General features: G+C 45.5%; 3 protein-coding genes, 1 non-coding gene and 1 pseudogene across 5 annotated transcripts; 3 read left to right on the top strand and 2 right to left on the bottom strand.

Moving 5' to 3' along the window:
- The first annotated feature begins 29,526 nt into the window (after positions 1-29,526).
- On the top strand, positions 29,527-34,415 carry LOC136453064 (uncharacterized). The gene is made up of 9 exons (XM_066453643.1): positions 29,527-29,707; positions 31,152-31,313; positions 32,310-32,398; positions 32,487-32,622; positions 32,723-32,797; positions 33,104-33,225; positions 33,304-33,379; positions 33,717-33,776; positions 33,888-34,415. The coding sequence occupies exons 2-9, from the start codon at positions 31,173-31,175 to the stop codon at positions 34,014-34,016; spliced, it is 828 nt and encodes a 275-aa protein (XP_066309740.1). The 5' UTR covers positions 29,527-29,707; positions 31,152-31,172; the 3' UTR covers positions 34,017-34,415.
- Positions 34,416-34,756: 341 nt separating this feature from the next.
- Positions 34,757-37,056, bottom strand: LOC136453063 (uncharacterized protein At4g15545-like). Its single transcript, XM_066453642.1, has 9 exons — positions 36,561-37,056; positions 36,335-36,403; positions 36,158-36,211; positions 35,936-35,999; positions 35,742-35,816; positions 35,387-35,635; positions 35,238-35,283; positions 35,076-35,154; positions 34,757-34,978 (listed from the first exon to the last, which is right to left on the bottom strand). The coding sequence occupies exons 1-9, from the start codon at positions 37,026-37,028 to the stop codon at positions 34,886-34,888; spliced, it is 1,197 nt and encodes a 398-aa protein (XP_066309739.1). The 5' UTR covers positions 37,029-37,056; the 3' UTR covers positions 34,757-34,885.
- Positions 37,057-37,572: 516 nt separating this feature from the next.
- On the top strand, positions 37,573-37,644 carry TRNAD-GUC (transfer RNA aspartic acid (anticodon GUC)). The gene has a single exon. It is a non-coding gene; the product is annotated as a tRNA-Asp (tRNA).
- A 314-nt stretch (positions 37,645-37,958) lies between these two features.
- Positions 37,959-48,368, top strand: LOC136450492 (uncharacterized). Of its 2 annotated transcripts, none has more exons than XM_066450945.1 (8): positions 37,959-38,268; positions 38,375-38,489; positions 39,177-40,222; positions 41,466-43,096; positions 43,193-43,296; positions 43,755-44,551; positions 44,811-44,923; positions 47,225-48,368. In XM_066450945.1, exons 1-8 carry the CDS (start codon positions 38,152-38,154, stop codon positions 47,511-47,513), a joined length of 4,212 nt encoding a protein of 1,403 aa, XP_066307042.1. In that variant the 5' UTR covers positions 37,959-38,151; the 3' UTR covers positions 47,514-48,368. The 2 variants fall into 2 exon arrangements, with proteins under 2 accessions (XP_066307042.1, XP_066307043.1); XM_066450946.1 differs by lacking the exon at positions 47,225-48,368 and adding an exon at positions 45,544-47,217.
- Positions 48,369-51,882: 3,514 nt separating this feature from the next.
- On the bottom strand, positions 51,883-58,802 carry LOC136455130 (uncharacterized; annotated as a pseudogene).
- Between the last annotated feature and the right edge of the window lie 12,255 nt (positions 58,803-71,057).

The raw sequence follows: 71,057 nt of genomic DNA on the forward strand, positions 1-71,057 counted from the left end.
CATAACTAGCAAATTCCCATTCTTGCTCAATAGGGCAGCAAGTGTATTGCCTATCCACACGATTTGCTCTAATGAAAACAACCTTGTAGGGTAGTGCAGTACTAAGCATTGTATAAGTTGAATTACATCGTGTTTTGCAATCAAGGCCTATCTTCTTATCAATCTTAACATGAACATACTTTGTTATCTCCTCAAACTTATCAACCATTTTTGGTGTTGCTGTCCAGTAAGCTACACTATCACGAAAGTTTTCAATTGCATCTTTTAGCATTTCTAATCCATCCTTAACAATCAGATTCAAGATATGAGCACAACAACGCATGTGTAAGAATTTCTCTTCACCCAACAGTTTACTTTTTCCAATTTTCCTGACTAGATAAGGAATTGCACTATCATTTATACCCCAATTGTCAAGGGTGATAGTGGATACCTTCTCATCAAGATTCCAATCAACAAGGGATTCATATAGTTCATTGCCAATGACATCATGAGTGTGAGGAGCTAGCACATAAATAAACCTGTACAAGAATAGACAGCATTATGAGTGAATCAATAAAAATGCAAATAAATTAAACTGTGCGCTATGATCTAGATCCAGAATGCTCACCTCATGATAATGATTCTAAGAGTCCAAGATTCATCGATAAAGTGTGCTGTGATGGCCATGTAACCTCTCTTTTGGTTGTAGAGGTCCACATGTCACTAGTGATGGTCACTCTAGATTTGATTCCAGCCATGTACTGAATGGTCTTCTTCCTCTCTACCTCATATTGATCAATGATGTGCTTTCTGAAAAAATATAACACCTTTAGATATGCATTAACAGAACATTAGCTACATAAAAAAATAACTTGCACCTATATACCTTAGTGTGTTCTGGTCCCAATCTTGAAGAGTGGTTGGAGTGCATGTACAAATCTCCGAAAGCCTGCATGATCAACCATGGAAAGGGGTATTCATGCAGCACCATCATAGCACCAAGTTCTTTTCTTGCTATATCTTGATCAAATGTGTAGTTCTCCACTGAAACTTTTCGTGAATCTGTGGCAGTGAACCTCAATGATGCTTGTGACAATGTCTTATTTCTGGATAGATGAATCTTTCTAAGTGTACAAATCTTTAAGTGATCATGAAGGTGCTTAGTTCCACTCCTTGTTTCTCCTACAAACTTGCTGGAGCAATACATGCACTTCGCCTTTATTTTGCCATTCCATCTCACTCTCTTGAATTCCTTCCAAACAACTGAGGTCAGCTTCCTCTTCGAACCCACCTCAATACCATCTTCTTCTACCTCTTCAACCCCCTCTTCTTCGTCATCATCTATTTCCATTGCTTCGGATTGATTTGCTTTAGATTCATTGAAAGATTCGGGATGTGAATCAGTTTTTGGTTGTGAGCCAACAGAAACTGGAACTTGGCTGCTACTACCTTCTGACATCTTCTTTTGCTTCTGTAGCCTGCAGTTAATTAAACAGAAAATACCATTAAAGGTGTGTCGGTGCAGAAAGTGACCAACTAGTAAATATTTGTAGTTTTGTTGTACGTTATGATCGGAGGTGGCCTAGCACTCAATAACACGGGATTTATACTGGTTCAGACAACGTGCCCTACGTCCAGTAGGGGTAGGTTGGTGACTTTATCCCTGAGCCTAGGTGCTTGAAGTATGTAGTGGGGTTACAAACGAGAAGGAGAAAGGAGAGGGTGTACAAGAGGTTCGGTTGGCTCCGACCGGAGGGGTCACGGTCGAAACTTGGTGGTCCTGCGTTTGGGAGTGTTAATGTCGATCTAGTGAGTCTGAGCTTGAAGAAGTCGATCCCCCCTCGTTGGAGGGAGCGCATCCCCTTTTATAGATGAAGAGGATGGCTTTACAAGTGAGAGGGGGAGAGTACAGATATTTCTAAGCCTTGCTGCCTACGGTGATGTAAACTGGATAATGGTTGATGCCCCCCAATACTGTCGATGTCACTGTAGGATGTCAGATGTGCATGGGGGGTCAAGCTATCTTCTTCAGGAAGGATGGACGTGGGTACCTGCAAATACTTCTGGATGCCTAGCGGCACGTGAGGAGCCATGCTATGTTCACCCGATATGGCAAATCATCGAGCCCATACTATGATTGATGTCTAGAGACATGCAGGGGGGCTTACCATATGGGAGTTTCTAGCGGCCCCTATAATACTTTGTGTCAGGGTGGCTGTAGAGCACTGTTTCATGCAGGGTATGGTCCCTGGTATAGTGGTGTTGACTTGTGAGCCATGCCTTGCCTTTCTCCGCACGCCTTCTGGTTCTTTCCGAGCGGGCATCCCCGGTCGGATGGTCCCTAGTTGGTTCTAGCGTGCCAGTCGGAGAATAGCGACGAGCAGGGTTTTCTATGAACCCCGATCAGAGACACGGGGTCGAAGTTAGAGGCGGTCCTCGGGTCAGGCTTTCCGAGTGGAGGCCATGTGAAGGCGGCCGGGGCCTAAAGCTAGCGCTTCGATCAGAGAGGCCATTCAGAGTTGGCATGAGCCTGAGGTGCTCCGATTGGAAAGATGGGCCAAAGGCGGCCAGGGCCTGAAGCGAGTGCTTTGGTCTAGAAGATGGGCCGAAGGTGGCCAGGGCCTGAAGGGAGTGCTCTAGTCTGTTGAGTTTAGACTCTTGGGCTGGTCTAGAAGAGGAAAAGGCCATCCTTCTGGGCCGAGCCTTGGCGTGGAGGCCGGTCCCCGAGGGACCCTGGGTTTATGAACCCAACAGGAGCCCCCGAGCTCTCGAGTGATTCGGACAGAATCGTCTAGGGGATTTTTGTCTTGCCAGTGGGTGCGCGTGAGCGCACCTGCAGGTGTAGCCCCCGAGCCCTAGACGGGTCAGGCTGAACCGACTGGGGGTGTTGTCTCAGCAGGCGCATTTTTGGTTTGAGATAGAATTTTGTTTAACCATGGCGTCGTTGTGTAGCTGAGGTGTTTTTAAGCGCGGGGATTGGATTAAGACAGAACTTAATGATCTCGGCATCGGTGCGCGCCGAGGATTGGACGAGGAAGTTTTTTGTTTTGAAACAAGCCCTGGCGTTGGTGCGTGTCGTGAACAGAAATAACTTAGTTTTGGATGCAACAGAGTTCGATCTTTGGCGTCGGTGCACGCCGTGGGATTGGGTAAGGTGGAGTCGCAAGTAGTCCTAGGCGTCGGTGCTTGTCGTGGACCGAGAAAGTTAGTTTAGTTAGTTTAGGAAGCCGTTATGCGAGTTTAGGAGTCGTGGTCCTAGGAGCCATAGCCGGATGTCGCTGATCCTGTCAATGCAAGTTTAGGAGTCGCGGTCCCAAGAGCCATAGCCAGATGTTGCCTATCCCGTCGATGCGAGTTTAGGAGTCACGGTCCCAAGAGCCGTAGCCAGATGTCACCTATCCCATCGATATGAGTTCAGGAGTCACGATCCTAAGAGCGATAGCCAGATGTTGCCTATCCCGTTGATGCGAGTTCAAGAGTCATGGTCCCAAGAGCCATAGCCAGATGTCGCCTATCCCGTTGATGCGAGTTCAGAGTCACGGTCCCATGGCTTTTAAGCCCTTGAGCCTTGTCGAGCCTTCGTGGGGGCCGATGTGAGTTGTTTTGTGCTACCCCATCTGGTTCCTCACAACTGGAGGGGATGAGTTTCGTCGCCTGTCCCAATCACTTGGGCTCAAAGACTAGCTCGGTGAGCTCACTAACAGGTGTGATCGAGTGGAATCTGGGTCCGTCGTTCATGATGGGGTCGGCATAGCCCTCTTGTGGCATTCCACTACTCCTTTACCTGTAGCCCGACAGATGCCTAGGTCGTTCCATAGACCGACCTAGGTGGCCTGATGGCCTCCCCTCGATGGAGATTCTGTGGGCTTAGCGAGAGGTTTAGGATCGAACGAGAAGGTTGAGATGACTCGGTTTGCCAGACCGAGCGAAGGCCGCATGGTGCTCATCTATGGTTTTCTCCCCTGGCTCTGTTTGGTTGCTCATGTCGAATGAGGCAAGTCACCGCTTCGTGGCACAACACAGAGCGTTCTGGTGCTTTTCGCTGCACGTGTGATGCTTAGTTCTCGAGCCCCCGGGTGGTTCATGCCCTAACCGTCCGGGGGGTTCAGGCGTATGAGATGAATGCGCATATGGATGTATGAATGATTTGTAATGAAATAGAGGGGCTTTGATAGTGTTTTACCTTGAAGACTAGAGAGATGGGGTTCGAAGGGCTCTAGTCGGAAACGTCCGTCCAGGACCTACGCTCGTCAATCGTGGGTTAGCCCTCGTGTGAACAATTTTGTATTTAAAGAACACATGCTCACCTTGAAGTCCTGAGAGACAGGGTTCAGAGAGCTTCAGTCGGAAACGTCCGATCGGGACCCGTGCTCGTCATTCGAGATGGAGTCGGCATGGCCCACATGGGGCGCCCCTTCGCTTCCTACCTGTATCTTAGGTGCTTATCCTGAGTGAATCGATCAACTCAGGAGGCCGGTTGATCTCTCCTGGATGACTCGATCAACTCAGGGAGGTCTGGTGGTCTCTTATGGTGGAGATTCCTCGCTTTCCCTTCCTTTTTTCTCACCGAGAGTGCCTATACATTGTGGCGGTTCCTAAGTGAGAGGAAGAGTGAGCGAGGGGAGGACTTACGGATCCTTTTGCGAACCTAGAGCATGATGTTGGATTGGAGGTGAATGTCGCCCCGGTCTTGGCCGAGCTAGATGCCATGTCGTTGGGAAGTGAGCAGCTCGAGCCTTCGTCGGTTGCACCGTCGTCAGATGTCACCGAGCTGGCCCAGTAGTATGTAAAAATAATAGTAGTTTAGTGGGAGTAGATAGTTTTAAATTTGTGGGGAAGCCCCCATATAAAACATTCGTGTGCTTAACAGTTATAATGGTATTTTGTTTTCTGTGATGGAGTCACTTAGTTCGGGGAAGCTTGTTCCCTTTTGTTCCTTAGTTTCCCCTTAGCATAATTTTGTTTTAAATTTCTTTCTTTTTCGTACCTGCCCGTTTGTTCCGTAGGTCGCAACTTCACGAGCCCGGGGCATGGCCCATGAGGCTCGGCCGGTTGTACCCGTAGGAAAAGGCAGGGTGCAATCAGTCGGAATGTTCTAAAGCAAAGTTACATTAGGTAAAATAAAAGAACGAACTACCCTTCCATTAGGGTAGGAAGGAATTTCTCTATACAATAGTAAACAAAATAGAGAGGTAGTACTTAATATTTGTATATTTATGGAGCCCCTGAGCGACCCGGGTTGAAAGCGTTCGGGCGGGGGCGCTCTTATAGGAGCATGTGCTTTAATTGAAGGTGTTTAGACCGATTTCTAAGGGAAACACGACGTAGCTGTTCAATGTTCCAAGTGTTGTTGAGAACATTGCCGTTGTTGTCCTCTAGTCGGTAGGTGTCCGATGGGATTACTTCGGTTACCGTATAGGGTCCCTCCCAGGGTGGAGAGAGCTTATGTTTTTCCTTTATTGATTGGGTCCTTCGTAGCACGAGATCACCGACTTCGAGAATCCTTCCTCTGATCTTCCTTTCGTGGTACCTGTGGAGGGTTTACTGATAGCGAGCAGAGCGGATGACGGTTGTCTTGTGGGCCTCTTCGAGTAGGTCGACTGTGTCTTGTTGAGCTGCCATGGCTCGGTCGTGGTCGAAAGCTTTTACTCTCGGTGCGCCATGGTCGAGGTTGGAGGGCAACACCGCTTCTGCTCCGTAGGCTAGGAAGAAAGGTGTGAATCTCGTGGTTCGGTTTGGGGTCGTTCTTAGGCTCTAGAGGATCACTGGGACCTCTACAACCCACCGCCTAGCGAGTTTGTTGAGTCGGTCAAAAATGCACGTCTTGAGTCCGTGGAGGACCATGCTGTTGGCATGTTCGACCTGACCGTTAGTTCGTGGATGTCCGATCAAAGCCCAATCGATTCTGATGTCGTATCCATTGCTGAAGTCTTAGAACTTCTTTCCGGTGAAGTTAGTCCCGTGGTCCATGATAATACAGTTAGGAACGCTGAATCGGTAGATGATGTCGAGGAAGAATTTAATCGCCTCTTCCGAGCGGAGATTGATGATGGGCTTGGCTTTTATCCATGTGGTAAACTTGTCGACTGCTACAAGTAGGTGAGTAAAACCGCCTGGACCTTTCTTGAGAGGCCCTACCATGTCGAGGCCCCAGACCATGAATGGCCAGGTGATTGGGATGGTTTGGATCTCTTGTGCTGGTAAATGGGTTTGCTGAGCATAGAACTAGCATCCTTCGCACCTGTGGATAACCTCCTCCGCATCTCGTAGCGTGGTGGGCTAGTAAAAACCTTGGCAAAAGGTTTTTCTGACCAGGGACCTTGGGGCCGCATGATGCCCGCAGATCCTAGAATGGACCTTGAGGAGGATCTGTTTTCCTTGGCTGGCGGGAACTCACTTCATGAGCACTCCTGACGGACTCCGTTTGTAGAGTTCGTTACCGAGCACGACGAAGGTCTTGGCGCGTCGAGTGATTCATTGGGCTTCAGTTTTTTTGAGTGGGAGAACTCCTCGAGGAGGTAGGTGAGTAGTGGTACTCGCCAATCAGTTTGATCTAGTGCCAATATGACGACGTCCGTGGGTGACGTCGTTAGAGGTACTGGGATCAAAGCTCCCAAGCGCTGGCTGGCCGTCGGGGTGTGTCTAGGTCAGACCTTCTAGGATGCAGGTGGATGGCTCATGGGCATCATTGATGAAGACTCTGCTTGGGGACGGATCTCGCCTGACAGCCAGTTTTGCAAGGAAATCAACGACGTTGTTGTCCCTTCGAGGGACGTGATGTAGTTCGATTCTCTAGAATTTGTCCTTGAGCTTATGCACTTCTTGGTAGTATGCTATTATGAGGGGACTTTTGCAGGAGGACTCCTTGATGACCTGATCAATGACTAGTTTCGAGTTGCCGCGGACGTAGAGTCACGTAGCGCCAAGCTCGATGGCAATGCGTATGCCATTGATAAGGGCCTCGTATTCCGCAGCATTATTTGAAGCCAAAAAGTGGAGGCAGATGGCGTAGCAGAGCCTACTCCCATCTGGGGAGATTAGAACCACTCCAGCCCTTGAGCCGGGTGCCATTACGGACCCATCGAAGTACATTGTCTAGTACTCGTGGGAGACGTCCTGGGCCTGGTAGCTGGACCTCCGTCCATTTGGCGACAAAGTTTGTGAGAGCCTAAGACTTAATTACGGTGTGGGGGGTATACCTAATGTCATGGCCCATGAGTTAAAGGGCCCACTTAGAAATTCATCCCACGGCATCACGATTGCGGATGATGTCTCTGAGTGGGTATGAAGTGACGACTATGACTTCATGGTCGCTAAAGTAGTGTAGGAGCTTCCTGGCGGCCATTAGCACGGCGTACAGGAGTTTCTGCACCTGGGGGTACCAGACCTTAGGGTCAGTAAGTACTTCCTTGATGAAGTACTCAGGTCGTTGTACCTTGAGCTGGTGTCCCAGTTCCTCCCTTTCAATGACCAGGGCGACACTCACCACATGGTTACTTGCCACGACATAAAGGAGGAGGGGTTCTCCCTGTTCGGGAGCGACGAGGATTGGGGTTGACGTCAGGGATGTTTTGAGGCTTTTGAGAGCCTGCTAGGCTTCCTCGGTCTAGACGAAGGTGTCCATCTTTTTGAGGAGCTTATAAAGTGGCAGCCCCAGTTCGCCGAGCTAGGAGATGAAGCGACTAAGGGTGGCCGGTCAGTCGGTGAGCCTTTGTACGCCTTTCACGTTGCGTATGGGACCCATGTTGGAGATGGCTATGATTTTTTCGGGGTTGGCTTTGATGCCGCACTCGGATACGATGTATCCAAGCAGCTTTCCCCTTAGAACCCTGAAAACACATTTTTTGGGATTTAGCTTGATGCTGAACCTTCAGAGGTTCACAAACGTCGTGGCCAAGTTTGCGATCAGGTCACAAGCTCAAGCCGTTTTGACCACTATGTCATCAACATAGACGGTAATTGTTGGTTTCAACCGTTCAGCCTGGTCAGGCTAATTAGGTGGGTCGATTTGGTCGGCGAAGCATCACTACATGCACCTTTGGTAGGTGGCGCCAGCATTCTTTAGACCGAAAGGCATGGTTATGTAGCAGTATGAACCATACAGGGTGATAAACGAGGTTGCGAGCTGATCAGAATCTTTCATCGTGATCTGGTGATAGCCTAAGTAGGCATCCAGAAAGAAGAGGATCTCACAATCCGAAGTGGAGTCAATTATCTGGTCTATGCATGGTAAAGGAAAGTGGTCCTTTGGACACGCTTTATTAAGTCTGGTGTAATCGACGCACATTCTCCACTTCCCAGTCTTCTTTCTGACAAGGACGGGATTGGTGAGCTAGTCGGAGTGGAAAACCTCCCTGATGAATCCGGCCGCTAGGAGCTTAGCGATCTCTTCGCCTATGGCCCTATGCCCCTCGTCGTCAAAATGACATAGGCATTGCTTGGCGGGCCTTGAGCCCGAGATAAGGCGTAGCGCGCACTCGGTGACTTCGCATGGTATCCCCAGCATATCAGAAGGCTGCCATGCAAAGACATCATGATTGTCGCGTAGGAAGTCAACGAGCTCGCATTCCTATTAGGCCGGGAGCTAGGTCCCGATTCGCACCATCTTGGCTAGGTTGGTGGGGTCAATACCCACCGCCTTGGTTTCCTTGAGCAGGCAGAAGGCCATCGAGGAGGTCAGTTTGTTGTAGTCTAGGACTACTGGGGTTGATGACTTCCCAAGCTGCAGGAGCTCAGATGAGTTGACGACCATGGTGGCAAGCTCGTAGTGCTCGCGGTCGCACTCGAAGGCGTGTGAGAAGGTGCTACTCACTGTGATGATACCGTTCGGTCCTGGCATCTTCAGCTTGAGGTAGGTGTAGTTGGGAATCGCCATGAATCTTGTGTAGCATGGCCACCCCAAGATGGCGTGGTAGGACCCCGAAAAGTCTACCACTTCGAAAGTGAGGACCTCCAAGCGAAAGTTGGCCCGGCTACCGAACATGATGGACAGATCGATCTATCCGAGCGGGTATGCCTACACTCCCAGGATTACCCCATGGAAGGGGAGCCTACCAGGCAGAGCTCCGATCGGGGGATGCGCATGGCTTCGAGGGTGTCGACGTATAGGATGTTGAGACCGCTGCCCCCGTCCATTAGCACCTTGGTGAGGCGCTTCTTGTGGACAATGGGGTCAACAACAAGCGGGTAGCATCCTAGTCTCGTGACGTAGGAGGGATGGTCCCTCTAATTAAAGGTGATTGGGGATTCCGACCAGCTAAGAAAAGAGGGGACGGCCGTTTTGGCAGCGCATGCCTCCCTATAGCGTACCTTATGCCAGCGTTTGGACCAGATGGCGTCGGACCCGCCGAAGATCATGATGCACTCCTCGGGTTTAGGGAAGCCATCCCCATCCTTGCCTACCACGCTACCCCTCTTGACTGCTGGCTCCTTGCTGTCCCCCTCCTTTGGTGCACCAGCCTATCAGAGGAAATGTTTGAGGAGCTCGCACTCCTTGTAGAGGTGTTTGATGGGATAGGCGTGATTGGGGCATGGGCCATCCATTAATTTGTTGAAGTGGTCAGGTAGTCCCTGTTGGGGCTGCCTAGGTGCGCGATCAGCTATGGCGATCAATGCGGTGTCGTCCGTTCGGCGCTGATCCTTCCTATTCTTTTTGCCCCTCTGAGTGGAGGGGCCTTCATCAGGATCTGCGTGCTTGGGCTTGCCTTTGTCCGCTGAAGACTGCTCCGACTGCCTTTTTGCCAGAGGCGTGGTTGGTGGCAACATCGAGCAGATCGTGGGTGGTGCGGGGTTTTAGGCAGCCAAGCTTGTGGATCAGGGACTCACAGTTTGTCCTAGAGAGGAAAGCGCTGATGATGTCTGCATCGACAACATTAGGGAGGGAGTTACAATGTTGGGAAAACCTATGGATGTAATCTCGTAGGGATTCGCTGGGCTCCTGCTGGCAGCTCTTGAGGTCCTAGGAGTTTCCTGGGTCGACGTACGTCCCCTAGAAATTCCCAACGAAGACCCTCTTGAGGTCTGCCTAGTCGCGGATCCTGTCATGTGGAAGGAATTCGAGCCATGCCCGAACATGTTCCCCCATGCAAATGGGAAGATATTAGATGATGAAAAAGTCATCATCTGCTCCGCTGGCTCGATAGGCGAACCGAAAGTCTTCAAGCCAAATACCTAGGTTTGTCTCCCCGATGTATTTGGTGATGTTGGTGGGAGGCTGGAAACACTATGGAAACGGTGCTCTCCGGATGCGCCGGCTGAAGGCCCATGGCTCCAGGCCCTCAGGGCTAGGGCTCTGGTCATCTGGCCGGTGATCGTGCCTGGGGCGCATTTCACCGCTTCCCTCAATGGTTCGGCCAGGGTCAGTGTCGCCTGCTGCCGTATGGCAGATGTCATTATCGTGTTAGGCCCGACGATGGTTACTAGCAATGCTACGAGCATCTAGGTGGGTCGGTGTGGAGTAGGCGCCTAGTTGGATCGTGGCGCGGCTGCCGCTCCTCGAACCGAGCCTGCCGGCTACGGCGGCGAGCGAACGGATCGATCCGGCTGGTGCATCTCTGTCCCCCTAGTAGGGAGAGAGGGCATAGGTTGGAGTCATGATGCGGAGCTATCCGCCTGTTGGATGGCGGCGGCCTCTACTAGAACTTGGAGGTTCCAATAGATTGCCTGCTCCTGAGGGTCGACGGGCTCAGGAACACCACGGAGAAGCATTGCTGCAGCAGTGATATTCTAGCTAGCCCAGGTGAATTGTGGGATATCGTTACCCTCACTCACGATGTCATGCTGAACCTGACGAGCGTGACCCCAGGCACCACCCGTCGAGCCAAGCGCATGGGGCGCAACATGCAGTCCTGACAGCACCGATGCAAGCAGCGGCTAATTCTACCGTCGTTGTCGTAATTCCTTAGCGTGTGCTTGCGTAGACGTGAGGGCTCCTGCACGTGAGTCTAGAGGGGTGTGAGTTTGCACAGACTTTGCAACCACTGCCGTTGTCCCGGAGTGTCTGCCATAGTGCATTCCCAGGACAGACAGTAGTGGGGTGCCACGTCACCGATGCTGGAACCGTCGCTCTCGCCATCATCATCCGGGAGTTTGTGGGAAATGGTAGGAATGCAACCCGCCACTCCCACAAACTCAGACGTGAGGGGGGATGGTGCCAGCATCCTTCGGAGCCCCCGAGCCTATGCGTCCGCAGAGGATGCGAGGCTATAGGGGATCCGATCGTATAGTGTTTGTGGCGTGGGTGGTTCATTCCCTCTAGGTGATTGGTGAGAGATAGGAAATAAAGAGCAAGTAGTAGTATGCATATTACTTACAGCGGGGTTTGAGCAGAGAGTTTGCTCAGAATGAAGCGCAGATGCCGCGCCGTCGAAGTCGCATGTCCCGGAGTCGATGGAGGATGTCCCTCCGATGGGTGTCGGGTCGCGAGCCTCCTCGTGGAGGTGGAGAAATGGGCCATCCGATGACCAAAAGAGTATTGAACATACATCGTCTATCCCCACGGACGGCACCAACTGTCGGTGCAGAAAGTGACCAACTAGTAAATATTTGTAGTTTTGCTGTACGTTATGATCGGAGGTGGCCTAGCACTCAATGATACGTGATTTATACTAGTTCGGGTAATGTGCCCTATGTCCAGTGGGAGTCAGTTGGTGACTTTATTCCCGAGCCCAGGTGCTCAAAGTCTATAGTGGGGTTACAAACGAGAAGGAGAAAGGAGGGGGTGTACAAGAGGTTCGGTTGGCTCCGACCGGAGGGGTCGCGGTCGAAACTTGGTGGTCCTATGGTTGGGAGTGTTGATGTCGATCTAGTGAGTCTGAGCTTGAAGAAGTCGATCCCCCCTCATTGGAGGGAGCGCATCCCCTTTTATAGATGAAGGGGATGGCTTTACAGGTGAGAGGGGGAGAGTACAGATATTTTTAAGCCTTGCTGCCTACGGTGATGTAAACTAGATAATGGTTGATGCCCCCCAATACTATCGATGTCGCTGTTGGATGTTAGATGTGCATGGGGGGTCGAGCTATCTTCTTCAGGAAGGATGGATGCGGGTACCTGCAAATACTTCTGGATGCCCAGCGGCATGTGAGGAGCCATGCTATATTCACCCGGTATGGCAAATCATCGAGCCCATACTACAATTGATGTCCAGAGACACGCGGGGGGCTTACCATATGGGAGTTTCTAGCAGCCCCTAAATACTTTGTGTCAGGGTGGCTATAGAGCACTATTTTGTGCAGGGTATGGTCCCTGGTATAGTGGTGTTGACTTGTGAGCCATGCCTTGCCTTTCTCCGCATGCCTTCTGGTTCTTTCCGAGTGGGCGTCCTCGGTCGGATGGTCCCCAGTCAGTTCTGGCGCACCAGTCGGAGAATAGCGATGAGCAGGGTTTTCTATGAACCTTGGTCAGAGACACAGGGTCGAAGTCGGAGGTGGTCCTCAGGTTAGGCTTTCTGAGCAGAGGCCGTGTGAAGGCGGCCGAGGCCTAAAGCTAGCACTCCAATCGGAGAGGCCATTCGGAGTTGGCATGAGCCTAAGGTGCTCCGGTCGGAAAGATGGGCCGAAGGCGGCCAGGGCCTAAAGCAAGTGCTCCGGTCTAGAAGATGGGCCGAAGGCGGCCAGGGAATGAAGTGAGTGCTCCAGTCTATTGAGTTCAGACTCTTAGGCCAGTCCAAAAGAAGAAAAGGCCGTCCTTCTAGGCCGAGCCTTGGCGTGGAAGCCGATCCCTGAGGGACCCTGGGTTTATGAACCCGACAACGTGTTTCTATCAACAATACTCGCTAATATAGTTTTGTTTCTACCAACAATACTCGCTAATATATTTCTGTTTCTACCAACAATATAGTTATGTTTCTACCAACATATATCAAATCAACAATATAGTTATTTACTTCTGTTTCTATCATTTCTATCAACATATATCAAATCAGCCTATTAGCTATATCAGGATAAAGTGACATGAATACCAATTCAAAACAAAGAACATGGGCCATTCAATCAATTTCTGGTTGCCTAACTATTTAATTAAAATAAGTAACAGAGTAAGTAATAGACAACAAAATAAATCAAATGCAAGCTTGTGTTACCATATGGGAGTTTCTAGCGGCCCCTACAATACTTTATGTCAGGGTGGCTGCAGAGCACTGTTTCATATAAGGTATGGTCCCTGGTATAGTGGTGTTGACTTGTGAGCCATGCCTTATCGTTCTCCGCATGCCTTCTGGTTCTTTCCAAGCGGGCGTCCCTAGTCGGATGGTCCCCAGTCGGTTCTAGCACGCCAATCGAAGAATAGCGACGAGCAGGGTTTTCTATGAACCTCGGTCGGAGACATGGGGTCGAAGTCAGAGGTGGTCCTCGGGTCAGGCTTTCCGAGCGAAGGCCGTGTGAAGGCGGCCGGGGCCTGAAGCTAGCGCTCCGATCGGAGAGGCCATTCAGAGTTGGCATGAGCCTAAGGTGCTCCGGTCAGAAAGATGGGCCGAAGGCGGCCAGGGCTGAAGCGAGTGCTCTGTGAAAGGATCAAGATGCCCAAGAGAGGGGGTGAATTAGGCTAATTCTAAATTTTCTTGCAATAATCAAATCCTACAGATAGCCCAATTAACCCCTTGTGCCTAGAAAAGTGTTTCTATCAAACTAACGCACAAAGGACTTGCAATCTATGTTCCAAACTTACTCTAGCATGGCAATTCTATGAATACAAAGACAAGTATTGAATTGCTCAAAGTAAATGCTCAAAGTAAAGAGAGAGAGGAACACGGCGATGTTTTGCCGAGCTATCAGAGAGTCGCCACTCCCCACTAGTCCTCGTTGGAGCACCCATGCAAGGGTGTAGCTCCCCCTTGATCCACGTAAGGATCAAGTGCTCTCTACGGGTTGATTCTTTGACACTGTGTCGTGGTGAATCACCCAAAGCCGCTCACAACTTGAGTTGGGTCACCCACAAGCTCCGCCGGGTGATCACCAAGCTCCCAACCACCACCAATCCATCTAGGTGATGGCGATCACCAAGAGTAACAAGCACGAACTCTTACTTGACCACGCGAAGCCTAATGAGAAGATGGATGCACACTTGACTACTCTTGATTCACTAATGAGGCTACTCTCTTGGATTTTCAAATCTCAATCACCTCACTCGGACCTTGCTCTTCTTGGCACTCACAAACATGTTTCTCAGCTATTGGAATGAGCAAAAGTAACTCCACACATGAGTGGAGCTTCTATTTATACGGCAGCCTGAAAAACGAACCGTTATGAGCTTCTACGGGGTGATCGGACGCTTCAGTCATGTTGACTGGACGCTCCGGTCAGTTCAACCCACGAACCAGTAACAATGAGTTGACCGGACGCTGGCAGGGTCCGGTCAGCACTGACCGGATGCGTCCGGTCGCATAAAACCCTTACTGGAACCTTACTAGACTCAACCGGACGCTGAACCCTGAAGGTCCGGTCAGTACTGACCAGACGCATTCGGTCGTAGATTTCCTTCTCTAGAACCTTACTAGAGTCAACCAGACGCTGCCTTTCAGTGTCCGGTCACTTGACCTCTCCAGCGTCCGGTCGCACCGAACGCAGTCTGCTGATTAAATGAACTGACCAGACCCTATAGTCAGCGTTCGGTCGCACCGGGGCCAACGTCCGATCAGCATTTGACCCTCCATTTACTTCCAACTCTCGAACAAATGTGATTGAAGTTTGCTCCAAAGGATCTTAGGCATTCATAGGAGCTACCTAGAGCTAGCTTTAATAAGTGTGCACCACACCTAACTCACTAGACTCAACTAGGTCAAGCTACCTGTCCATACCCCCCTTAATAGTACGGCCAAAGGAAAAACAAAGTCCTAAACTACTCTAAGTGTCACTCCAACTCCAATCGACACTTAGAACTAGTCATCCTTAACCTTGTCGTCCATCCTTTGAAAACCAAAACAATTTCCATCGTAGGGGTATGACAACTTTGATTGCCCAATCAATCTCCATTACCATGACCTAACTTAATTGCCTCTGCAAAACACATGTTAGTCATAGTAATCTTGTATTGTCATTAATCACTAAAACCCAACTAGGGGCCTAGATGCTTTCACTCTGGTCTAAAAGATGGGCTGAAGGCGGCTAGGGCCTGAAGTGAGTGCTCTGGTCTATTGAGTTTAGACTCTTGGGCCGGTCTAGAAGAAGAAAAGGCCATCCTTCTAGGCCGAGCCTTGGCGTGGAAGCCGATCCATGAGGGACCCCGGATTTATAAACCCAACAAGGTGTTTCTATCAACAATACTTGCTAATATAGTTTTGTTTCTACCAACAATACTCGCTAATATAGTTTTGTTTCTACCAACAATATAGTTCTGTTTCTACCAACATATATCAAATCAACAATATAGTTATTTACTTCTGTTTCTATCATTTCTATCAACATATATCAAATCAGCCTATTAGCTATATCAGGATAAAGTGACATGAATACCAATTCAAAACAAATAACATGGGCCATTCAATCAATTTCTGGTTGCCTAACTATTTAATTAAAATAAGTAACAGAGTAAGTAATAGACAACAAAATAAATCAAATGCAAGCTTGTGTAGTGTACTAACCCTAGTGATTGAATAATATTGTGCCCTCCCTGCAAGCGGCGGTGCTTTGTGTCAGCAGGTTTGGCCACAGGTGATCGAGGAGGCCGCTTGGGTCACCTCCATTTACTTCCAACTCTTGAACAAATGTGAATGAAGTTTGCTCCAAAGGATCTTAGGTATTCATAGGAGCTACCTAGAGCTAGTTTTAACAAGTATGCACCACACCTAACTCACTAGACTCAACTAGGTCAAGCTACCCGTCTATACCCCCCCTTAATAGTACGGCTAAAGGAAAAACAAAGTCCTAAACTACTCTAAGTGTCACTCCAACTCCAATCGACACTTAGAACTAGTCATCCTTAACCTTGTCGTCCATCCTTTAAAAACCAAAACGATTTCCATCATAGGGGTATGACAACTTTGATTGCCCAATCAATCTCCATTACCATGACCTAACTTAATTGCCTCTACAAAACGCACATTAGTCATAGTAATCTTGTATTGTCATTAATCACCGAAACCCAACTAGAGGCCTAGATGCTTTCAATCTCCCCCTTTTTGGTGATTGATGACAATACCACCTCGAGTATGTGAAACAGTGAGGTTTTTGACGGGCATGGTTCATATAAGCTTTTGTCGATAAGAACAAAAGTGTTAGTCAAGCTTATATGACCCAAGCCAACACAATGTACTCAAAGGATATGAATTAAGCATGAGTACAAGTAACAAAGCTCATTTGCATCAGAGTATAAACGCGGAAGCAAAGGCAAAAGAGCATAACACAAGTGATATGACATATGAATAATGTAAAGTAATGAGCACACATGTCATATATCATAATCACGTAGATAGCACTATCACATAGATATAATAGTATGCATGAAAGTAACACACGATGCATAATAGTAATAGTGTATCACACAGATAAAACTCCAAATGTATATATAATAAGCTAATACTAGATAACTAGCTCCCCCTAAAGCTCGCTCCCCCTGAGTCTACATACTCGAACCCTCTCCCCCTTTGGTGTCAAACACCAAAACCTAAGGGTCGGTCGGTGGAGCTGCAGCGGATGAGTCGGGCGCTGAAGTACGTGGGGCAAGCTGGAACTAGGCACCATCATCATCTAGCCCTAAGCTTTGTACAGACTGACCCTCTGTGGTAGGAAGTGTCGCTGAAGCGGTCTGGGTCTGAGCTAGGGCTGGTGCTGCCTGTGAAGTTGCTAGTACGTCTATCGTAGGATCTAAAGAGGCGACAGACAAGGGGAGCCTCTGAGTAGTCACTGCAACTAGAGCTGCTGTAGAAAGACCGGTAGTATGCATATGAGGTGGTGTAGGCATGTCGGTCAGCTTGCTAAAAGATGCTCTAAGACTCCTAGAGACTGACGTGTTAGGGACAAAAAGCGAGGGTGATTGCTCTGGTGAGAAGCCCATATGATATGGAGTGAACTACGGGGCAACCACCGGTGAGGACAGCCACTAGGACACCTGAACTATAGGTGAAGCAAACTGAGCTAGAGGCTATCCCTGACTCTGAAGCCCATTGGGCTATATAGCTAGAGTCGTCGTGGTGGAGGTAGGCTGAGCAAGCTAGGGCGAAGGCTGTGGCAGTGGGGCCCCAAGTGCTGTCACTACATGCTGCATAAAGCCCATAAGCTGCTACTACATGAGTATCTGCTGCTGATGCATCTGCTGCTGCTGCTGCTACCTCTAGAACTCGTCCTGACAAGCCTGGAACTGTGCGAAGTTGGCAGCGGTCTCCTGTGCCTATCGTGCCTGATCCTGCTGCATCTGCTCAAGAATGCAATCAATGCGGGGTCTATCTGTGGTGCTGGTGGAGCTGAGCTAGAACTGCCGGCCTCTGCATCATGTCTGCGTGGAGGCATCTGAGGAATCAGCAGATAGTCATCATTCGAGCTATCACTAGACTCAGTCATCCCCTATTGTGCCTCAAGCTGCTCCTCCTCTATGGCGATAATGCCTCTAATGATCTCGTCCTACTGAGCTGCTGACTCTAGAATATCTGGACGACAACTGGGACGAGCTGGTGCCTATGGAGTGTTGTGCCTGATCCTCTGTGCCATGTTATATGCAGGAAACTCTATGGTGGCAGCCCTGTACTCTACAACCAACTCAGGGGTCCTGACGTGCACACACTATAGCATCAAGAATGTGACCCAATGTGCATAAGGAAGCTGTCGACGACCCTTGAAGCCCTCAACAATAGTATCCTCTATCTCTGATAGAAGGAGGTCTCAAATGTCGAACACAATCTGCTACATCAGGGCATTAAGGAGCCAGAGCTGTAAGCGAGTCAGACCCTCCCTGTATCCCAACCTGGGAAGCAGTGTCCTCCTGATAATGGCCTCTAACACTCGCGCTGTAGGAGTCAGGTCACTAGGGTTCCTGCTCGACCCCTCACCAAAGGGCTCCTTGAAGCAATGTCGCACCAGATCTGTAGGGGGCACCAACCCTCCATGAGGACGCCTGGGAGGCTCCTGCTGTCCATAACATACCTCATGCAACTTGAAAGGCTGATCCTATAGCCTCAGTATCTCCCAGGCCCTGAAACTCATCACCCTGTAATCTCTGTCATTGAATGCAAAGTGAATGAAGTTGTGATGCGGATCAACGTAGAGTGAAGCATAAAACTGCCGGACCTAAGATGGTACATATACTCCTGTCCGACCAATCAGATCTGCGAGCCCCAGCAAATACGACAAGTAGGGGCAGATGTGTTCTCCAGCTACTGCCACAATAGACTCCAAACTGCAGACTCTCTGTGATCTGAACACTGCCCCACGGTTGAGATAGGCATTATAGAAATCCTCCTGGAGCGGCGTGTAGAACCCCTCTATTGCTCTCTCATTCCTCCTCGGAGGAAACCACACATCAAACTCAACAAACCTCAACTGGCGAACCTATCTAGCTATGGCGGCCCTCAAGTCGAGGTGTACCACTAGAGGCGGACCCTGTGGTCTAGGCGGTGGGTGTGAACCTCTACGCTATGTAGCTGGCCTCAGTAGAACTATGGCACTGGTACGACCAGAGCGGCATAGCTAGGGTGCCGGCATGGTCTCCTTGGCCTGCTGACCCTCTTGAGTGTCCTGAGCTGGATGAGGCTTTGCTGGTGGCGGCTGCTGTTGTGCCTCCTGCTGGGACTCCTCCTGAGGTTGAGCCTCCTCAATAGCCAATCGACATCCTGCCATCATGATAGTCCTAGGTGGACCACCATGATGATGCTCAGCCTCCTCAACTACTGCCCTCTGTGCTGGTGTGAGCTGTGGATCTGCTATGACAACACCACTATGTGCGCCTCCTCTCTCGGCATGATCTGCGGCCTCTACAACAGCTGCTACTCTCGCTGTCTCTACGTCAGGGTACTTGCACTTCTTGGATGTCACCTGCTTCGTTGCCTTGCCTTTCAATCCTGTAGGCTGGCGAGGCGAGGGCCTCCGGTCATCATCACCTGTGCCACCACCAATGTTCTTAGTGCGAGCCATTTGATCTAACAAGAGGATGAACTGCCACTGATGAAGATCAACTGTCAAACTAACACTCCCAAGGCTTTGCCTCGATCCTTACTCGCGAGCTTGGCTCCGAGTTGACTGCCAACTGCCACAAGAACCACAACGACACCGACTCGCTGCACAATGGAATAGATGGATATATGAATAAATACAATATATCTAATAGATGTGAAACCCTAAAAGAGAAAGCAATTTGATAAGAAAGTGACACGATGGGCTTTCTACCTGACGATCGGCAAACCGAGAGGAGAAGAGAAGCGTCACGCGGGGGAAACCTCAGAACCGGGGCTAGGGTTAGGTTGCAAAGCACTTCGATGAATCGGTGGCCTTGGATGTGATTTGACATCAGTGATTGAATCAATCTAGGTCACAAGCAGCATAATGTGGTTGCTGAGGCATGGCCTTACCGGTGAAATCAACGGCACACTGGTTGTGAGTCGACGACGTGGGGCACACCGGGGCACAAAGAAGCACAGACACGGCACTGGTGATCGACGGCGCAGTGGCAAGTGAGCCTAGCGAATGTGGTTGTGCGCAAGGGAGTCCAGCACGGGGCTATGGCGGCACGGCGAGCTACTGTGGCGTGGTGGCTTGGGCACATGGGCTTGGGACAGAGCAGTGGTGGCGCGGGAGACTCAGGCACAGAAGCTACGGCGGCATGGTTAGGTCAAGGAAAAAGACGCGACGGCTGCAGTTTAAATGAGGATCCCAAATGCGACAGAGAAGGAAACAGAAGAAGAGTCCTGAAGCCACGCAAGATCCACTAATCGGACTCTTCGGTGGTAGCGATCGGATGCTACCACCCAGCGTCCGGTCGATTCCAGAGAGGTCTAATTCCTCTAGAATCGGGACTGGACGCATCCAGTGGTCCATGACCGGACGTAGGTAGGGTCCGGTCAGTACAACCTGTTCTTCCTTTAATCGACCGGACGCTGGATCCCTTCCTGACCGGACGCACAAATGCAGCGTCTAGTCACTCCTTCACCAGCAGTTCACCTCCTGTGAACTGACCAGACGCTGGACAGCAGCGTCCGGTGCAGCGTCTGGTGCACCTTTTCCAGCAAATCTTCAAAGTCCCTTCGTGCTGCCTGTTCCCAATTAAGTCCCAACTTGAATAAGATCTAAATAAAACACCAATTGTGACTGATATGAGTGACCTCTCTCAAACCCTCATTTTTTTCAAAATATGTTGGCTTAGGCTATAATTCTTTTTAAGAAAATAGGCAATAAGAGGGCAAATGAAACAAAACGACAAACCAACATTCATGTATATGCAATACTTGTAAGTGAATCTAGTTGCTTGTCAAGTTTGATCCAAGGTTAAGCTTCTTCACATGCTTTTCGGCGATTATCTTAACCATATTATACAAGCCCTATATGTATTGCCAAAAATTAAATATGTTGTATATTACAATGAATGCAAGGGACAACACAAGCTCAATTTTTAGTGAAGTTACTAAAATCAAGCACATTGAGCTCATTTCGCAATCTACAAAATGTAGCCTCATCTAGCGGTTTAGTGAAGATATCCGCTAATTGATCTTCAGTTCTTATACCTTCTAGTGATATATCATTTTTAGCAACATGATCTCTTAGAAAGTGATGGCGGATATCTATGTGCTTGGTGCGAGAGTGTTGAACCAGATTATTTGTAAGTTTTACCGCACTTTCATTGTCGCACAAAAAAGTTACTTTTTCTAGAACTACATCATAGTCTAGCAAAGTTTGTTTCATATATAAAATTTGTGTACAACAAGCACCCGTGGCAATGTATTCTGCTTCGGCGGTGGACAAAGCCACACTATTTTGTTTCTTGGAGGACCAAGACACAAGTGATCTACCAAGCAAATGGCACCCTTCGGATGTGCTCTTTCTATCCACTTTGCATCTGGCATAATTCAAATCAGAATAGCCAATTAATTCAAATATAGCTCCTTTGGGATACCAAAGGCCAATGCTTGGTGTGTGCTTAAGATACCTAAGGATTCTTTTTACGATAATTAAATGTGTTTCCTTAGGACTAGCTTGAAATCTAGCACACATACACACACTAAACATGATGTCGAGCCTAGATGCGGTTAAATATAACAAGCTACCAATTATAGAATGGTAGAGAGTTTGATCAACCGGGTTACCTCCCTCATCTAGGTCGAGATGTCCATTGGTAGGCATTGGTATCTTGATTGGCTTACATTCATCCATCTTGAATCTCTTGAGAAGATCTTTTGTGTATTTCTCTTGAGAGATGAAGATGCCTTCTTTCATTTGCTTGACTTGAAAACTAAGAAAGAATGTAAGCTCACCAATCATGGACATCTCGAACTCATTTGACATCAATTCACCAAATTCTTTGCATGAGTCTTCATTTGATGATCCAAAGATGATATCTTCAACATATACTTGACAAATGAAGATATGCCCATCAAGCTTCTTAGTGAATAGTGTGGTGTCGACCTTCCCAATGGTGAAGCTCTTCTCAATGAGGAAGTCCCAAAGGTGCTCATACCAAGCTCTTAGGGCTTGCTTGAGCCCATATAATGCCTTGGACAACCTATAAACATGATTAGGATATCTAGGGTCTTCAAACCTGGAAGGTTGATCAACATAGACTAGTTCATTAATAAAGCCATTTAAAAATGCACTTTTCACATCCATTTGATATAGTTTCATTTCATGATGTGATGCATATACAAGAAGGATACGGATGGCTTCTAATCTTGCAACCGGTGCAAAGGTCTCTCTAAAATCCAAACCTTCAACTTGAGAGAACCCCTTTGCAACTAGTCTTGCCTTGTTCCCCACAACAACACCTTGATCATCTTGCTTGTTGCGGAACACCCACTTTGTTCCAATGACTCTTGCACCTTTTGGTCGCTCTTCAAGAGTCCAAACTTCATTGCGAGTGAAGTTGTTCAACTCTTTATGCATGGCATTGATCCAATCTGGATCTTTTAGAGCTTCTTCTACCTTAGTAGGCTCATAGCAAGAGACAAAAGAGTGATGAGCAATAAATGAAGTAAGTTTTTTAGATCGAGTCATTACTCCCTTTGATGGACTCCCTATGATGAGATCTTGTGGATGATCTTGTAGGAGAGGTGTATTTCTTCTATTGACCACTTGGGGAGGAGGTTGTGGAGCATCAACATCTTGTGCTTGTACCACCATTTGCTCATGGGAGATATAAGTATCTTCATTTTCTACTCTCCCATCTTTTTACCATCTTGTGGTATACTTGATGAAGAAGGTTGGTTAATGACTTGTACATCATCTTCATCATCTTTTGGCTTGATGTCTCCCACCGGAATATTCTTCATGGCCTCCCTCAATGGTTCATCTCCTACATCATCAAGATTCTTATGTGCTCCTTGGGAGCCGTTAGATTCATCAAATTCCACATCATATGTTTCTTCAACCAAGCCGGTGGCATGATTAAATACTCTATATGCTTTAGACTTCAATGAGTAACTAATAAGAAAACCTATATCACAATGTCTTTGGAACTTCCCTAGGTGTTGCCGCTTCTTATAGATGTAGCATTTGCAACCAAACACCCTAAAGAAGGAGACGTCTGGCTTCTTCCCATTGAGCAACTCATAAGGTGTCTTGCTAAGTAACTTTTGAAGAAATAGGCGGTTTGATGCATAGCATGCGGTGTTAATTGCTTCCACCCATAGAGCTTCGGGGGTGTTGTACTCATCTAGCATTGTCTTTGCAAGAGTGATCAAAGTCCGATTCTTTCTCTCAACTACACCATTTTGTTAAGGAGTATAGGTTATAGATACTTCATGCTTGATCCCAACTTCATCACAGTAGGCTTCAATGTTTGTGTTGTCAAATTCTTTCCCATTGTCACTTTTAATCTTTTTGAGCTTCACTTCAAATTCATTTTGAGCTCTCTTGGCAAACTTCTTGAAGCAAGATGCAACTTTGGATTTGTCATGAAGGAAGAACACCCATGTATACCTTGAATAGTCATCCACAATCACAAGACAATAGAGATTCCCTCCCAAACTCTTGTATATTGTTGGTCCAAATAAATCCATGTGTAGGAGTTCTAGCACTCTTGTGGTTGATATGAAAGCTTTGGTTGGATGAGTGTTTGCAACTTGCTTGCCAGCTTGACATGCACTACAAAGCTTGTCCTTCTCAAACTTCACATCCTTCAACCCTCTCACCAAATCATTCTTCATAAGCTTCTTGAGTGAGCTCATCCCAACATGAGCAAGTCTTCTATGCCATAGCCACCCAAGTGTTGTTTTGGTGAATAGGCAAGTCTTCAAATTTGCATCTTCGGAGGTGAAGTCAACTAGATATAAGTTGTTGTATCTAAATCCATTGAATATCACTTGATTGTCATCTACCTTGGACACAACAACTTCCTTCTTGGTGAACAAGCATTGGAAGCCAAGATCACACAATTGCCCAACGGATAGCAAGTTGAAGCTCAATGAAGCAACATAGAGCACATTGGAGATTGAATGATCATTTGATATTGCCACTTTGCCCAATCCTTTAACCTTGCCCTTTGAGTTATCTCCAAATATTATTTTCTCTTGCCCATCTACCTCTTCATCTAGTGAGGTGAACATACAAGGATCACCGATCATATGTTGAGTGCAACCACTATCAATTACCCAATGACTTCCACCGGTCTTGTAGTTCACCTACACACATGAGATTCAAACTTTAAGAATCCAAACTTGTTGAGGGCCCTTCATCTTCTCAACAAGTGACTTAGCCACCTAAATCTTCTTAGGCCTACTCTTGTTGGGGGGTCCTAAGAACATGACTTTCATCTTTCCACTAGAATCTTTTCTAAGCATATAGTGAGCATTGAAAGCAAAGGGTTTAGCATGCTTGGGCAAGGGTTGTGGTGGTGGAGTTTGACATTCATGAGCAAAGTGCCCTTCTTGTCGACACTCAAAACATCTCTTTGGCTTTGGCTTTGGCTTTGATTGTTGTTATTGAGCTTGAGCCTTCTTCTTCTCTACACTTGCTACATATCCAATGCCACTTCTATCCATCTTCATGACGGTGTTCATGAGTAGCTCACTTTGGAGATGCTTGCCTCTAGCAAACTTGCTCAATCCAATCTTGAGATGCTCTTTCTCCAACTTGAGATTCTTATTTTCTTCTTTTAGAGCATCATCTTTCTTTTCTTCCTTGAGCTTCTTGTTTTCTTCTTTGAGCTTCTCATTCTTAAGCATCAACTCTTTGTCATGATCAAGAGTTTCTAGCACAATGATGTTGTGGCTTTTCATCTCTTTAAGATCTTTCATGAGCTTCTCATTATCACTCTTGAGCTTGACATACTCATCATAGTCATTGCACTCAACCACTTGCTTGCCTTTGCTACTAGATCCATGCTCAATGCTCTCATCAATTAGATCATCACATGAAGTAGCTATATCAATCTTGACAACATGGTTAGTAGCATCATGTGGCTCATTTGGTAAAAATTCTTGAGCAATAACAAGAGTATCATGATTAATCTTAAGAGTAGTGTATTCATCTTTTAGCTTATTGTGGCTAGTGATGAGTTCATTGTGCACCCACTCAAGTTTATCATGTTTATCTTTAAGCTCTTTCTTGGAAGATTTGAGCTCCTTGAGTTTGGATGATATAGCATCATTAGTTTCTCTAAGCTTATCATTAGCCTTTTCCAATGTATCACACGTAGCTAAGAGTGAATCATTTTTAGCATCAAGCTTTTCATTGGTAGCTCTACTCTTTCTATTGATCTTAGTGTATTTTCTTAGTATTTAAACAAGATCATCATATATAGGTGAATCATCATCATCGCTATCGCTATCATCATCACTAGCATGCTCATCATCACTACTATCATCACTCTTAGTTACCTTACGTTCACCCTTGGCCATAAGGCATAGGTGTGTAGAGGATGATGGCGATGGTGGCGGTGAAGATGCAAGATCAATAGCAATGGCGGCCACCTTTTCATTGTCACTATCATCATCGGATGATCCACTTGATGAATCAATATCCGTGAGCCAATCACCGACAATGTAGGCCTTTCCACTCTTCTTCTTCTTGTGGAAGTCCCTCTTCTTGCCATCTCTCTTCTTATATGGCTTGTTCTTTTTCTTCTCATCTTCATCTTTATTGCTTGAGTCATCTTTCTTGCCCTTGTTCTTGTTCTTGAACTTGTCTTTCTTAGGCTTTGTGCATTGATGAGCTAGATGGCCAAGTTTGCCACAATTGTAGCAATCCATCTCAGAGATTGGCTTTCTTCTTGAGCTAGTGAAGAACTTCTTCTTTTTGCCGTTAAACTTGATGCCACTCTTGTTTAGCTTCTTTAGCATCTTGGCGGTCTTCTTCACCATGAGAGCAAGGCTTTCTTCATCATCTTGATCACTTGAGCTCTCATACTCAAGTCTTGCTTTGCCCTTATCTTGGCTAGCTTTGAATGCTAAGTCCTTCTCTTTCTTCTTTGTAGAGGATGAGCCATCTTGTGGCGTGATGTGCATGTACATCTCATGAGCATTGATCTTTCCTAAGATTTGTGTCGGTGTAGCGATAGAAAGATCACCTTGATGTAGCATGGTCACAATGTGCCCATATTTGTCAATAGAGAGGACACTCAAGATCTTTCTCACAACGTCGGATGGTGACATTTGAGTAAGTCCAAGCCCATTGACTTCCTCTACAAGAACATTTAAACGAGAATACATCTCATTAGCACTTTCTTTAGGAAGCATCTCAAAAGAATTTAGCTTTTTAATCACAAGATGATAGCGTTCCTCATGCTCACTCTTGGTTCCCTCATGGAGCACACAAACGTCCGACCATAGTGCATGGGCGTCTTTGTGGTTCCTTACACGGTTAAACACATCTTTACAAAGGCCTCTAAAGATGGCATTTCGAGCCTTTGCATTTCATTTTTCATAGTTAACCTCATCGCCTTGTAGATTTGTAGCATCCCGAGGTTTTGGGAAGCCTTGTGAGGTGGCTCTAAGAATACCAATGTCTAGAGCTTCTAAGTACGCCTCCATGCAAAATTTCTAATATGGAAAGTCATCTCCCTCAAAGATAGGAGGAGGTCCATCCCCGTGAGACATCTTGCTCTAAGTGGTTAGGCTTAAAAACGTGAACAAGGCTCTGATACCAATTGAAAGGATCAAAATGCCCAAGAGGGGGGGGGTGAATTGGGCTAATTCTAAATTTTCTTGCAATAATCAAATCCTACGGATAGCCCAATTAACCCCTTGTGCCTAGAAAAGTGTTTCTATCAAACTAACGCACAAAGGACTTGCAATCTATGTTCCAAACTTACTCTAGCATGGCAATTCTATGAATATAAAGATAAGTATTGAATTGCTCAAAGTAAATACTCAAAGTAAATGCTCAAAGTAAAGAGAGAGGAACGCGGTGATGTTTTGCCGAGGTATCAGAGAGTCGCCACTCCCCACTAGTTCTCGTTGGAGCACCCGCGCAAGGGTGTAGCTCCCCCTTGATCCGCGCAAGGATCAAGTGCTCTCTACGGGTTGATTCTTCGACACTCCGTCGCGACGTATCACCTAAAGCCGCTCACAACTTAAATTGGGTCACCCACAAGCTCCGCCGGGTGATCACCAAGCTCCCAACCACCACCAATCCATCTAGGTGATGGCGATCACCAAGAGTAACAAGCACAAACTCTCACTTGACCACGTGAAGCCTAATGAGAAGATGGATGCACACTTGACTACTCTTGATTCACTAATGAGGCTACTCTCTTGAATTCTCAAATCTCAATCACCTCACTAGGACCTTGCTCTTCTTAGCACTCATAAACATGTTTCTCAGCTGTTGGAATGAGCAAAAGTAACTCCACACACGAGTGGAGCTTCTATTTATAAGGCAGCCTGAAAAACAAACCGTTATGAGCTTCTACGGGGTGACCGGACGCTCCGGTCAGTTTAACCCGTGAACCAGTAACAATGAGTTGACCGGACGCTGGCAGGGTCCGGTCAGCACTGACCGGACACGTCTGGTCGCATAAAACCCTTACTGGAACCTTACTGGACTCGACCGGACGCTGAACCCTCAGGGTCCAGTTAGTACTGACCGGACGCGTCCGGTCGCAGATTTCCTTCTCTAGAACCTTACTAGAGTCGACCGAACGCTACCTTTCAGCGTCCGGTCACTTGACCTCTCCAGCGTTCGGTCGCACCGAACGCAGTCTGCTGATCAAATGAACTGACCGGACCCTATGGCCAGCGTCCGGTCAACATTTGACCCTCTATTTACTTCCAACTCTCGAACAAATGTGAATGAAGTTTGCTCCAAAGGATCTTAGGCATTCATAGGAGCTACCTAGAGCTAGTTTTAACAAGTGTGCACCACACCTAACTCACTAGACTCAACTAGGTCAAGCTACCCATCCATACCCTCTTAATAGTATGACCAAAGAAAAAACAAAGTCCTAAACTACTCTAAGTGTCACTCCAACTCCAATCGACACTTAGAACTAGTCATCCTTAACCTTGTCGTCCATCCTTTGAAAACCAAAATGATTTCTATCGTAGGGGTATGACAACTTTGATTGCCCAATCAATCTTCATTACCATGACCTAACTTAATTGCCTCTGCAAAACACACGTTAGTCATAGTAATCTTGTATTGTCATTAATCACCGAAACCCAACTAGGGGCCTAGATGCTTTCACTCCAGTCTAGAAGATGGGCCGAAGGCGGCCAGAGCCTGAAGCGAGTGCTCCGATCTGTTGAGTTCAGACTCTTGGGCCGGTCCAGATGAAGAAAAGGCCATCCTTCTGGGCCGAGCCTTGGCGTGGAAGCCGATCCATGAGGGACCTCGGATTTATGAACCCGACAAGGTGTTTCTATCAACAATACTCGCTAATATAGTTTTGTTTCTACCAACAATACTCGCTAATATAGTTTTGTTTCTACCAACAATATAGTTCTGTTTCTACCAACATATATCAAATCAACAATATAGTTATTTACTTCTGTTTCTATCATTTCTATCAACATATATCAAATCAGCCTATTAGCTATATCAGGATAAAGTGACATGAATACCAATTCAAAACAAATAGCATGGGCCATTCAATCAGTTTCTGGTTGCATATCTATTTAATTAAAATAAGTAACAGAGTAAGTAATAGACAACAAAATAAATCAAATGCAAGCTTGTGTAGTGTACTAACCCTAGTGATTGAATAATATTGTGCCCTCCCTGCAAGCGGCGGCGCTTTGAGTCAGCAGGTTTGGCCACAGGTGATCGAGGAGGCCGCTTGGGTCACCTGCAACAATGGTGGCTTTGGTGGACGACAATGTTATGATCTTCTTCGCTTCGGCGCCGGCGGCCTTCACTGCATCCTTCGCTCCGGCGCCGGCGGCCTCCACTGCATCATTCGCACCGGTGGCAGCGGCCTCCACAGGGTCGTCAAATCCAGCGCCGGCGACCACGGCGACCACCCCCTTGCTTCTCTCGGTGGGATCCGGTGGCGGCCCGTCGGAGGCGTCGTCGTCCCTTGAGAGGTGGGTTCGCGGTTGGGAGGTTCTGGGTCAGTAGACAAACAGGACACTACAATCGGAAGGGTTAATGATGGGAGAAAAGAAAGAAGGAAGAAGGATTCACCGACAGTACATGGTGCATCCTATTATTCCTGTATCCATGGGGATGGCCGCTGCCGGCCGGCCGCCGAGCTGGGAGAAGAACAGAAGATGAGCGTAGTGCACTAGCGCTGGCCGCTGGGCGCCTGCGAACGATAGGGATTGAGATTGACTGATAGAGTGCGGACTGCAGAGAGCGGAGTCGCCTGCCGGGCTACCGTCTGTCGCGTGCGGCGTGCGGGAGCGGGATGACAATGGGGAGAAGAAGAAGACGAGGGATAGAGGGAGATGGAAAAACAACAACCGACGGCAGAGAGATGGAAAGTTGCGCGATGATTCAGTGATTCGTCAACCGGCGGTGGGCGGACTCAGGGAGGCAGGGCGTCGCGAGTCGTGACTCGCAGCGCTAGTAGCAGCGTTGCGCTACGCAGACGTGACCACCAGACACTAGGGTTGGCTTTGTGGGCTTGGCTAAATTGTTGGGCCGGTATTGTTACTCGGCCCCCGGCCGGTAACGGGGACGAGGAGTGAAACGTTCTCTGATCCGCTTCACCCGATGGGGATCAAAATTGGCCCATTAAGCTCCCCGTAGAGATTAAAAACAACCCGTTTGTATCCCCCAATGGATGAATTACCCACCGGGGATCGGGTATCGGGCCCCCATTGCCATCCTTAGCCGAGCTTACGCCGCGTCCGCGCCACGCAAGCAGCCACGTCAACGACACGCAGAAAATGATCCTAGACATCGGCGTCAAAGCAATTGACGCCGAGACGTGTAAGCTCGACGCTAATTGTCACGACACCGAGATCAGGATCTATATATTTTTTTTTAGAAAGAATACTGCCAGCGACGTACTGAAAAACAAAAAAAAAAATCGGCCCCCTTCCTCCCCTTCCGTCTCGCAACAGGCGAGGCGACAGAACTCGTCGTGGAAGCGAAATATATAGCCCGGGCAGGCGGTCACCGATCCCAAGTCCCAACCCGACGCAACGCAACCCAACCCACCCCGTCCCGGTTGCTTGCGCCAACGCAGGCGACCGCCCCGTCACGCCCCGCCGCGCGAGGTAACTAATGCCTGATGCTCCTCCTATCCCGACCCAGGCCCGATGCTTGCGCTTATTGATTTCTCCGGTGTTTGATTGATCCTGCGCGCCATAGGTATCGTGCCGTAGCTTCCCGCGGCTTCGAGGTGGGTTGGGATAGGTTTTGATCTCGGTTTTGTTTGCTCTGGGGTGGGGTGGTGGTGCCATGACGAGGACGGGGCGGGAGGGGAGGCGGTTGTGGCCGTCATGTGCTTTTCTGTTTCGGCGCGCTTTGGGTTCGATTCTGATGGGGTTTTCGGCCATCGATCGCGTCTTGGTCCTGCACGCAATGCAGAGGGGGGTTACGGTTCCTTGTGTTCTTCCTCCCCGTGTCGGGACGCTGGTTGGTTACCGGCTTACCGCACAAACGACGGGATGCTTCGGCCGTTGTTTCCTTTTGATTTGATCTCTGTGACCCTTCTGGGAATCGATCCCATGCCCGATTGGTCGCAATGTGCGGGAGGTTTTTTCTTGTGCTGTTTTCCCTCGCTGGCTGGTTGGATTCCGCCGCGAAAAGTCCTCCCCCTTGCGCACCTTTTTCCTCCTCCAGATATCTTTATTCGTCGTTTTCGTGGTTCCTTATGGGTGCTTGGATTCCCTTGTGTGGTTAAAAGGCCAATAAGCTGCAGTGTTTTCGTCCTCATATTTCTTTCCTTGTGACAGGGGAGCATCACAAATTGTTTGGTATCTTCTGCGAAATGAATCATTGCTGATCATGTTGTTTGTAGTGATTGTTTGTAAGGTGAAACATGTTATGTGTTTGGTGATGTTCTTACTAGCATTCAAATGACTCCAGATACATTAGTTGTTTATCAGTTGTTTTGTGTCTGATGGATTCTCCGGTATATACTTGGACTCTTATGTTTAGCGGAATGATAGTCAATCAAGTGTTCAGGATTCATGCTTGGGCACTTTGGGGTGAAAAATATCTTATTCGATTTTGTTAAACTGTGAAGTGACTCATCCTTAATGAAATGGATCATATCCCTTTTTCAGTATCTTTTCGTGTTATTTGCACTCTTAACTAGTTAGTTTAGTTTCAGTATTTGAGGCGTGGTCCTATTTGCTATTATCTAACAGGAAGCATAAGATAAGAGAAAAGTGTCTGTGGCTTCATTGTCAGATTTAAAACATCCATACTTGTCTAACTGATTGTCAAGTTAGGTTGCCATATTCACATGGTTTCCCATTACACATTTAATTGTGGGATCTGTATGATTTCACATGACGCATTTATAACATCCATTGTACGTTTCATGGATGATTATTTAATTATTGTATCGTTATATCATAATGGCCCATTTCTTAGGGCATTTTTACACTCATTTGGGCAAGTTGTTGTTGACATTTGGTGGTCGCCATTTATTGTGCTTATGCTCTATGGTTGAACGGTGTGCTTCATTATCTGACTTGTCTCTTTCACTAGGTTGTTGAGTCTAGATACCAGATGATGGACCTTTCCACGACTTTAGTGCTGGCAGCTAAGGCCTACAAGTACAAAGCAGAATCGCTTGTTAAGGAGTACCTTCTTGCAGATTCGTATGTTTCATACACCGCTGTACTTGGTGGGATCCTGATGTGCAAGATGGTACCATTTGCCTCCTCTTATCTGTTGACACTTTGACATTTTATGATCAGACTTCCTTCAAATTAATATATGCTCTCAGTCTCATGTTTGTATTTAAGTGGGAGCAAAGCATCGCTGTAAGTTTAGTAGTTCCTTTTTTAGAAGGAAGTTGCTATAGGTAAACATAGAACTATGGAGGAGATTAGAAGTAAACAAAACTTATAGATGGAAGGAAATTAGATCATTGGTGTATCTGAGATTGGTTCAAAGTTGAAATTATTTGTGATTTTGACTATGATTGTAGATACCAATTGTGGTAAATTTCCAAATTACTGTTGTAAAATAGTTTCAACAGTTTGCTTGGACTTATAACATCTGGTTTATTATGAATTGTTGTGATTTAGCTGAATTCATGGTAAGTTAATATTAATGAACACCTTTGAAGATAAGTACGTTTTGTGTTTACATAAATTAACATGAATGGATCTTATTAATTACCCCATTTTAACAAAACTGTTTGGCAGAATGGTAGCTAAAACTTTTTTTTTCTTGAATACACAGCTTATCATTGCATTAAGAACAAGAAATGTGAGGACAAAACACAAACAACGCCCACCACACCCGCACCGAGATATTTGTGACTCATTTGTTTAATCTCTGTTAGTTCATTTATTAGGCCCAGTGTCACTTTAGTAATTTTTTGGATAACTCAGCTGACTTCAGGGTGCCTTAGAAAATTAGCTGGATTGAATCATTAAATGTTTCTGAAAAAAGTGCTTGAAGTATTGCTAACTTGGACAACATTCGGTGTAGTTATCCTTAGCAAATTAGCAAGTGTGCTGCGATATCAGTAGGTAACAACACACAAACAATAATTTTGTCTGTTACTGTGCCAGCCTTAAAACTGTTGCATGGATTTGTTGTGATTAATTCCTACGTGCCAGGAGTCCAGAACTCTAGTTAGTTCTGTTTTGAATAAGTTCTACCCAAGGCTAACTTTGTGTTTTGTTTTCTCAGGCTTATGGCATAACAAGTATAATCAGCTTATTGTACTACAAGGGTTATGGTTCACTTACAAAAACCCAAAAGCTTGAGTGGAACAACAGGTTAAACAGTCTAGTTGCAAAATCTATGCCCAATTTCGCGTTACTTCTATCAGAATTTATGTTCAACATCCACTGTTTACTTGTTCAGGGGCATGTCCACTATCCATGCGATATTCATCACAGTCATGTCAGTGTACCTGGTATTCTTCTCCAACCTATTCTCTGATCAACTGGATGGACCAGTAACTTTTCGGAGTTCAAATCTATCCATTTTCACTCTGGGGGTAAAAGATGTTAATATTTCATTCCCATTCAAGAAAGTCTATGTTATCATTTAGTTTTGTCTCTTTTTGCCTCATATGAACTGAATTTTAATTTGTCCAGGTTTCTGTTGGGTATTTCATCGCTGACCTTGCTATGATATTCTGGGCTTATCCTTCTCTTGGTGGTATGGAGTATGTAAGTGAATATATCAGATCAGTAACATATTTTTCATTTATATATCTCCTTGCTTTCAGTTTCTACCCCGTTTGTATATAAATACATGCTGATTTAACATGCCATAGTCTACTAAATCAACTTTGAGTACTAATACACACCACCCTTGTGTGTTGGCAAAAACTATGAAAATATGGTATAATGAAAGTATCTGGTAAAACCTATTACTTTCACTTACTTAAGCTAGAGATATATGCTTTGTTGAATCATATTACTACAAGTTGACACATTTTGACTGCACCTTACGGTAACAACATACATTTTCAGGTCCTTCACCATATGCTGTCTCTTATTTCTGTAGTCTTTGCTATGTATTCTGGGGAAGGACAGTTGTACACATACATGTGTCTCATCTCTGAAACAACCACACCTGGAATCAACCTCCGATGGTATCTGATGAAATGAATGTGCACTGTTTTTTTAATCATCTTATTACTTCAATGTATCTGACCTGTTCTGTCACCAAGGTTCCTTGATACCGCTGGAATGAAAAAATCCAAGGCCTATCTTGTCAATGGTGTTACGATGTTTGTTGCATGGCTGGTATGTTACTACAATGTAATTTCATGCTGCAAGTTATGAAGAACACATTATCTGCTATTTGTCATAGAATATTCTAATATGCTTTAATATAATGCTGTGTATCTATACTTCACTAAACATTTCCCATCTCTCTTGGTCTATATGAGACTCGAGGATATTTTATATACATTTCTCATTCCCATTTCGCTTTGTACTTCAGTGTGATTATTTTATGAATGCTAACAACTGGTAGCTGTGCTTAATTGATTTGTCCTAATCAGTGCCAGTCGTTCTTGTACTGCTTAGTGACTTTCTATTATTTTCTCTCTAATTGTGGAGAGCCAATTGCTTCATGCAGGTGGCACGGATAATTTTGTTCGTCTACTTGTTTTACCACATCTACTTCCACTATGATCAGGTATTTTTCTCTTGTCACATAAAAACTAGGGTACACATCAATATCTCACCGATGATTTTGAAGCTAAATCTGTTTGACAATAAACTTATCTTGTATATTCTATTTTGACAGGTCAAGCAGATGCATACCTTTATCTGCATTCTGGTATTTTCTGTGCCCACAATACTGCTTGTCATGAACATAATGTGGTTTGCGAAGATCTTGAGAGGCCTTAAAAAGACGCTAGCCAAGAGGCAGTGAAAAGAAGAATGGTAACACAAGCTCAAGGACATCGACAGCCATCCTTTCGTACAGCCACTTTACAGTTACATGCACTTCCCGAGTAAAGCCGTCAGTGCAGCTTGGAGCACAAGATAAAGCCCTTGTACATGATCCTGAAATATGCTAAACACAGCTCAAATTTTCCCTGGATGCTCTGCCTTGTACATAAGGCCGTCTGGTTATGGTGGAGGATGTTTTTTTCCCTGTGGATTGGATGCTTCTACACCTTAACAATTTAGTTAGTCTTATATAGACCTAGGAAGGTTGAAATTCGCTGCTTTTAGCTACAGGTTATGCAGTTCTTACCGTTCTGACTTCAGAACTGTGTCGGATGCATTCACTATCCGTACAATTAGAGTTACAAGCAGTACTTCATATCCAGGTGTTAAATTCTTCATGTGCGGTTTCAGTTATTGATTGCCAACTCTGGTAATTCTCGTTGTGCAGGTGATTTAAGCGGTCACAAGGAGATAAATGAAAGCATGCAATGGCTGTTTGAATTTGGATTCTTTTGATCTTTTTGTTTGATGTAGGTTGTCCTCTAGCTTTTCTACTGTGTTTGGTTTGATCGGTCCAGCTTGTATTGATTTGGTGGTGTCCAGTGTTTATACCTGGAAATGTTCACTCTTTTCAGGCAAAATCTGGAGCAGAAAGAAGATTTACTTACTACCTGATTTTGATGCATCCTAGTATGCAATTTTTATAGTGCAATCTGCACGTCTTAGTATGGTCCACATCGTTTTATTCTACACAAAGTGTATACCTGCTGACTGCCCTGTTCATGAATCATGAACAACCGTAACAACGAGTAGCAATAGATAGGATTACCAAGCTCTCCTCTTTTTTTACTACGATAGGCTGCGGCTAAGCAGCCCTTGGAACGACCTCAAGAGGTCCTTGTTTTCTGCACCGAAGATCTCATCCGCCTTCCTCAGGGTCTCCTGCAGCACAACAGTGTACGCGAATATCAACAATTCGGCGCCTGAAGTTGTGAACAAAATCTTTTGAAAACTGAAACTTGGGTCAAAAGCTTCCCACCTCTCGAGATTGTCTATGGGCGTTGAGCTCCTTGATATTGGCAAGAAAAGCCGCAAATTGTTCGTATGACAGGCGGCTTCTGGGGATGTGAATTCAACTAGTTATGGTATTTTTCTACGAAGTACTGGACATATACCAGGGCAAGCATGGGGACAAGCATACCTTGCTTGACGAAAGAACTCTTTGCCATCTACTCTTGTACCGCGTCCTGATTCAGAGTTCGTCGAGAAAATGTCAGGGGAAAAAAATGTTAATGGATTGCCTCGTGTGCCACTAAGGATCTGAATGCTCTCACAACTCACAAGCACTACCTGAGGTAGAGTGTCCACGAGGAGGCGAGTTGGCTGCAGAGGACATCTTGCTGGAGGGTAGCCATGGCGACATCGCCATGTGGCCGTCCAATCGCGGCGAGGTGGCGCCGGACGCCAGTTTGGGCGACACCGCCGTGGAGTACCTTCTCGGAGATGTTGTTGCGGCGGTTCTCAGCTTCGTCGCAGGATCCGAAGTGAGGCGTGGAGTGATGTGCGTGATGGTCAGTTTCTGCTCGAATGGCCTCGTTACTGTTCCAAGAAAGCGTACAGGACACAGGCCAAAGGAGCATCAGAAGCTATTGTCGAAAAAGACTTGAAAGATTGTGAAGATGCATGGCGTGGTCACGTGTCTTACCTTCCTGATTTATGCTTTCGGCTTCGTTGGATTCGTCGGATAGAGAGGATGCTGGATGGCTGTTCTCTAGTCCATCTTCAGAAAGGAAAAGGATACAGAGATGGACAAATGGTATGACACCGTATGAACAAAACAGAGTGGTAAGACAGTGCAACCGCAAGTAGACTAGACGTTGTGCAAGGGACAGACAGTACCTTTCCAGGAATTCGCTTTTGCCACCGATTGCTCGCAGGTTCTTATGTCTACTGTTTCCTGAATCTGTTAAGGGGCACGGAACATGAGGACATCGGCAATGAAAATGATCTTTGCCCTAATGCTTAGCAGTTATCACAAACCAATATGTTTAGTTGTTGTCTTGTTGACACCCAAAATTGTACAAAGTGCTCAATGGACTGCAGAGAGGAGGATCAACTCACTTGGGAATTGTCATCGCCCAACGATTGCATCAGATGCCGCTTGAAGGTTTCCAGCTGCATGTCAGTTAAAAGAAATAGAAAAAGAGAGAGAGAGAGGAAGAAACAAAGAACTAATGTGAGCTTACAGCTGACTAGCTGAAGTACACTGATCTGGATCACATCACAAAAGGCAATCACCTTGGCGAGGTCCCTGGCCAGCTTCTTGGACGTCTGCGCGAGCGAGTCCCGCTCCTTGACCAGCTTGGCCTTCGCCCACGCCAGCAATCGCAATCCAAATCAACCACCGGTTATCAGTAAGCAGGCAATAAGACGCCAAGACACCGCCAAATTAAAAAAGCAACAAAATACAAAGCAGCAAGCAGCCAGTCGAGAGCGCGAGGTGGAGAATGATATGAACTCTCACGTTGTCGTCGAGCGCGGCACGGAGTCGCGCGTCGGCGTCGCGGAGTGCCAGCTCGAGCTTGGCGGCCCTGTCGGCGAGTTCGGCGGCGAGGCGGTCCCTGTCAGCCAGCCTCTGCCGTAGCCGCGCGGCCTCGAGCTCGAGGCGCGAGGCCCGGGACGCCACGGCCACGGCCGTGATCTTGCGCGCCACCTCCAGCTGCTCGTACGGGTCCGGCGGCAGCGCGGCCGCGATGGCGTCCGGCAGCTCCGCCGCCGCCGCCGGCGCGGGCTCGGGCCCCGGTGCAGCAGTGGCCACCGCGGCCGTGGGCGTGGGGGTCTGCGTCATCGGAGGCGGAGAGCGTGCTAGTGGTGGTGGTGATGCGGGTAGCGAGATCCGAAGCTGCGAGCCACGGCGGTTTATCATCGGGAGAGCTCGGGCCGTGGACCGTGGGGGCGCGACGAGTGGCGGGGTTGCTAGCTTTGCGTGCATTTGAATACTACGCGCCGCACGTACAGAGAGAGTTGTCCTTCTCTAGCCCTTCGGCTTTGTGCGCCACTGCCACCTTGAGTGACCAGGTCGACGAGGCGACGCTGGCCGAGTGCTCGGTGCTCCTCTCCGATTCCGAGTCTCCGACTAACAAATCCCAGTGCTGAACGGTGTGCAGTGCAGCCGTCTCCACCCATCCACTCAGATCCTTTGGAGCAGACGCTTCATGTGTGACGTGTTTGTTCTTCGCGGACCACCTGGCAAGCGATTTGTCTTGGCTCGTGGTGGATCAGCACGGAGACATCGCGGCAAAAGTTTTTGTTAGATACTCACTCCAAAATAAATGCACATCTCCTATTTTATAAGTCAACTAATTTGAAGTTTGACTAAATTTATAAAAAAAAATAGCATCGATATTTATTTGGTAGCATAAACATCAGTATATTTTATATATTCAATTAAATTTTGAGATTGGCTGGCACTTGGAGGACTCACTTTTATCTTGACCTAAAATAAGTAAAATTTATTTAGCTAGGCTTTCATCTCGGTCGTTGTAGTATAGTGGTGAGTATTCCCGCCTGTCACGCGGGTGACCCGGGTTCGATCCCCGGCAACGGCGCTTTTATTTTTGCTTCATTTCCTTTTTTATTTTTCTTCTTTTTTTTCCTTTTGTATTTTCCTTTTTTGTTCCATTTCCTTTTTTTATTTTTCTTCCTTTTTTCCTTTTTTAGGGGCCTTGTGGCGTTGCAACTTGCAACCCGGGTTCGATCCTCGTCAGGCCTGGCTGTTGCGGCCTTGCGTGGGGAGTCCAGCGCCCTCTTGGGGAAGGAGCTCGGCGGCGGCGTGCGGGAGAAGGAGCCCGTCGACAGAGGAGGATCTCGGAGGCGGCGGCGCACGGGAGGAGAAGCCCAGCGGCGGCGCCAGTGCCTCTCGAGCGACTGTGCACGAAGCGGCTCCAAACAGGGCCAAAAGTCGGCCCACTCACCCGCTTCTGGAACCAAGGCTGAGGTCGGTCCAACGGCTACCTCTTCGGGCTCCACCGCCTCCGCTTCCAGATTCTCCGATCCGGTCCCGCACCGCTCAAACCCTAAACCTTTCCTCTCCATCGGACTCTCGCCGCCGCGCCATGGCGGGGGAACCGCCAGAGCCCGCCTCCTCGCAGGGTGCTCAGCTCGCGGCCTCTTCCTCCTCCGTCGCGGCCGCCGTAGCCGGCGTAGGCGGCCCCAACCCGTGCTGCGCGAAGGTAATTGACCCTCCCTCTTCTCACCATTACGCCGCATCCTGTCTTATTCCGTTTTTGACGTGCCTTCTTTTCTGGGGTATTTTCTTTTGGGGTTTGGGTTCCGCAGCTGTGGAAGAAGTACCAGAAGTTGGAGACGAGCCGGACGGCGCTGCGGGAGGCGGTGAAGCTCCTGCAGGCCGAGAACGAGAAGCTGCAGAAGGAGAACTCGGAGCTCAGCAAAGGTTCCTAATGTGTTCCCTGATTTCTTTTCCCAGTGTGCTGCTTTCTTTGTTTTCTTTTCCTGCATTACGATTCTGGTTACAAATAGAAAGAAAAGATCACCCTAAGTATGCAGAGGTAATGCACATGTTTAGACTGTATGCATTATATCTAGTAATTCTTGACCTACATTTTGTGTAGTTATACTGTTGATTTTTGTGATTTGTGCTGAAAGGCAAGTATTTTGGCTCTTTCTTTTTCATACCTAGGCTGCACTCAAAGAAAGGTGAACATTTTTCTTATAAAAAACTACTTCTATGAAGTATCTAATGCTCTAAATTCTAATTTCATAGCATGCTAGTAGTATGCTAGCAGGAATTTTAACAGAAAGTGCCTATCACAGAGAAGATGTCTTTCAAAGTATGTCTGATTTCTCATTAATGCTTCATGTATTTGTTAATCATGTTTGATTTCTCTTCAATGCATCTTTTATTTGTTAGCACCCCCCCCCCCCCCCCCCCCCCCCCCCCCCCAATTTTATCCTTACTGTAGTACACTCTAAAATGCTTGATTACGTGATTTGATGGCACCTACCTAAAGCATATGTAATTCTTGATGAACAGTTATGTGTCTCATGCATACATCATGAAACCAGTCTTATGTGTATCATGCTTTAATGCTGCATTCTCTGTTTTTTCTTTGATGAATAGTGTGCAAGGAGGAACGCCTCCGAGGTGATTCAGCAGAAGCAGCTAGGGCAACTGAGTCTGATGCCAGAGATCTACTGGAAAAGGAGATAATTGAATTAAAGACACAGAACTCAAGTTTGAAGCAAACACAAAATACCTGCAAAAATAATAATGAACTTTTACGCATCTCTGAATTGGAGGAAGAAAATAGAAAGCTCATACAGGTTTTAGGAGAAGAAAGGAAGAAGATTACTTCTGAGAAGAAAAAATTTGAAGAAGAAAAGTGCAAAACTCTAGAAATACAAAGGATATTGAAGTCAGAAACACAAAAGTCTGAAGAGTATAGAAGAGTTGCTGATACGGAAAGAAAAGTTGCCAATGATTGGAGAGCATCATGTGAAAGGTTGAGGAGTGAAGCAAATGAAATCAGAGCACAGTTAACTGCTCAGGTTCAGAAAACAGAAGAAATGCTTAAAAGGGTTGAAATGGAGAAGCAAAAGGTAGCCAGAGAAAAGAAACGTGCTGATTTAGAGAAATCATTAGCTGAAAAGAACAAAACACTTATTGAAGTTGAGAAGAAAAAAGTAACGGAAGAGAAGTGCCGTGCTGACAATTTATTTGCAAAGTTAGAGGAGCAGAAGAAACTCAATGAACATTTGCGAACTAGCATACAGGTTGAAACAAAGAATGCAATAGAAGAGAAAAAACGAGCAGACCAATTGTTCCAGAAATTAGAAGAGGTGAGAAAACAGACTGAATATTTACAGAGAAAGACAAATGAACTCTCTGCAGGTAGAGATGTAATTTCTTCTGGCAAGTATGGGCGGCGACATGTTGATAGAACTTCTGAGAGTGCAACTGTAAAGCTTCTCAAAGAGAAGCTTAAGCTGAAGAAAGGACAACTAAAGCATGTAAAGAATGTGTCCAAACTAGATAAAGCAAAAACTGCTTTAATAAGAAGAGAGCTTCAACATTTAAAGCAAGACTGGATGCAGCTACTGAGTCGGTTTAACATGCTGGATGACCACCTTGCTCGCGGTGTTGAAGGTATTCATGTCTTAACAGAGGTCTGTATCCTGCATTCTAGTTATTACTGTCTTCATCTATGTTTGCGAAGGTAATTTTTGGAAAAACAAGAATTTCTTAGCAATAGGTAATAATGTTCTGACATCCTAATAGAACAATGAACTGTTCTTCATCTCTATGCAATTAGGCAAATTTTCATGGACTTTCTTTCTTCTAATACTAATAAAAAATTGATTTGTTAATGAAATCATAGGGGGCAGTCATTCCATTTCTGAAATAGCACCTTTTCTCAGTCTTCATTTTTGTCCTAAAAAAAACTTCTTTGTTTTTCAAAGTATGAGTAGGGAAAGCGTCATAAGTGTGTGCTTGCAAGTACCACGAGTAAATGCTTACCTTTCTGATCACTAACCCATGTCGTTTCGTACTTGGGGTGGTCAATAAGATTATTTTTTTCTCATCTAATTCCATATAGCCTGCTAGATCATACTAAAAAAAATCTTATTGCATTAAATAAAGTATTTTATACGTCATTGTTTCATGCTGATGATTTTCTGTTCATAGTGTAGTCATTTCTTTAGGAAGCTGGCCGTTTCCACACACTTTTGCAGAAATTTATCATGCTACTTCTTTAGTCCGATGATAGTATCATCATTTCTGTGATTTTTGCCCTGGTTACTACACAAAAAAAACCCTATAAAAATAGAAAATTTGGGACTCTTAGGTAAAGGGTGTAACTTTTAAGTCGAGCACTCCATGATATTTCACCATGCGGACAATGTGGCACCAGCCCGGAAAATAAAACTACTCAACCTGCTTTATATTATCAGAGAGGGGAAATATTGCAGTAGCCACGCCTGTTTTAAAAGGGCAAACATTTCGAAAAGGGTGATTCTCAAGATAATGGTCAGAATTTGTGAAACAGAGGGGATGTCTTTAATGTTGTGGTTTCCCCTGTGGGCTGTGACTTCACATGGCAAAAATGATGTTCTTTTTGTGTTTATGTTTTCTGCAAATAGAATGCTGAGTCAAACTAATATATCACTTATGTAATGTAATGTTGATATGCATTGAAATGCCACATTATTGGTTTTCCCTCTAGATCACTGTACAGTGCCTATGAATGAGCAGTTATAATTCATAAATTATATGTTGTAGTAGATATGACCTGTGTATTCTTTGATCTTGTTCCTGATATATTGCATATGTTTTTTTAAGTTCATTTATACTTGTTATGTTCTATCTATATAAACTGATGTGATTACTGGCATTGTCTCATATTTACAGTTGAATCAACATCCGGAGATACGTGGCTTTGAACAGAAGCTGCTTCCTAATGATTCAGTTCCTGCCCCATATTTTGGGTTGCAGTCTGGGATAGTTCCATTTGGCTCTTCTATCCCAAGTGAATACACTTCATATCAGTTACCCAGAGAAAGCTGCTCACGACCAATCTCAGGTACTAGTTCTGAATTAGGGCCCCCTCTTGGTAGCTCTCACAGAACAAAGTCAAAAAGTCAGCACAGATCTTTATGTCCAACATCCATATCTGATGAAAAATTCATGGGCTCACAGGGTAAGGATAGCCTATTTGTCTCATCGACAGACATCAGAAAAAAACAGAATTCAGTTGTTTCTGAGCTGCCTCCTAAAGTTAGTAATGATAGAGCATTGCCTCCAGAAGCATTGAGGATACCCTTGTCTTGTGGTACGGAAGTTACAGATAAAATAGAAACACTTGGTGGTGATAGGAAGAGAAAGAGGACCAAAAGGTCTCCAGAACCCTCTGCTTTTCTTCCCTCTAAAAGTGAGCTGCATTTGAAACCAAAGGTGCATGCTGCCACTTCAAATGTTGCATTAGCATTTGAGGATGATCCTTCGTGTCTGCAGCAAGGAAATAACACCATGTGTGTGACTGAAGGTTACATGGAAAATCATAGGAGAAAATATCTTGCTGTCTCTGATAAAGCTCCTCCATCCAGTTTCCCTTCTAAAGTGTCTTCTTGTGGAGGAAATGGCTGTGCTAGTAGCAAGTTTGCTTCATTGAACCCCTTTGAGGAAATGGTCAGGGAAAACTGCTTAAAGTTGCTAAATTTGGATGATGATGCAGATGAGGAAAAGTATAGAAAGGCAAAGGAGAGACCCCTTTCACCAAACCTGACCGTTATCCGACCCCGTAGAACTAAAGTGCCTACATATGCAGAACCTCACAGTTCGGGTAGATCTCTCAACAATTGTCCTGCCTTAGGATCTGATGCCATTGATTCCAAGACAAGGTCCAAAGAAGTTAAAGAGCCTGCAATTCAGAAATTGACTCAAAATTGTATGCAGCTTGATCCATCGTCAAATATAATCGAGTGTAGTGGCATTGCTAAACCCCTTTTCGCGAATGATAAATCCAATGCAGTTGTCAATGTTTCTTGTAGCACCAGTTTGGTCGTAGTGCCAACGAGCGCTTTTTTAGGCAGCCTTTTGCATGAGGATGTGGTCCAGAATTCTGTTGCATCTTCTGCTGAGGGATTAGACAGTATAAGCAGACCAGTCTTATCAGGAAGTACCTGCAGTGGCCATTCAAATTCCATTATACATTTGTCCAAGGAAGTGCCTACCAAAAACAGCTCACATCAAATTTGTGACAAATCATCAAGTCCTGGGCTGCGAGCTAATGTTGGGACAAGTGAAACAACAGTGACCAAGCCAAACAATTCAGTCTCTAATAGTTTGCTTGGGCATCATTGTGGATCTGAAAAACCTCCAATGCACTTAGTTGGATTTACAAGAATGAAAAGAAGCAACATGATGAACATATTTCGGTATTGGGAGATACTGAGTTCTCAATCCCAAAAGCATTCTAACGAAGCTTCAGTTGATGGTCCATTGCTTGATAAAGTGTCAACTGACACATTGCTACCTACAGAGTAGGTTTGCTTGCACTTGTTTAACCTAGGCTTTATATGCACTCTTTCATTTACAATTTTTTTTATAAAAACTAAATGATCTGATTTCTTTTGCAGTGAGAAGGTTTCCCTCATATTTTCCCTTTTGTTGTGGGATATTAGATTCACAGAAGAAACTTTTGCGGATGGAAATTTCGCCTCATCAGCTTTTTCATCGAGTGGTATGACATCTAAAAGTCTTTTACAGTTTAATTGCTTTCTTTCTATCTTTGTAGCTCGGATTCTGTCCAAAATTTGTATGTTAAACTTCCTCTCTTTTTATTCTGGTTATTAATAGTAAAAATGTCCAATCATAGGCTTCTATGCCTTTTAGATGTGGCCACTAGTTGTCTATGAAGGGTTTGCTTGTCATGTAGCTGTAGCATTCTATCAGTGGCCTGTTATCATGCACATGTTATTACGTAGTTCAGAATTGCTTTGATGCACACATTATGGAATGTGATGTTTTTCCTACCTTTCATCACCACTACCCAATGCGCTTTTGTTTATACATCAATAACATTGCTACTAACTCATTGTATGCTTTGACAAAGCTATTATATTGATTTGTCGATAGTCTTTGATCAGTATCATATGCTAACTCCTGGGTTACAATTTCAATTTGTCTTCTTCTTTGCAGTGAAATCTCATATGGAAACAAGGTGGACCATTCTGAGAGCAGATGAGCTGGATGTTCTTTTCTCCTTAATTGAAGATTTTCTCCTGAACAAAGAAGTTGTAGTCTGCGAGAAAATGGGACAGAAGGTTTTTGGCGCAAGCAAAGATCATGAATTAGATGATGAAACTGGTTTACAGCTATCTGTTAAACCTGCAAAAATAAATGAATTTATCGCGGCTTGCATTCTGTTGGCTTCAATATGTGTGGAAGTGGGCAGAGTGGACATTGTATTAGAGGTTTCTTACAAAGTTCTTCAGATGGGTAAAAGTAATCTTTTGTGGACTCTGCTAGCTCTCCATGTCTTTGGCTCCATGTGTGGTGATAAGTTTCTCCCACCAAAGAGTTGCAACTTTCTCATGACAGCTATACGGTTACTTGTCCTGCTTCTTGAGAGCAAGGACACTTCTATGTGCCTTGTGTCATCATATATCCAGTCAAATAAACCAACAACATTACCGTCCTGTGCACATTGCCTGTTTAATGTGGATACGGTTTCCATAGATGGTTTCATCTCTTCACTATTGGATGAGCTGGATTTATGTTCTCTTCAGTGGAATAACCACGCCTGCTCAAATGAAACTATCACAAGGTGCAGTTCTCATTTGGGATCAAGTGGACTTGATACCAGATGTAGTGAAACTTGTAATATCTTCAAGCAAGGAAAACTATCTGAGGATACTCATTACTACCCTGCAGCAATTAACTTATGCTACTTCACCGAGCTAATTTCTTTGCTCGAGCTCTTTGGGATTTATATGGTATGATCATCTGTGACCTCTGCTTATTTTTTGTTCTCTTTGATATTTTTTGTTTTTTCACCAAGTATACATGCATACAAATTTTGATGTGCTAATATAACTTTTTGGGTTGTAAGCCATTGATATTTGGAATTGGGATTTTGCTTGTTGAGCATGACCATCATCCATGCACAGCTACAAATTGTGTTCTGACTTTTATGGGTCAACTTTTTATATGATGTGTTCCAGTATCGACTTATTATGTTGTCTCCATTTTTAGAGCTGTGAGTGGACATACAACAATGTCGTTGTCTGTCTTCTGGAGATTCTGGAATCTTGCATGTGCCATGACTATTCAGCTGCTCTGTTAGTACTTGTCAGCCAACTTGGAAGGTTTGCCCTGTTGCCCATACTCTTGTATTGAACTGTTCCATGCTTTTTCTTTTTGTGTTTTATTTTCCAATGCATGAACAGAGAATCTACCACCATAGAATTCTTGATGTGCATGTGTTTTATGTGGCACTCTGTTATACCTGGAATCCTGTGTAGAAATGAGAGGGTGGGAAGAGAGGGGGGTAAATGCCGCACACACCCAAAGGGGCTGGGGCCAGGGGACACCTATATATATAGATATCAAATAGAATCATACAGGATTACAGTTAGTGCCATATCATGCTATATCCATAAGAGGAAGCATATATACGGAAGGCACCAATATAACAAGCAACGAATTCCTGTGCAATCAGAAACAAATCATTCAAATCTCTCGTCCTGGATGGAGATTTGGGTGAATATGGCCCTAAATTGCTAAACTGGTGTTTTTTTATAAGAAATTGTTTAGGATAAAATCACTAATCGAACCAACTCCTAAGTCCTAAAAGCTTTTCAATCATGAACTATGCTACACACTGCTTTACATGACAGCTAGGTCTGGTTATTCTACCAGTTGTTCCACTGTACAGGCTGATGTAAAGATCATAATGTAGTATAGCTGTTTGGTAACTTCTCTGTAGGGCAATTGCAAAATTCCAGATATGTGATGGCTAAGACACCGGGACCTTGGCACGCTCTTTGATCTCGAACGCATCGGACAACGGCTTCCTGGATGGAAGGGGCGCTGGTTAAACAGAGCAGGACGCCTCACTCTCGTCTCATCAGTCCTCTCGGCTATGCCAACTTATCACCTAACTGTCTTCCCGCTGGCAGCGTGGGCCAAAAAGAAAATTGACAAAATCAGGCGATCGTTCCTATGGAAAGGGGAAGAGAATGTAAATGGAGGACATTGCCTAGTAAATTGGCCAACGGTCACCCGCCCGAAAGACCTTGGTGGCTTAGGAGTTCCTGATCTCGAAAGGTTTGGCCGTGCTCTCCGACTTCACTGGCTATGGCAGGATTGGACAGAAGGCTCCAAACCTTGGGCAGGAATGGAGCTTCCCTGTAATGATGTCGACCGTCTCCTTTTCAACTCCTCAACCACAATCTCCTTAGGTGATGGCGCAAAGGCTCGCTTCTGGCATAACAATTGGCTTGATGGGGAGGCGCCCAAGTACCTGGCCCCAAATCTTTTCATGCTGGTCCGCAGGAAAAATAAAACTGTGCAGCAGGAGCTCCGCAACAACAATTGGATACGATCTCTGAGGGGACATGTCACCACAGCCACGCACATTGAGGAGTTTGTCTCCCTTTGGATCAGGGTGTGCATCTGGTCCAAGGCGTCAAAGTTTCCATCACGTGGAAATGGACACCAGATGGTAATTACTCAACTCGCTCAGCTTATCGGATCCAATTCAGTGGTTCCTTTGCCAAATTCCTGAGGGATCGCATCTGGAAGGCACATGCTGAAAACAAGTGCAAAGTCTTCACCTGGATTCTAATACACAGGAAACTCCTAACCGCAGACAACTTGCAAAAGAGAGGCTGGCCACATCAGGAACATTGTGTTCTATGCAACGGGCCCTTAGAGACTGGACTTCATCTTTGTCTCTGCTGTCCCTATGCCAAGGCGGTGTGGAGGCAAATTCTTGCATGGGAACACTTTGATATTACTCTAGGACAGCAGCAGGGGGACCCCTTACAGATCATGTCCTGGTGGGACAAGGCTGTTACCGTAGTGCCCCTAACTGAGCGGAGACGCTTCAACGGCATGGTCCTATACACCTTTTGGAACCTCTGGAAAGAGAGAAACAGGCGCATATTCAACAGCAACTCTGAATCAGTGATGCAAGTAGCAGCAAGGATCAAGGACGACATTGAGCAAAGGAGAGCATTCGGCTAGAGGGGGTTTAGTGTTTGGAGAGAGCCTATCCTTTTCCTGCTCCCCAGGGCGTGTTAACCCTGGTTTTGTTTGTACATAATCAACTCTGTTTCCCCTCTTAATTGAAAGGCAGAGCTCCTGCCATTTTTTTCAAAAAAAATCTACTTTTTTCCCATTCCGCAAATTTGATATTATTAATTTCCAGTATTCCATCATCCAAGCTAAAACCAACATTCTGTAAAATGTGTAGGCCTCTGCCATGAATGTACATTTTGTTGTTTGGATCAAGCACGAGTACATGAATGTGCATAGAGTTCTAATTTCAGTCTACTTTTATATGTATTTTCGTGCAAGTTCAAAGTATACCTTTTGTACTGACTTGTATTTCTAAACTTGTTCCTGATGTGTATGATCTGCTCTGTTCATGTCCCAATTTATAGGTCCTTTGTCGATGATGTTGGTTATGAGGATAGAAGTGTTAGTAAGCTGAGGAACAAATTATCATCATTGTTAACAGGGACAAGTTTTACAAAATCATGGAGTTTAAGGGTTCAGTTTACTGCCATTGGTGCATTGGTCAGCGTCCTTCCACTGCCATTTGACAAAATTGTTGCCACTGAAAGTAGACAATTATCAGGTCCCTTCGTTGTGCAAGTGAAACAGATTTCTGAATGGTTTGTCCAGTTAAGCAGGGAGCATCAATCTTTAGCTCATTCCTTTTTTAGCTGAAAGCCTATATATTTTTGCTGGGCCTGTGCAATTTTGATGTGTCCCTGCACAGACGTATTCATGGTCCTATAACATGACGTTGGATTACTCCCTTGCCTTGACACTGCATAGAGGATGATGTTTGTTCTTGAGTGTGGAGATGCCAAAGTATTATGAAGACTGTCATTTTGGTCAATGTTATGTTCTTGAGTGTGGAGAAGCAGGTAAGGAACCGGCCAGCGAAGCATTCGGAGATGCAAATGCAGAACACCAGAACCAAGAAATGTTGGGTTCGGTATTGAGTTGAAACAGGGTTGTAGATTCTTGCAGATGTCAAGCTCCATTAGTACATCAGAGAGGATGGTCCAGTTAGGATTGCCGAATGGTGATGATGGTGTGTGGTTTGGATCTCTAGGATCGGACAGATCTGCAATGTCACGAATGGTAGTTGGTAGATGAATGAAATCTGGACTGTGGAGTTTGTTTAGCTGACACAAGATCCTCTCAAGAAGTGAAGTTTTGATCCAGGTAACTTGGTCCCATGAGAACCAACCTTTGGTTTGGTGGTAAGCAAGTTTTCTGTCCCAGTGCCTGTGCGCAAGTGATCCAAATTTTGATGACACCTTGCCATGTTGTGCCCTTTTCTCTTTTCTCCCATTATATGGAGGTTGATGTGCTACCTTACCAAATTTGTCCAAGAGGTGTTTGCATATCAACTAGGCATGTAACATGACGTTCTTATCGTCTATGAAAGCAAATGATTTCTTGCCTTTGGCTTCGTAAAGTGTGAAGTTCCATATGTTATAAATTTTAACTCTCTCTCGCGCGCGCGCTCTCTCTCTCTCATGTTAAAACAATACTGCTATTTTTCTCAAATGCACTGAAACATAGTTTTATGCAAGCATGATCTAATGGTCTCACAGTTGCTATTCGAATGGTTAGCATATATTGGAAGACATTCTTTGGCAGCACTGTTAGGTGCAACGCTATGTTTATTTCCAGGATCTTAAGCTGTAGTGACCAAATGAGAATTGCAGTCAACGCTTCTGTTCAGCTTATTGCAGTGAGCCACCATAATGAACCCAGGCTCGGATCGTGGCACGAGCTGCTCAAGAATCAAGACGAGCCAAAGCCACAGCCAGCCCACAAACGTGGCGAAACATACCTGCCGTTCAAGCCCCCGGTACATCCAAAATCCCCGCGAGGCCGCGACCAACCCCAGTCCCCCTAAATTTTTACTATTTGACCCTTTTTCGAACAAAATTTACATTTGGCCCCCTGGAAGACTTAAACTCATCTTTGGACCCTGGGGGTCGGCGCCATGAGTCCTGGCGCCGATGTAACACGTCTCAGCGCCACAGATCTTGGCGCCGAGGTGTCTCGCCGTCCACAGCAGGGCATCCAAGGTGGCGTTCACGTGGCGGACAACTCGGCGCCATAACACATGGCGCCGAGGTCGGCGCCACATATCTAAGCGCCGATGTCGGCGCCACAGATCTCGGCGCCACAATACATGGCGCCGAGCATGGATTTACACCCCGAGGCCAAGCTTCTTCCCTTGCCGACGCTGCTCTCATTTCTTCCTCCCCCTCTCGGTTTCTTCCTCTCCCTAACCCGTCCAATCTATTGAATCGAAGAATTTGACCTTGGATACTTGAATTTGATCCATACATCTTCGCGAGCAAGGTATCCTCTATCCCATTATCAAATTTTACGCATTGATTTGGTATATATTACGTCTATTTTGCAACCCCAGATACATTACCTAATATTTGAAGTGATTTTTTATTTTTTGTATTATGTAACGGTAGGATGCCAAGACGTGGTAAAGCTAGTAAGCAAAGGCAATCTCTTCTCAACGTTTTATATTATGTTTTCATTTATGTGCAACAAATAGAAAAACCCTAGGTTTAGGGTTTAATGTTCATTGCTTTCGGTTCTTAGAACAAATTTGTTTTAATTGTAGTTATGGCCGGATGACCGGAAATGCCTTCGACCCGTTGCCTATGCCTAGTGGTGTTCCAGTTCCCATGTGCTTTTGCGGCGATCCTTGCAAGGTAGCCAAGTCCGATGAAGAGGACACGTATAGGCAGAGGTATTGGATGTGTGCCAATTTTGTGTTTGAGCCTACACTTCGTCAGCGCGCGCATTAACAAGATGGTGAGAAATTGATGTTGTTTAATATTTATTTTGTGTCAAATGAAGTCTTGCATGATTTATTTGTTTTGTAACATTTGCATTTGTTGCAGACCCCTTCACCGCTATGCGATTTTGAGCAGTGGATCGACACTGGGATCAAGCCGGAAGACAAGGAATGGATGCAGAAACTGTTATGGTGGGAGGCAGAGGACAAGGAGATGATGGAGAAAAGACGCAGAGAGGAGGCTCTAGAAAAGGAGCACAATGAAGAGGAGGAAAGGAGGCGTGTTGCTTCGCACAGGGAGGAGAGGGAGAGGAAGCTTGAGCGTGCGCAGCGAGCGAAGGCAGCGATGGAGGACAATCCCGATGCCCAGAGGAAGGGAAAGTGGCCTTGTTGCACTTAGTAGTCTTCATAACTTGCTAGATCTATGGTATATTCACGAACAATGTTGTTTAACCTTGTACTTTGCATTGTGTTGTCATGTAATGCACTTTTAGTTTGTCGTCATGTACTTCAAATGTTGTTATGTTAATTAGTGTGCTCTATTACTGGACCTTTCATAGTATTCATTGGTTTCATTATTTATTGTCATAATATTAAGTTTAATATTACATAGGTAGTGAAATGAGCTCAGATACTGCAAATAAAACGTAACGAAGTAGTGGATTATCTAATTCAACACACACAATACATGAAATGGCATGTGATAACATGTACCAAACTAGGTTACAGAGGTCCTGGACTAAACCTAACATGCCTTAGGTAATTAAAACAAACAATGCACATAAAATGACATGTGAGAACATGTGCCAAACAAGGGTATATATTTTCTTCGACTAACCCTAACATGTCTTAGATGATTAAAGGAAAAAAAACAAACACATGGATGTGGCCCGTTAAAAAGATTGGTTTGTCCTAGTAGTGTGGCCACATAGCAAATTGTGTTGCACCTTCTCCAAAGTATCCTCCCATTGTTGGTGGTGGTGGCGGCTAGGGTGGCGGTGGAGGACCCTTGTTCTTATGATTAGGGCAGGTGCAATATGGATCATTGCAGAGTGCCTCCTGTGAACTGGCACCATTGTTGTCCTCTTCCTATTCATCGTCCTTGTAGCCACTGCTAATTTCCCTTTCAAGATCAAAGATACGGTCCTACAGGTAGTAGATGTACTCCGCATGCGGATAAATAGGTCGAGGATCAACCCACCTAGTGAACCCATATTTTTCTTTGGATAAGGAAGACTACAGTAAATATGCCATGTAAGTTGTATAGAAGCGGAACATATAGAATAAACAAATATTAATAGCAATTACCCATGCTCGCGGGCATTTAAAGAAACGTCGGCCTCCATCTATTCCCTTGGTGAACATCTGCACTAGGCAGTCCTCACCATGCATGCATTTTGGCCACGCTTCTTTCCTTTCATCGTATCCTCTCAGTGGTGCCTCTTTGATGAAATCGCTTTTGCTCTCAACTGGGAACCTCTCATAAAGAGCTTCCTCAAAGAAATCTGGACCAAGAGGACCCTCCCATCCCCAGGTAGTTCCCTTCCCCTTTCCTCTCCCTCTGGATGACCCTCCAGACATTGGTACTGCAACAGAAGGAAATGCTAAGGAGTGCTCTTTCTTTTTGTTGTGTGTTTAAATGAGAGGGAGAGATGGGTTATTTATTGGTTGAGAGGAGGAATGGAGGCCTCTCAATGTGCCATGTTAGCGATCCGTGTGCCTCTTCGTCTCAGCCGTTGGATCAAATAGTAATAAGATGGATGGTAGAGATGGAGTGGAGTTGTGCTTCATTGCATGTCGTTGTACCTATAGGTGTACTATTGTCTGAAAAGCTTAGATTCGTTCACTGTTATTGAAAAGCCTGGATTCATCTGCAAAGCGTCTATACGATACGATTGGACTATACACATTCTTGTGCCTTTATAGCAGTGTAGTATAATTAATGATTCACAAAAAAAATCGTAAAAGTTCCCTTGTTTTAGGACCACCCACGGTTACAAGCAGAGAAATCATTATATAATCCAAAAATCTAATCGTTCAAAGACCACAATACAACCACATCGAACATCACAATCAACATAACATGTCCAGCATAGTCTAAATAGTACACAATGTCCATACAATCCCAAATAGTTATAGAAAAGTTACTACATACTTTCCAATTCTCCACACATGCAAAATAAGCAAAGTCCATGCAACCCAAATAGTCTGTGACATCGCATAGACAGTTGTTACCATAGTGTTAACCTACAAGTCGTCGTCACTGTCTCCTAGTCTTACCCTTGCCCTTGTGGCCAAGGGCGTCGGTGCCTGGAGTGTACGTGCAAGGCGAACGACGTCTTCTCGTTCAACCGGCGTAGGCTGAGTCGAAGGAGCGTCCTGGAGCTGGGACTCGCCAAGCTCATCATGACCACGCTCCTTGGCCTCCTCGTCGCCTTCCACGTCGTCCTCGTCTCTATCTCCTTGGAAAGTATCCACAGTCGCAGCACTAGTACCTCCATGAGAAGAAGAGCCGAGGCCGACAGGTGTGTCCATCGCAGCGCTAGTACCACAACCACAACGAGCTGCAGCACGACGCAGCCTACGTGCTAGCCTGTCATGCAAAGATGCAAAGATATTAAGTAGTAAACCACTACCTCCAACAACTTACTTAAGCATAAACAACAAGAGGGCTAGTGTCGACTTACTCCAAGAAAGCTGTTTAGTGTGTGCTCGTCCACGCCTGTCCTTGGAAACCATTCGATCTCAATCACAGATTGCTTCAGCGCGTTGCCCTGGGGAAAAAAACAAATATTAATGCGCTTAAAATCTAAAATTAGAATCTTACTGAAATTTTGATATTGAAATTACTAGTTGAAAATGCAAACTGAGAAGAAACGAAAAAGCGAAATGCTAAGATAAATGATATAGTCATCACCAAACTAATTCAAATAATGTAAATCAGGATCAGGACTGCACGAAGTATAGCTGAAAGAACTATATATAAAGTAAATGCTAAGATAAATGATATAGTCATCACCAAACTAATTCAAATAATGCTCACTGCCATCCCAAAACACTACTAAATGTATAGTCGAACTTCTGAACTATATATATGTGGAGAGTTAAGCATTCTACAACCCCACCGTCATTGCCAGATGAACAGCAAGTGTTGCGAATTTCTGGAACAGCATGAGAAAACCATCTGTGGCCACTGCCTTCATGAAATTTCTCTGCACAGCAAAGAAGTCCACGCACTCTCTCTTCAACTTTGGACAGCCCTATGTCTCAGCGCGAACTAAAACAGAAGCAACCGTTTCCGCTGAGACATTCTCACATAGCTTGAGTTCACATATAACCTTGAGACGGTCCAGTGCTAATCGGAGTACTCAGATCTTAAAAAACAGAGGTAGTTCAAATAATAACACTCGGCCACTCGGGCACAGGGCACAACAGGAGGGAGAGAGGCTAGCTGCCAGCCACGAGCACCCACAGCAAGGTCCTGCTCGATCACACTAACAGAGAACAAAAAATGTGCATGACAGCAGCTAGCATTGAAATCACAGCAGCAGCTCAGATTGTTTTTTTATATATATTTGGCTTGACTGTGTCGATTAGGTGGAACATGTTAGAGCTGAAAGAAACTTGTTGGCCGAAGTTGCTAGTCACTGCATTGTGAAGCTTTACTATTCTTTCCAAGACAGTTAGCACAGAAAACTATGCAATATTCCTTAGGGCAGTCCCAATGGTGCATTGATGATGGTTTCTATCCTCATTAAATGACTTGCCACGTAGGCAAAATGCCGACATGGCAACGTAATTAATGAAGAAAGAGAGCAAAAATCATAGAAATGGTTTCTTCATGAAGAAACCAGGTCTACTCTTGACCTAATGCACCAAGAAACCATGAAATCGTCATTGGGGAGAAACCACCAGTTTCTAGGGAGCTCGTGTCGCACTCCTATTGAAGAAAAAGATAGAGTTGGGAGAGAGAAAGAGAAAATAGTTATTACTCATAGAAACCATGGGTTGGAAAGCAGTACTTTTTTTTTGTGCGATATCGTATATTATAGAAACTACTAGTTTCTTTTATTGGGACTGCCCTTAGTATTTTTAGCTCATGCTGTGAGGTGATACCTAATTACAGCCACTGCATACCTGCATCTTATACGGCTTAGTCTACCCAATCAGTTTATGGATAGTGTCCAATAGGTCAGCTTCAAGCTGGGTCGTTAGGGAAATCAAGTCCCATTAATATCATGACAACTCATCAAAGATGCAAATCTTAGCCATAAATGATGTTTTCTGCAGTTTCCCGGAAACATGTAATGAATGCAAGGTCGATTTTGATGCATACTACTAAACAGCACTGTATCATTCTGCTAAACTGAAAATTTATGCATAGATCCAATAGCCAATGATAGAAGAGACATGGTTCTTTTGATCTCATAATCAGATATGATTCATAAAAAGATAAAGAAATATGAATGGTGTTTTTCTTTTGATCTCATAATCAGATATATTTTTTTGGAAAGATTGTTGCATGGACGGGGATAGCTCAGGCAACCCTAACAGTGCAGAGCAAGCAGTGGAGGTGTACATAAATTGAACACTTGATCAAAATTAGCTTACTATTCATTGTAGCCAACTATCATGTAAATCATGTGTGCATGCTATTCCAGCTTGCATTAAGTGACATTTTATAAATTTGTTTGCTTAAACTATAATTGGCATGGATCACATACTATAATTGACATGTGTCTTTCAGATAAGTAGCCCGAACATAATATGTAGCAGGTAGAGGACATTACCACTTGGTCCAGGATCGGTGTAGGCTCCACCTGTGTCCCGGCCCTCGTCGCAAGGTCGTAAGACGTTTGTTCGTCGTCGGAGGACTCAATGTCGGCATAGTCTGTTTGGGTCCATTGCACCTTCAGTTTGGTCCTTGTTGCCCGGTTGTACCAAGATAGATACACTCTGAAGTTCTCATTCGCGTGGGGCCGGTCATTCTCATACAAGTTCTCATGAAGTGATCCCAGTGGTCGATGTAGTCACGGTGCAAGGTCTCAAAGTCCGTCTCCTTCTTTTGTTTACGACGATCGATCCTGTAGGGTGCCATAAATGAAATTCAAGTTAGTGGAGATGTAACTCAAATACCTTTCTTTATATTGCAAATATACGCTACATCATTCCAGATTATATATATATTTATTTCATAGGTTATCGATATTAACTACACTGAAGGATCTGGTGATAGAAAGTGGAGTAGTACAAATTTTCCATGGACTAAGGAACTTGAGGTAATTTTCTTCAGTACCATTTTTTAATTATTTACACCATCACTGATTTAACTTGGACTGGTCTGAACAGCAAGAGATAATGAGAGATTGACTACATTTGTGAATACTATTTAACTTTTAGTGCATACTCAGGCCAAGAACAGAAATAAGTTTGGAATCTATTGCACTTGTCTCACTAATCCAAGACCGGATCATGCACTTGTCACAGGTAATGAACCATTTCATCTCCTTGTACATATTCCTTGGTGTTTTATTTTTTCAGTCCGACTGACTGCATTTTGGCTGGAGCAAGAATACATGAGTTTCAACTCTCCCGAAACAGACCCTCTCCCTGGAATTTGCAAAAGACAATGCTATTTCTCCCATCACATTTCGTGCAGCCAACTACAGTTGCAGCCAACTACATTTGGTGCAAAAGACAATGCTATTCGACAAGGAAGTGGCAGAGGGTAAATGAGGGTGCTGCGTACTTGCATCTCTCGCACGATGCTGCAGATGGCAATTTTCCAAGATGCATCTGATCGGCCAAGCTAAATGGAGCAAATAAAAACTGTGCTTGAGCTTATTAGGGTACCTCACATATTCCTTTGTTCTTTTTATTCTGTTTTCAGACAAGGCTTATTCTGTTTTATTTTTCACTTAGCTGGCGTTACATCTTATCTTGAGAGAAGACAGGTGGTTATATCATCTTGACAATATCAACTCACAATGATAAGTAAGGGGTACCGGATGCATCCAAGATGAAAACGTCCTCTTTTTTATTTATTAGGGAAAAAAGATGGTCAGTTCCAGCAATCAAACATATCAAATCTATGCAACCAAAGAATCAGGAAACTATGGGTCAGAAGATTAAGCCCAATGCTAATCATGGCATGGACGTCATACTTGTCCAAGGAGACTGTATATGTAAATTGATGCTTTTAAGGTACTATTTTAGCATTCTTATATGCTATCATTAGGCTGAACTAAAGGGTACAGGGTATGCTAACTGTCATGAGCACTGTGTATGCTAATTTGCTAAACCGGCAATTTAGCTTATTGGGTTCCATTGAACTGGCTCATATATTAGTTCCTTTATTTCTGTAATCTTGCTCTTGATATTTTTTCCACCACAGTAAAACCGAATTTCATTACAAAAAAGAAATGAAATGACAGAGTTGTATAATCTTTCTCTTGACAACTAGTGACAACTAGTTCCAGTAGACTTGGATGTGTTCATTTCTAGACTACCTTTAAAACATATGCATGCTGGACTGTGCACACAGTTTATTCATATCTAAACTGACATGCTCCTATAGTCCTATTCCATACCACTTTCAGTCAGTGTGTTCCTCTTTTGTGCCTATCAATCCTCTTATTTGATCAAACAGGTTAACCAAGTAACCAAGTAACATCGCAATCAGTATGAGTAATAGCAGTTTAGTTTTAGTGGCAATTTTAAGTTCTATTGTAGCAGATTGAATTCTTGATTACTTAATAAAGTTCAAAGACGCTTACTTGTGCAAGTCTATTGACGTCGAGAACGGTTCCACGGGCCACTCCTGCCTCAACCCAAACTGGCGTGCAACCCGGTGTGGCAGGTGGAACTCAACCGCATAGAAACAGATCAACGGACACCTCATCAGGTACAGGTCTTCGTCCATCTTGCACATGATGCTAAACCCAATGTGGTCGTACTGTTCATCCTCGTATGGCTCCCAAGTCACCTGCATTGGATTCTTCAGTCACGTAGTGCTTACATCGGGAAAACAAATTAGTATGTGAAATGCAGCTAACTCACCAGCCCTGGCGTGAGTGCGTCGAGCTCGTTCGCGAACTCGATGTATGCGCGTTTACTCCGAGCAAAGGGACCCTTAACCTGGTCCCAAAGGTAGACGTATGTCGGCCGACGTCGAAGGCCATGCACCTCGAACCAGGGATGAGGTGCACCAACTTGGGGATGACCGACCGGTAAACGAGATCACATCCAAAGCTGAAGCAGGTAAACACATCCTCCTAATGAAGAGTTCATCGAAATCCGGCGGCAAGCCTCGCAAAGCTGCCGGTACAAGTACCCCAGCACTGCGGAACCCCAGCTGTAGCCCCCCACCGTGTCCCAGTCAGTAAGACAAGGCAGGTACATCCATGACGCGGTGTCTCCCGTCGCGTCGGGGAACATGACACAACCAAAAAGATGCATGATCCATGCCCTGCAGTAGTAGGTAACTGTCTGCTTGTCTGCATGATCAGGACACTGACCAAAGTTCTGCCTCAGCCAACTAATGAATACTCTAGAGGAGCGGGCACCAGGTGTCTCTGGAGGAAGCTCTCTTCCAAGGAAGGCCTCCACTCTACCTCTCCAGTTATCGGCCCCTGTGCTGCTGCTGGTTGGACCAGCAGCAGCGCAGGGGCCGATAACTGGGCGACCACTTATACGGACACCCAGGAACTTCTGCGTGTCCTGAAGAGTAACGGTCATCTCTCCGCAAGGTAGGTGAAAGCTGTGCGTCTCTGGCCTCCATCTACAAAACAAGAAAGAAGTACTAAGGTTATATGCACATCGGGAACCAAAAATATAAATGGAAATGAATCTGTTCATAGTTTTGGTACCTGTCGACTAGAGCTGAGATCACCGCGGGGTTGAAGGCAGGCAACCCACGACGAACCTGGAACGATACAATGTCAAGGCCAACCCTCTCAAGGAGAGGAGTGTACCTGCCGTCGTACCGCATGTCCTCGAACTTATCGTGGGAACGAGGACGAAGAGGGTTTAGTTCCTGCAAAGAATAGAAATTATTATATTAATTCGTGAACACAAGTACATGTGTAGAGGAAAAATAGCATGCAGAAGTAAAGTCATTACCTCCCCCTCTACGGTGAGTCATCCTCGGTGGTTCTCCTCATAGTACGGCTCCAGCAGGTGGAACGGCTCCATCCTACAAAATATTAAGACAAAGTACAGATAAGTTTTAAATGAACAAATAAATAACTTTTTGGTACTAGTGAACATGCATGTGAAACATTAGTTATTTACACCTGACTAAGCTGCCAATGGCATGTACGTGAATTATGCCCAAGTCTACCACATTTGCCACATTGGTTCTGCTCGGGGTCAGTAAGAAAGGGGGTTGCTCTCCCTCGCCTCGTTCTACCAAAAACCTAGTCCATGACCATCTTGTGCCTTGTCCTCTTTCGGGTTCCACATTTGTCCCAACGGGTACCTAGATCCGCAATGTATTTCGGCCCAGTGTAAGGTGGCCACTGACCCTCGTCCAGGAAAGGCTCGAAACGGGGAGACCAAGTCTGTACAAGGCTGTCAACACTGAACTCCGACGGTATCTGGGTCTCGTAGGCAAAGTTGTGATGCTGAGATGCTGCAACATACTAAGAACAAGGGAAGTGGTACTGCCTGGTCTTCCCACATCGGCATGAGAAATTACTAAGTACCACAATATAACTCCTTGATGGCCGGACCTCACCATCAGACGTTGTACCACCCCTTTCTGTGACCTGGTACTTGCCGATGCTATGGTCAAAGCAATCGACGTCATGTGTGAAAGCCCTTTCCTTTGCCTTGTTGAGATGCTTATTAGGTTTAGGTGCCCATTTCTGATTATTACTCTGTAGTGCCATTGCTTGAGCGTGTCTATCGTTAAACCATGCAATAAGCCTATAAAAGGTGAATGATACAATGGCATTGACGGGCATGGCACGTATACCCTTGAGTACACTATTAAATGACTCCGCCATGTTGCTAGTCTGAAACTCGTACCTCCATCCACCATCGTCGTAGGCTCTTGTCCATTTCTCAGATTCTCTCATCAATCCTGTCAGCCACTGCCTACCTTCTACGTTTGTTGCCGTTTTTAGCTGCTCCAACTTCTCCTCGAAGAACGGCACCTCAAGCATGCGAGCAACCTCCTCGAATAGAGGAAAGTTGTCCTTCGTACCATCCTTCCGAAGTAAATTCTCGGCAAGGTGTCGAGTGCACCAACGGTAGTGCAAAGGTGCATACCCAAGAATCTGCTCCTATACGACACTGAGTATGCCTTGGTGTCTATCAGATATGACACCTACCTCCCTATGAGGGACAACCACATGGATCCTAACAAGCCACAAGAACCATCCCCAGCTATCTTTGTTCTCCCTCTCCACCAAAGCAAAAGCCAAAGGAACCAATGCGTTGCCTGCGTCATAGGAAATGGCTACCAAAAGTGTGCCCATGTACTTGCCAAGCAGGAAAGTACCATCAATGGATAACACTGGACGACAATGCCTGAAGGCCTCGACGCACTAGGGAAAGCACCAGAATGCACGAAAGAATATTTGTCTCCCGTCCTTCCATTCATTCGGCTTCGGGATATACTCGTAATGCATGCCTGGATTTGCTGCTTTCATTGCATTGAACAATGAATGCAACTGCTTGTACCCCTCCTCCCAATCCCCATATATCATCTTCCAGGCCCGTTGCTTTGCTCTCCATGCTTTTCCATACTTTATGTCATACTTAAATATCTCCTTACTCATCTCCATAATTGTCTTGACCTTCAAGTTGGGCTGACCCTTCAAAGTTATGTATAACTTTCTAGCAATGAGGGTAGAGGTCAACTGTCTATGCTTCTGTTTTAGATCTGTCTAGGCGCAAGTGTGTGGACCTACAATTTTAGTGATCTTGAATTTCTCTGTGGCCTTCTGTTTACGAGCACAGACCCTCCAATTGCAATCTGCCATCTCGCACACCACCGTGTAACGGCGCTCCACATGGGAGTGCCTCACCTTGAATGGTCTCTTACGTCTCACAGAATATTCCTGTAGCCACCTTCTTAAGGTGGGCAAGTCCATGAACACTATGCCCAACTGAATTTCCACGCTGCCATCGACCTCTAGAGCCTCTAGCAGTTTGTCATCTCTTCCTTCTCCATAAGCATGTTGAGAATGACTAAGGTCACTAAATTCATGAACCAGTGGATCACGATCAGGACACAAATGTCTGATGAGCTTCATTTCTTGTTCGCTCAAAGCTACAACTAGGCGGTCATCATCCGAATCAACGGCCCTTGCTGTGCCATAAGGCTCCTCATCATCCACAATATCAACATCTACACTGTTAGAGGCCATAAACCCTGGGTCCACGTTGATTGATGGAGGAACAGGAGCACAACCATCATTTTTAGGACTGTCTCCTGCATTTAAAGCACAAATATAGATACCACTGAGATAAAGGAATAGAACGAACAAAGAATAAGGAGAGCCAAAGTGTTACTAAATCACTTACTAGGATGATTCTGGGTTAAAGGGATCTCCTGAGGGGCACCTACAATATCATCAGTCCCACATTCTGCACGGACACTAGGACATACACCAACCTCATTGGGGATGGATTGAGCATCGGGCACCACAACCGCATCTTCCACATCCACCTCACGGTTGGGTAACAGAGGCTCATAGGGTGTCGGATTCTCTGGTGCTGGTGACAACCCATGAGGGGTGAATGGACATTAGGGGGTGAATACCCATGAGGGGTGGGATCATTGGACAACTTCCACACAACCAAATCTAAACATTGAAACTCATTCTTCATGATAGTTTGACATATTTATCCCATTGTGCATCTGATGCAATTGGGACCAACCGCCTCAAAAATGTTCCTGACCTGCTATGGTGAAGTACCCCCTCAACTAAGATGACATCTTTATTTGAATTGCATTTAAGCTCATCACGGGCCCTACTAAACAACTCACAAAACAATGGCCGATCATCGAATATCACTGGCACCCTTTGCATTCCAACAAAACTGACATTACCAAACTCATCTTCCTCCACACTTCCTCCATGATATAGGGTGACTACGTTGTCCATCTAGTTGGTATGCACATCAACCAAGTTATTACGGGTATATTATTATAAGATAACTAACCATAATATCTAACTACATTTGCTAACTAAATTACCTAATTATCGACCTAAACAAATAAGTATCTAACTGTCTAACTATCTTTATAACAAGATAAGAGATTTGGTAACTACACTTACTAACTAGCTAAATAAATCAATAGGTAACTAACTCCCTAATTATATTCCTAAGTATATAATATAACTAAAAAAATAAGCATCTAACTTGCAACCTATGTAATTAAATTTGCTAACTAGATTTGCTAAATATTCTAAAAAATAAATTTAAGTTAATTACTAAATTATCTATATTCCTAACTAGATTTGCTAAATTTGCTAACTTGCAACCTATGTAATTTAAGTTAATTGCAACCTATGTAATTACTAGATTTGCTATATTTAAGTTAAACTTGCTAACTAAATTATCTAAAGTAAATTAACTAATTTAAGTTAACTAAAAATTACTAACTACTGTCACTTTACCTGGATGGCCGGCTCGCGAACGGCCCGGAGGAGTAGGGGGCGCAGCTACACGAAGGGGGAGGGGCCGCAGGGGCCGGAGCCCAGCCGGCCACCAGGAGCACCGGCGAGCGGTGGCGGGCCACCCTCGCCGCCGGACACGGATGAGGAGGACAGAAGGGGCGACGAGGGTAGCCGGGCTTCGCACAGAGACGGGGGTGCGGCGGCGGCCTGCTGCGGCGCTTGTGCGGAAAGGGAGGAGGCTCGGCCGCCGGTGAGTCGACGGTGGCACAGGAGGCAGAGACAGAGCGAGAGAGAGAGAGAGAGAGATGCGACCGCGGGTTTTGAATCAATACTCGGTGCCAAGATCTATGGCGCCGAGCTCGGCGCCAAGATCTGTGGCGCCAATCTCGGCGCCAAGATATCTGGCGCCGACATGTCGGCCACGTGAACGCCACCTAGGATGGATTGCTGTGCTCGGCCAGGCACCTCGACGCCAAGATATATGGCGCCGAGACGTGTTACCTCGGCGCCATGATTCCTGGCATCGACCCCCAGGGTCCAAAGATGAGTTTAAGTCTCCTAGGGGGCCAAACGTAAAATTTCTTCAAAAAAGGGTCAAATTGTAAAAAATTAGGCCCAGTCCCCCTGCGAGTGCCAACGCGATGGCTCAGAGGTAGCCCAGAAGCGCAGCCCACGTAGAGCGTGCAACGGCCCACGCGGTGACGCGGTCGCGCATCCTCAAGGTCGTACGCAGTCCTAGTTACGTACATTTGTTTTTTTTTCTTTTGTTTTTCTTTTCAACGTTTTATTTCATTGCGCGTTTACCTTTTCTTTTTTCATTCCTTTTGTTTTTATTTTTATTAGTTATTTTCTGTGGTATTTTATTATTCTATTGTTTTCTTTATCTTTTTATCTTTCTTTATTCATTTTCCTTTTACTCTATTTTTTCTTCATTTCATTTTTGTTTTCATGTTTTTTATTTTTCTTTATTTTCTTATATTTACTTTACTTTTCTATTTTATTTTTGCTATTATTATGTTGATTTTATTTCTTATTTTGTTTTTCATTTTTATTTGACTATAATTATTTTCTGTTGTATATTTTTATGTTTTACTTTTTTTTGTTTGCAAGTTTTTTCATCTCTTATGTTGCATGAGGTACATGTCATGTTCTCCTAGCCTAATGTGTTTTTTCTTTTTTCCTTCCATATTTAAATTATTATTTTTTCTATATATTTACCATTGGTTATTCATGGTTTATCTGCATTTTTTCTTATTTATTGTTTTAATCTAATTTATTAGTTTAATAATTTTATTTTGTTTTGTTACTTTTTTATTTACTATATTTATGAGTTACATGGATGTTCAAATAGAATATGTATGTGATGTTCTATACTATATTTTGTGATGTTCACGTAGTATATATATGACTATGATGTATTTTTTGCCTTATGCTTTGTTTTATCTTTTATTAATATTTTCTATTTATGTTATTTATGTACCTTTAATTATTCACATAATATCCGTAAGATTCTCTATAGTATTTTGAATTTAATTGAGTTGTATCCATGTGATGTCTTTTTCATTTTCATATTTTACGTGCCCTTTTTCTTTGTATTATTTATGTTTTCACTTATGTTTAGTTTTATCTTTTATTAATTTTGTATTATATTTATTTTTTTATTTTTTTTATTTTATTCCAATATGTTCACAGCATTTGTAATTTTCCCTATTTTCACTGATATTATAACATCATTTACATGAACCTGATATTTTATTTTTCTAAATCTAGAATATTGTTCTCCTGAACTTAGAGCATTTTGCTTATGAAGACGGAACATTGTTTTTGAAACCTAGAACATCACCTGTACTCCAGAAAAAAAGAATGTTCTATCTTGATTAAATAAATGTTCGTTAGTAAAATTTTATCTAAATATATCCATATGGGATCTTGTTTTAAAGAACTCATTCTATTAAACACAATAGTGCAATCAATTATAATTTTATTTGGATGCACGGTTGAGGAGCTATACTTTTTTTAGTTCTTAAAAAATATGACATCAGCACGTCTGTAGACTTGTTACCATGCATGCAGTGTCCACACAGGGCAATGCTCTGTTGTGGTACCGTATTCCTATGTGGGCCTGGGCTGCTGCATGCAATGGTGGTGAGCGCAGCCCACTTCTACGCTGCGTGGGAATGAAAATATTTTTGGTCAACAAGTTCCTTCCTGCCACCTAGGTCGGACACTAGCACCGCCCGATTATCCGTGTCTCTGAATCCTAGACCTGTTTCTGGTCCCGTGATTGTGGTTTGTTACTCCCTCCATTATCATTTGTTAGGCGTGGAGGCCAGTTTACGGATACCAATAAATCTCACAAAGCGAGGTGGAGGATTAACGACGCTAAGCACGTACAACGGGCGTTTTTTTCTCGTCTCCGTGATGGCCCTTTCTCAAAAACACCCCTTAGAGAAGTATAATAAGCTACAGTCTGAGAATCTGAGATGAAGGAGTGAGAATAGAAGAGAGAGAATGGAGCGGGCGGTTAGTGAAACGCCAGGCTGCACGCACAAATCGATGAAGTAATCGCATGCTTCCGGCCATCAGCGGGCGCCGAGGCGACGTTTTTCACGAGGCCATACATGCAGCTGAGGGCCCGTACATATAGCCATTAAATATTTGAATTATTATTATAATCTACCTCTTAGCCCATCTATTCCATGAGCTGACTGCTCCCTGTGGTGGGAAGCGCCCGGTTTCGTTTAGCCGGCAGCGGGCTGGCTTATTACTTTATTAGCCATGCTCTTAGCCGAGAGACGGGTGCATCGTCGCGTCGCGAGGCGACGGCCATGGCCCGTGCTCCGATGCGGAACAGACGACCGTGGCTCCGTTGTACGGGCTCATCTCCTACAGGCGACGGCGCGCTCGGATCCCGCGCGCACAGCAGCAATCGATTTGGCGCGCGCGGGATTTTTCCGCGCCAAATCCATCTCCACCTTCATATATCCCCACATCCTCACTTCCCCCAAATCCATCTCGCACTCTCGTCTTCGATTTGGGTTCGCCCAAGATGTCGAGATCAGTTGCAGCTAGGAAGAAGAAGGGCTTGACACCGTCGGCTTTGGATGCGGCGGCGGCAGCGGCCCCAACCCATACCCTCGGTCGCGGTGGTGGCTCGGCGCCGGCGGCTCTCTCCCTCGGTCGTGGTGGGGGCTCAGCGCCGACGGCCTGCTCTCTCGGACGTGGAGGCGGCTCAGCAGCGACCGCGACCCGCCCAACCATCAGTGGTCTCAGCAAGGGACGGCGACGGCGCCATCCTCCATCGATGGATCCAATGTAGGTGCCTTCCCTAGCTCTTCGTCGTCCATGGATGGGTTTCCGTTCCCCCTTCACCGTCTCCAGCTTTGTGGGATGCGGCCGGCGGTGATCCCTCTTCTCCTGGATTTGGGCGTTCAACAGCTTGGGATGCATCATGGTAATCACTCAAAACTTGTAGATCTATGACTATAGTTTGGGATTATTTCAATTTACAAACCTGTTTAAGACGTAGTAGAAGAATAGTTGAAGAATATCCTAGCTTTAATATGCAGTGGAAGATGCAGGTTTTGTGTGCTAGAAATGTATGCAGCTCGTGCAAATAATGCTAAGTCTGTAATCACAATGGTAGTAATATACCTGATAGTAATATGCCAAGTCTGAATTTTTTTCTGAAAGCAGAATTGCTCATGTGTGTTTGCTTCTGGTGATTATCTTTCACCTCCCTGATGAAAGCAGAATCTGATGATGGAACTAGAGCTTTTCAGTCTCTTTGTGTTAGCAATCTCTTGCAAAGTTAGTTTCTTTTTTTGGTTATACCATGGACAGGAAAGTCCTTAGATGAATTACTTTTGTTATACAGAGCTACTAAATCATTAGTTTGCAAATGATTTTGTGCTACCTATTGTAAATTACTTTAGTTTCAATTACTAGTAATAGAAGCTTTTAGCTGACGTGTGTTTGCCCTGCCAAAAAAATTATTCAGCATGTATTCCTTGATTTACAGTAATTTCAGTCATTATCTATGTTTGCTTCTAGAAGGGCGGGCCTGGTGCAAGCGGTAGAGTCTTACCACCTGTGACCAGAAGGTCCCGGGTTCGAGTCGTGGTCTCCTCGTATTGCACAGGCGAGGGTAAGGCTCGCCACTGACACCCTTCCTCAAACTCCACACAAAGCGGGAGCTCTCTGCATATGTTTGCTCCTAATACTGTCAGTCATTCTGAAAACTGCATGCTGTTAATACTACCTATGTGCTGCAGGGATAAAGACTAGGGCTGGATATCGGCTCGGCTCGGCTCGGTCCAGCTCAAGTAGGCTCGTTAGGCTAACGCGCCAGCTCGACTCGGCTCGTTACCGAGCTCGAGCTGGCTCGTTTAGCTCGCGAGCTACTAAAAAAATAGGACACATGTTTATAATGTTTATGCTACATTAATTTCAGAATGTGACGTCCATCATTATGCAACCATATATGATTAATACATATCAGGCTCATCAAAAGTATCAGCCATGCAAGATAGCTAGTCCATACATGATCTTGCAGTTTCAGCATACTAACTAGTTGCTTGCCACCACAAACTTAGGAAAGTCCACAGATTCAATGTCAGCATCATCTTCTGGATTCATGGTCATGGGCTGATAGACCTCAGCTCGTTTTAGCTCGTGAGCAACTCTCGAGCTGACTCGTTAAAATAGCTTGCTAGACTTTTAGCTCAGCTCATGAAAAAGTTAAAATGAGCCGAGCTGAGCCGGACACGAGTCAAGCGAGATGATGAGCAGTGAGTATTTTGTCCGGCCCTAATAAAGACCTACGTCCACCTGGTGTTTTCATGAGCTACTTTGGTAATCAGCCACAGAACTTTCATTACGTTATCAACATAATGCAAGCTTGTGTTATCCTTCACGGTATGATAGTGGACGATGAGAATGATTCAATTAGAGAAATTTTAGATTTGAATGAGAATGCAAGTGCGACGATAGTGCTCCCACATGAAGTGCGTACAAGCGACAACCCTGATCCTACCTTCGTAGAGGCACTTCATAGGCAACTCAAGAAGGATCTAATCGAGCACATATGGCAACGCTAGAGTTTTAAAAAATAATGTAATCATATTGCTCTTATTTATCCATGATATATTTTTCTATCAAATAGCTACACAGTGGTATACAAAAATATACAAAAATTTATTTATAGTTGATTCTAGCTACATGTAAAGCATTAAACAGCTTAGAGACAGATCCTCTGTTTATGGGTTATATGACTCGTCTTTATATCTGTCTGTACGATAAATTCGAAACATTTAGAGACAGCCCTCTATGCGTTGTATATGCCCTTAAGTATTGTACGCCATAACTATGCATGCATGCATGCAGCCCTGTTTTGTTGCCACCCTGAGATAAACCAACGGGAAGGAGCCAGCGTAGCACCATGCAGTGAATTTTGACGTCGCATCCAAAAAGAAACGCTTCGGATTTGCTGCGAACGAGTAATGCCAATGTCCGCTCTTTGAGGGCGTGTTTGGTACCCTTTCCAGCTCAGCCAGGTCAGCTCTAGGCAGCTAGGCTGTATTTGCTCAGGTCAAATGCATACAACAAGAATTATTTAGTTGCATGCATCTGTGGAATCAGGCTGAGCTGAGACAATGTTTGGTTGCATACATGTGTTTGCAGATTTAAAAAGCCCATGCATGAATCATTGTTTGGTTGGCTACATATAACAAGTTGTAGTCACCTCTTGTATGTAGTGGTAATATTACCACCCACTAATTGACATCAGATATTACATTAATTTCCAAATGAAAAAACCTACTAGCAAGGTAATAACTACTCTATTACAAGTATAAATGAACTATGGCACAAGCGAAAGTTGTCATTTCCATCATTTTCTAGTAGAGGTGCACTGACAGGTTGGAGGAGAGGTGGATTTTCAGGTTGATCATCATAGAAAGCTAGCAAAGCTTCATTTCTTGTTTTGTATTTTTTGTAGCAGTTTTCTTTGAAACGATCTACTTGAGCATGTGTTTTGGCCCAGCTGGAGTAGACCCCAGGCTCCTTCCCAACATGAACAACATACCAAGCCATAGCTGTACATGTTCTCAGATCAATCAAAAAAACATCACAGGCAATGGACATGTGCTCAGATTAATCAAAATAACATCACAGGCAATAGGCATGTGCTCAGATCAATCAAAAAACATCGCAGGTAATAAACATGTGCTCAGATCAATCCAAAAACATCACAGGCAATGGACAAGTGCTCAGCTTAGTCATAAAGCATCACAGGCAATGGACATGTGCTCAGATATAAGAAAACAAACATCACAGGCAATAAGGCAAGTGCTCAGAATGAAATTGTACAAATCATAGGCACAGGTTGGTGCCCATATCAAGTTCAGAACCACAAGGTTCACATCATTGGTAATGGACTCATGGTCAGATTGCCACCACTTGGTTGATCTAGGTTGTAGGTGCAGGGTTATCTAAGACACTAACTATATGTTAGTGTTAGTAAGTAAGCTATACAGGGTTAGATCAACTGCACAAAAGAGAAGGTCAACCCACTACACATCCACCAGCTGTAGTTAGGTATGCACAAAAGAGGCCACCACTGCACAGGGACAGGCACTGCATTAGAAGACCACCATGATAATGCAGACACTGCACAAAAGGATCAACCCCAAGCTGTGAAGCCTTCACATATAGTAGTGCTTGGCCAAGTAGGTCCTTAGCCACAGCACACGGTGGGAGTCAGACATCTTGACAAAAGCTGAACCCAAGGCCTTGTTGTTCAGCAGATGGCCATAAGCACACATCAGTGCTTCTTCAGTGAAGCCTGGCACAAACATAACAGCACCATACAGCTCAGGGTGGGAATCCTCAACCTTGGTCGACCTAATAGCATCAGCAACATCCTTCACTGCCTCCGCCATGCTAGTGAACAGAACAACATCCTCTTCTGCCAGCATGGATCTCTTCCTCTTGTTACCAACTCCTCCCTCACTCTTGGTAGCCTCAGGAGTTACAGTCTTGCCACTGTTTAGGATCTCAGTAGCCTCAGTCTTCAGTGAGCTCTTAGCACAGTCAGATGGTGTGCCAAGTGGCTCATTGGAGCCCATAGCCCACTTGCTTGTTGCCTGACCATTGGCAAAGATGACCATTGTAACAACCCGGGTTTTTGGAGAAGCCAAAAATACGAACTTTTTAAAAATTTTCCTGCAATACGTGAAGCATGTAGATGCTAGGTCGAACAAAGAACAATTTATAAATAAATTGTTGCATACATATAGAATTACTTGTAGGAGTTTTGCCGGAGTTCTTTTGTTGGTTTAGTGTTTTGTGTTGGAGAGCACAAGGCCGTAGCAAATCCTTTTGATCCCTTCTAGAATATCTTATGAATCTTTTTTCCTCTCTCTCAATTCATCTTCTTGCTTTCGAGACCCGTAGTAGACCCTAGTGACCCTTGGATATTACCCAAGTGGGCCCACACCTAAGCTAATCAAGTTTAGCATACAAACACTTGATTATGGAATTAATCAAGCAATATATGAAATAGAAAAGAGTAAAGGAAATAGGAAAGAAAGGTGAAGGCCATATTGGCCTAATCGGTCCAACCAACCGCACCAGCCCAACATGGCCCCCCTGCTTCTAGCCCACGCAGCGACAGCAGTAGCACCGTAGCCCAGCTCGCCACTCCTCCTTTGGCCCAAGACAAGCACTGACGGCCTAGCTCTCCAGCCTGCCGGCCTGCTCGCGTCCTCACTCGCACGGCCTGCTTGGCCCAGCACTCCCCGATGATCGCGGGCCAAGCCTACCCAACATCCCCACCAGGCCTGCTCGTGCGCACAGCTAGCCTGCCGGCCCAGCAAGCCGTGGCCCAGCTCGCCCACACCTGCCTCTTCCTTCCTCGCCCTGTGCCGCCGACAAGAGGGACCCGCTCGTCATCCCCTTCCTCCCTTGGTCCCCCCTCGCCTCCTCTGCTTTAACGGAAGCAGAGCACCGGCACATGGGAAGAATCCCAGGGCATCTCGGCCCTCTTTGCCGTCTGCCTCGCCACCTACCGCGCGGACGCACCGATTGGCTGCCACATCGCCGAACTGCGGTGCCTGGAACCCCGTTCAGCCTCGCACTCGCCTGGCATGCAACGGCCATGGCCATGGATGACGCCACCACCTGCCACCCCTGTCCCCTCTCTGTCAAGCCACGGTCTATGAATTCGGGAGCACCAAAGCGCCCACGATCATGCCACGGCCCTAGAACCCTAGCACAGCCTCGCTAGAGGCCCTCCGATCGCCCCTCAATCTCCATCCGCCGTTCACTGAGCCCCATGGCCGAGCTTGGCCTATAAAGAGCCCCGAGCACGGAGCCCTAGGCCCCTCCTACCCCGCCGCCGCTCAGCGCCTTCCAATTCACCAACATTCGAGCCAAGAGAGAGGGGAAAAAGGAAGAAGAAGAGGAACTGGAGCACGCTAGAGCCGTCTGCCACCAGAGTCGCTGGAACAAGGACACCGCCCTGTACGACTACAGAAGCGTTGCGGCTCTCCCTACGTGGCCTCGACCCGTCACGGCCTCACCTTGTCGCTGCGCCGCTATCTTACCGCCCCAAGCCCCCGGTGAGCCCCGCTGACCCCTCTGCTCCCCGTGCTCGCCCTTGCCAGACCACCATGAGCATCCTGCGCCCTTGCTCTTCATACCATGGAACACAGCCTCGTGGCGTAGCACTGTGCACGCAGCCAGCTGACCACCGCGGCCACACACGGCTGCCTCATGGCCAGACGCCAGCACACGACGCCACCCGTCCTCACCATGACCTCAACCACGCGGACGGCGAACGCCGGCATACACCGCTGCGTCACCGAGCCTTCGCCATCCAAGGGCCCTTCCTTGTCACGCAGCCTGCAACTACCGCGCTGGAGCGCCATCCACGACGAGCCGAGCACTAGAAGCGTTGCAGCACCGCCTCACGACACCGGCCTGCTACCCCATGTCGTAGTGACCGCAGCGCATGACCACCGCAGTGAGCGCATCTCCACGTGATGCCGTATCGATGGAGTAGCAGCCACATGACCACGTCCTTGCCCTATCCCCGTCCTACCGCCACCCAGCGTGCACGACATGTAGGCATGCAGCGCGCTGGCGCTGCCCCAAGCCACCGAGCACCAGTAGATTAAAAGCCGATGGCCTCCTCTGCTTCAAGTCTTGGGCCTCCTCTCTTCTTGGGCCGACAACAGCACCAGGAGCCTAGGTGCTGGCCCTTTTTCCTCCCCACGGGTGGGCCGGCTAGCAAGCCAACCTAGCCCACTCCGGCTTGTGGCCTGCGCGTGAGCCCCTGCCGTGGGCCACCAGCAGGGAGAAGCAGCCCAACTGAAGCCTGCCCCTTTCCATCCTTTTTCTGATTTTCAGAAATTCTTGGCCACATTTGGAAATTCGCTAAAAATTCATCTTAGCTCCTAAAAATTATGAAAACAGTTCCATAATTTTTCTAAAATCAAGCCCTACGTCATGGACCCATCCTTGAGTATTTCTGACCCCTCCAAATGGTAAGCCATCACAATGCTTGCACTCACTCGCGTTCGCGCAGCTCACAGACTAACTTTGGATTGCCACCACGGGACCCTAGCACCTGATGGCCGTGATATATGCCTAGGCCAAAGACTCGATGCTCGTAGCCAACCCTTGGCCACCTGTAGCCATGACCGGCCAACCATGACCCACCATAGCCCCATGAGACTGGATAACTAAAGCCGTACCAAGCCATAGTGGGCCATAGTTGGCCAGATG

Source organism: Miscanthus floridulus, chromosome 5 (assembly GCF_019320115.1).
Source record: "Miscanthus floridulus cultivar M001 chromosome 5, ASM1932011v1, whole genome shotgun sequence".
NCBI classification, from domain to species: Eukaryota; Viridiplantae; Streptophyta; class Magnoliopsida; order Poales; family Poaceae; genus Miscanthus; species Miscanthus floridulus.

Bases quoted from the DNA above. Each gene is read 5' to 3' on its own strand.
- LOC136453064 (XM_066453643.1), top strand. From the start codon at position 31,173: ATGATGGACCTTTCCACGACTTTAGTGCTGGCAGCTAAGGCCTACAAG. The intron at 33,226-33,303 runs GTATCTGATGAA...TCTGTCACCAAG, and splicing joins CCTGGAATCAACCTCCGATG to GTTCCTTGATACCGCTGGAA. The intron at 33,777-33,887 runs GTATTTTTCTCT...CTATTTTGACAG, and splicing joins TCTACTTCCACTATGATCAG to GTCAAGCAGATGCATACCTT.
- LOC136453063 (XM_066453642.1), bottom strand. From the start codon at position 37,028: ATGCACGCAAAGCTAGCAACCCCGCCACTCGTCGCGCCCCCACGGTCC. The intron at 36,000-36,157 runs GTGAGTTGATCC...GCCCCTTAACAG, and splicing joins TGGGCGATGACAATTCCCAA to ATTCAGGAAACAGTAGACAT. The intron at 35,155-35,237 runs GTATGCTTGTCC...TCACATCCCCAG, and splicing joins GAGTTCTTTCGTCAAGCAAG to AAGCCGCCTGTCATACGAAC.
- LOC136450492 (XM_066450945.1), top strand. From the start codon at position 38,152: ATGGCGGGGGAACCGCCAGAGCCCGCCTCCTCGCAGGGTGCTCAGCTC. The intron at 43,097-43,192 runs GTAGGTTTGCTT...TTTCTTTTGCAG, and splicing joins GACACATTGCTACCTACAGA to TGAGAAGGTTTCCCTCATAT. The intron at 44,552-44,810 runs GTATGATCATCT...CTCCATTTTTAG, and splicing joins AGCTCTTTGGGATTTATATG to AGCTGTGAGTGGACATACAA.